Below are 72089 nucleotides of genomic sequence, written 5' to 3'. Positions count from 1 at the left end.
GGCTCTTATGTCCCAGCACAAAAGATGTCTTGTGAATGAATAAAGCATTCTGATTGGCTCTTACTTAATTTACCTTCCAAACTGCTGCTGGTGCCGGTGTGGGAGAACTGTCTGTCATTTTTTTCTGCAGACAAGTCTTTCAGCAGCAAAACTACTTTGTACAGATCGCCATGTTGCACTGACAGTTAAAGCCTGCAAAAGTAGTCTACAGATCGTCAAATATGAAAAGACACTTCCTCAATTACACTGTTCTGCCACTGACGACAGAAGCTTGAATATTTCAGCGTGAAACGGATCTCCACATACCATATCGATGTAGTAAACACACAATTCGGATCCTGTACCATACAAAATCCCTACTTCTGCATCCTGCATTTAGCTATCGTCCACCAGACATTCGTACATACACTTCGAAGACAGACAGCCTAAGCACCTGCACTGTCTATACTTCTCGCTGCACTAGATATTTCCTGCTAGACTGGGTGGTCTTCCACCGCAGCTGACACCCCCCCCCCCCCCCCCCCCTCCCACACACACACACACTGTCCCAGTGCGTAACCAGAGCGCCCTCAGAAGACCGAAGTAACTCTCCAAACTATTGTAGAAAGGCTGGGTTGGTTCCACTCAGCACAAAGGCATTACTGTTTCTGGCCCCTCCCTGCTTACTTGCTTGCTTTCTACACTCATCTCCAGAATCTGGGATAACAAGAACATACGTATTTTCACTTGGGTTACCAGAATACCATACTATTTTCGCGCTACTTCTCGTTATCAAGCACTCAGCAGAATGCTACCGATCGCTTGCACGCTATAATTCCGAAGATATAGATAGGAAATTATTTCTCTACAAATCCGAAACTTTAGCGAGGTGGAGCGTGCTGTAAACCATTGAGTAACTAGAAACATATCTCGTCTGCCAAGACCTTTACTTAAAAACTCGAAAAAAATAGAGGAAACTGATATTTCCATTAGCGAATATTGATGTCGGTGATATAAAAGATTACAAATCATCCTTATAATTTACAAAGACTTCTAATGTGTTTCTCATGTCTAGAGAACAAGCAAATGTGTCTTCCACATGTCTTTCACAAACACCACAATCAATTTTCTCTCAACCAAATAAAGATGGGAAATGTGCAGAATCAGTCGAGAGGACAATTTTCCTGGGAGGAAATAATGGTCCAGCGTCAACACACGTCCATATTGAATCTTCTCAAAGTTGCACGGAGAACACACGTGATCACGAGGGCTGCCCAACACGTACTGAGTGTTAGTTCGCTATTCAGTCATCTAACATAAGTTTTTGCGTCTCCTGTCAAGCGTAGCTGGCTCATCTCCTACAACCGTTCTTCTGTCCAAATTCCCAGCTTTGCAGCTGTGACTAGGTTATCTATAAACGCTGTACTTGCTCCCCAATCTTGCCTGAAAACTGATTAACTAGGCTGATGGCAGGTGATTCTAGAGTGGGAACAGCCAAACCTGACGAGAAGCTGTTCCTTCTCACAGCAGGTAACTCCCTATGTAATTCGCTATTATGTGTAGTGAACTGAGCTACCTGGTCTACTAAAGAATTAATGCTTACTGAATAATAGCACCCTTCGTTTTTGACTCAGTCATTTTCGAGACTTTATCCAATGTGCAAGGGAGCAACAGGAGAAACTAAATGGGTTTAACAGAAGTATGGCTAACACTACCGTAATATTTCTAAGTCCTTCCACCAAATCATGAGCCATGTGCAATCACCACACTGGCTACCATAATGTCCGTATCTATAACATGGGAAGGATGTTACTGGGGTTCATTCTGTGCAGTGTGCACTGTGATCTAACAAATTACATCTAACAAATTTCACAGTTACATTGTGTGTACAAATCCCTTAAATTGGTTTGATCTATGACCTCGTCGGTGTAACGAATTTCATATATATACTAGCCGTTACCCCCTCCACCGTTCCTCTCCTGGTGTCTTCGGTGCGGCCAGCGCGGCGGCTACTGGAGGTGGTGGGGGAAGCGGCGCCTGGGTCTGAACTGGGATCTGCAGTCTCCCTGCTGCCGCCGTCGTGGGCGGTCCTCGATCTCTGGGACCGCATCTTTCTCTCCAGGCTGTGGAGGGTTCCAAGCCTGACTAAGTTGAAGGCCGCTGTCTTTATTAATTACATCGTCCTGTAGTCGGATTTCGATGGCTTCTTTAGTAACGCAGTCCCAGAAGTAGGAGGATTAACAGACTATTTTTGTTTTCTCATAGTCAATAGTATGGCCAGTCGTTATACAATGGTCAGACACGGCTGATTTAGTAGCCTGCCGTAATTCGGTATGGCGCTTGTGTTCGCGGCACCTCTCTTCTACAGTGCGGATTGTCTCCTCAATGTATGATATTCCGCACCGACAGGGAATTTGATAAACGCCTGGTTTTCGAAGGCCTACGTCATCTTTCACTGAACCCAGTAGAGTCAAGGTTTTTGCAGGGGGTCGGAACACACATTTCACATTGTGATTCCCCAGGATTCTACCGATTTTTCTTGAGGTGTTTCCGACAAACGGAATACACACCAATGACTTGTGTTCTTCTGTTTCTTCTTCTTGTTCTCTTGGCGCAGTCTGTCTGAGTGCGTGTCTTATTTGCTTCTGGTTGTACCCATTTTTTTTTGTCTCGAGGTGCTGCAGTTTTGCTGGAAGGCTCTCCTGATCGCAGATCGATCGTGCCCTGTGAACAAGTGTGCGCAAAACGCCGTCACGCTGGGAGTTGTGGTGGCAACTGAAGGCATTTTGGTACAAATCGGTGTGTGTAGGTTTTCTGTATACACTGTGTCCCAGCTTGCTGTCAGGTTTCCGTTTCACCAGGACGCCAATAAGCGGTAGAGCACCATCCTGCTCCACCTCCATCGTGAACTGTATGTTGGGGTGCATCGAGTTGAGGTGTTCGAGAAATTCATTTAAGCTGTCCCGTCCATGTGGCCAAACAACGAAAGTGTCATCCACGTAGCGGAAGAAACAAGTTGGGTTCTGTTTGGCTTGTTTTAGTGCCTTCTCCTCGAAATTCTCCATAAAAAAGTTGTTGGCTATAACTTTTTCATGGAGACGGCGGCATCATTGAGACTGTAGACCTCAGTTCAGACCCAGGTGCCGCTTCCCCCACCACCTCCAGTAGCCGGCGCACCGGCAGCACCCAAGACACCAGGAGAGGAACGGTGGAGGGGGTAACGGCTAGTGTATATATATATATATATATATATATATATATATATATATATATATGGTGCCGAGAGGAACGGCACAGCATTCGTCAGGAACCACCTGAAGATGGCAGCGTGTACGTCTGCCGAAATATTGTGGAGAAATTACGGCGCTACCCGGTCGGATACCCGAGAACTGTTCAAATTGGGAATACGCCGAGAAAACTTCAGATCGAATATCAAAGAATATTTTCACACTGCTTAAGAGTAGCCTAGCCAAACGGGATATTTTGGTACTGTGATGGACAAGAGTGCAGAAAAAAGAAATGTAAAGCTGAAACATCCCCTTAGAAAAATTAAGAATGACAGTCCTGGTATACCTCTTACGTTATTTGATTTTCAAACAGCTGAGCAAAACTGAACGTGCTCAGACATTTTTCTCTTTACTTATTTTGACCAACAGTAAACTGACACACACACACACACACACACACACACACACATATATATATATATATATATATATATATATATATATATATATATATATATTAGCGCAACGCAATCTGACTTTCAATAATCCCTACAAAAAATGGCCCTGACTAACAATAAGCTATACCTTTCATGAATCACTTACTTCACAAAAATCTTCATTACTCGAACTACTGCAATACAGCGAGCGCCAATACTGCCAACTAAATAAAAGATTCTAACTACTGAAGGCACTAACTGCTGATAAGCATTGTTAGCAAATGAAAGATTTTGATGGAGAACAAACAATGTATTTACCTTAATAGTGTTCAAAAGTTATATATATATATATATATATATATATATATATATATATATATATATATATATATATATATAATCAATTCATGACCTCCATCTTTACAAATTTCCTTTTTCTGACGGACACACGTCCAGATCGTCCGCTCTCAAAACTCTGCCATCTCTCTCCCCACATCCACCACTGTTTGCGGCTCACCTCCAACTGCGTAAAGCTACGCGCTGTTCACATCCAACTGCCCAACGCTACAATAGCAAATATTCCAACAATGCAAATCAGCCACAGCACTCAGCAATTTTCATACAGAGCGCTACGTGTCGTTACCAACATAAAAACCTAAACAGCCTACTTAATTTTATGGTTATTTTCGTATATTTTACAGACAGCCCCATTCATCTGTTGTGCACTTAATTTGAACAGGCAAAGGTTTCTTTGTAGGTAAGATAGCTTGTCTCATACAAGGAATTCAAATATTGCCAGAGGTTTCTACCCACAGTGACATCACATCGATTTTTTTGCTTTATATTGTACTATGCAGTGTTCTACACATCACTGGATTTCTGTGCTATGAATTTACTTTCATCAGCAAGTACGTAGCTTTCGAATGCAGCACAATATAACAACCATACGGCGGTCTGTAACGACCACTTGCCGCCAGTGAACACCGTCCGTTCAGTGTGATTATTTCGCTGTCAGGCGAAGCGGTGCCGTCGCACATGTTATCCCGGCTATGTTTCCGATAAGATAAGGTATATCTACGATGAGATACCAAGTATTGAGCACGGGACTAGCACCCGCTGTGATAAAAATGGGTCGGTGCGCATTACGGCAGGCTGAGCCGTCATATGGAGCTGGGCGTACCACCGCCGAAAAAATTCGCCGTCACACACCCACGATTTACTGATACTCACATATGGAATTAGGAATACGAGAGCTTGTTAGTGTATATGACGAGTACATTCTAAACTAACTTTGTGAAGTTGCTGGGGTCAAATGTTCAACCTCTATGACGAACGATTGTTTCCTCCGTTATTAGCAGTCACTCACCAAGCTGTTTGTGTATCTATATGACAGTGAGCAAACATTGCGAATTTGTTTTGATGTACGCTGCGGCAGTGAACTTCCAGTATTTCGAAATCCGTCTGCGCCTATTGAAACAGTAGCCAATTACTATGGAGCATGTACAACGTGTTTTTTTTTTTTTTTTTTTTTTTTGTGAAATGAGGAAGAAAAAGAAGAAATGAAAACCTAGAACGGGTAACAGAGACATCAAATGAAACCCTAAGGACTATACTTGTTCATAACTGAATTAGCAGTGCGCCTCCAAGGCTTGAAAGCTTACGAAGCTCGATTTATCGATGTGGGGGAGGGGACCAGACAGCGAGGTCACCGATCCCATAGGATTTGGGAAGGACGGGGAAAGATGTTGGTCGTGTCCTTTTAAAGGAACCATGCCGGCTTTTCCTGAAGTAATTTAGGGAAATCACGGAAACCAAAATCAGATTGGCCGGACGCTGGTTTGAACCGTCGTCCTCCCGAATGGGAGTCTAGTGGACTAACCACTACGACCCCTTGCTCGGTGAAAGTTGACAGTAGATAGGTGATCTGTGACGTGACCACTGGCCTTCCCATATAGCATACGATGAAGGTACGATAAAAGGTACCTTTTATGGCCTCGTCGACAATGAGGTCATTAAAGCAGAAGCACAAGCTTCCATTGGGAAAGCCTGGGGAAAAATATCGGTTATGCTCTTTCAAAGGAATCGTACTCGCTTTCGCCTTACGCGATTTAGGTAAACCACGGTAAATCTAATGTGGATAGCTGGACGGGGGTTTGAATCGCTGCCCTACCGAATACGAGTCTAGAGCTTCTTCAGTGCACCAACTTGATCGCTGCAGAGGTCGACACAGCACACTGTGGGCCAACGCCCTTCGAAACCTGGACAGAACAGAAACAGAGAATGGTTCACGTTCCTACTTTATTAGCGCGAAATCTTGTGTAGACTACTAGCGTATACTTGTCTAACGCTTTGGTGGCACTCTAGCCACAAGGCGATACAATACCAACTAATATTATCCGAAACCGTTGGCTACAAAATTTCCTCTGCGAGGCTCCACTTTTGTAAATGGCTGTTATACTACCTCAGTAGTGTAGTTATGAGTTCAAATTTATTTGCGTGCGCATATCTGCGCAAATTTAATGGACGTTCTTCCTTTGCAAGGCTTGTTTTGTTTTATGATTTTTTCCGTATTATATCGTTGAGTTTCTGTAAACGTGGTTGGTTTGAATCGATTACACAAAACTGTATACTTCTTCACCAAGAAATGACAGAGTCCAGCATTTCCGCCTGAAAATCCACCCACCAACATGCACTCACCACCACGTTGCGCGGTCACTGAAAAGGAACCAAGGAATTGTAGAAACGTACAGTGAAAGATCACCTCATGTGGATGATTTATTTGTTTTCAATTATAAGGTAAACCAAACGACTATTTATGAAAACTTACCTCGATTTATCCTCTGTCACGTTTCCACTTAGGATCCTTCCCATGCTAAAGTGATTACCGAGTGTCCTTACTGAATGAACATTAAAGCCCAGTGTTTTACTTATTAATGCTTCTTGAACATAGTAAAAAGAAATTTAAAGTTAATGGGGCAAAAGAGTGAGCTAAAGTAAATAATGTCTGCTGAAAGTAATTTTGCAACTAAAACTGCTTATTAAAAGTTTGTGGGCTTGCTAAAAACTAAAGTCAAAAACAGAATTTAAAGTAAGAAAGTAGTACAAAGAGGTATCGTAACAGTTCGCTTTCAACTTCAAAATTAAATGTTCTTAAAAGTGAGGCTTATGAAGTTTTGCTTAGTAAATGATCATATTTCTGCATGTTGTAAATCGCAAAAGGTGAGTCAGTATCTTACAAATATGTCAATTTTGTGTCTCACTGCACTAAAAGTTGAAAAATGCAATTGTGGAAAATTATATACTCATGCTTGCTAAGTACTTGTTTCTGTTGTGTATTGAAAGTCCATATTAATAGTGTAACAAGATCCACAGTTTGTCCTTTATGCGCATGATAGATAACAATTAATAGAAAGACCACTATCTATGAAAACAGTAACTTCTTGTATTCAGAGGACAGCGAGAAATAGTTTGTTGGTGAACTTTTTTTTACTCCCATGTCAGTTAGAAAAGCAATTGGTAAAAGAAAGACTAAACCTATTCCCAATTTATAATTTTGTAGTGAACTTTATTCACATCTCTTGTTAGATAGGAAAGTGTTTGAAAAGTGATACTAAATCCATGTCCAATTTATGATTCTAAAGTGCATTTTAATAGTCATACTACTGAAACCTTTCAGTCTGACCAAGCCTTGAAGGCAAAAGTGTATGTCATTATCTGTTGTTCTTATGAAAATAGCTTTGTTCTTCTATAACTGTTAGAACTTTCTTTAACGTCTACCTCAGCTAGTGACAGAGTTCATTGCACTCTCGTGTGACGAAGTATAGGCTGTGTCTGTCCATTAAAGTTACTCATATCTACTTTCTAGAACAAGAATGTTAATCATTCTCATGCCTAATTAGGCTGGCGACCGTTTTCTTTATTCTTTGAAGAGTGTGAATAGGTAAAATATTGTTTGTTACAGTTTCAATATTTACGTAGCTCTGACTTCCACTTCCGATTAAGCCACCTCCGTTAGGTACATGACGGTCAACACAACGAAGTTCCTTTCAGAGGGTAGCACTGCTCTGCTTCTTTATACTGTAATTGCTTTAATAAAAATAATTTCACTATACGAACTGCCTCCAGCTTTGAGGCTATAGTATAAAGTAACGGATGGTAGTGTTATATCCTCCCCTCCCCCCCCCCCGCCCCCCTCCTAGCCGCAATTCTACGAGTGGCGTTTTCACTTATGTTTGTCACAGGGATTCCAGGATCGGAAGCGAGTTGTTCCACCGTGCGGCGGCCGATAAGAAGTCGCAGTCTTCAGCTGTAATCAATGGGTTAATTGTATCTGATCTGGTGTCCAAAGCCTATGAAAAATAGACTTACAAGTTTCACAGGGAGACTTCATTATTGTTCTGCCGAAGAGGGAAAAGTGCAATATCTGTTGCACGATTGATCTCATACTTCACATTTGCAAACTAATCAGTAGAAAAGTACGCCGTATATTAATGTCTAATAGTACTACGCTTCAGACTATTTTTCATATCATTATTTCAAGAAACTGTAAGAAAATTAGGGTTTGACGTTCCATAAACGACGATTCAATTACAAGCAGGTTTCGATTTCTAAATGGCGATGGATAGAGAACCATATAACTTTTAATAACATACCTGATAATGCTACTCAACAAATGACGAAATATATTCCACTGTTCTTAAATAACTATTGAATAACTGAGAAATAAAATAAGAACAGAGACGATGCTACACCCGTCGTGTTATACGTGGAAAAGTACCTGTACTTTCATGGGATAGCTTGTAAAAGTAAATATAATGTGCAAACTTGTTAGCTGTGTTTTATGGATAAAGAAATTAATCGACAGAACTTGGTGATATAAATACGAAAAATTTATTACAGTTATAAATACATAAAACAGTGATGCACTGTACAGACAATCCTCCATCTTATTTTATACTGGAGTGCAAACAGTAAAATAGATATCAAACACTAGATAAGTCTAATAAAGCAGTCTGGTTTCTTTGAGAAACGCTCATTCTAGGTGTGCAAATATATGAACTAAAACAAACAATTTTTGATAGTGTACTGGTACTGTCGATAGCTGTTGACAAAGGAAACATTTTATTCGCAGCGGACGGTTCTTTCTGCGATACACCAGGTAATTACAGTTTTCATACCTTTTACGAGGAGATTAGACAAGGATCTCTAATAAAATCCTGTATTTAGACGCGGTGCCAATAATTGTGTCTCAAGTTCTATTCAGAGTGGCATTCAATACTAGAGACAGAGCGTATTTAAACCAAGCTACTTTGTACACTCACACTGTAATTGTTCACAGAAAATGAACCTTTTCTGCAGAATTGACGACTTCGAGGGTGCTGGTTGCATTCTATCCGTGCGTCGTAGGCGGAATATTTCCTCATCGCAGTATGAAAAGTGAGGAAACGCTTACCTGCCATTATCTCTCTACAACCGTAATTCTTTAAACATACATCATTATGCTACTACGATAATGATGTTAAGTGCAAGGCATTGAAAAAAATGTGAGAGTCAGTCGGTGCTTGTAGCGCAGAGAGTACGATTTAGCTCCACACAGACTGCGCTAATAAGTCTATGGAATAAAGTACTTGTGAAGAACATGTGCATGTGTGTATTTTCACGGGTGAATATCGAAATCAAATTACAGGGAGATGAGCGTGCCCCGGATACAATCCACGCGGCTAATAAAAGGCCATTCCGTAAGTTTTGTATATGACAGTGACTCCACATGAAGGAAAAATAATCAAATAGCTGTCGGTCTGGTACAAGTTTGGAACACTTCCGCGGAGTTTCACTTCTGCGGTGCCTGGGGCTTTTGCTGAGATAAGCGGTTTTTCCCATGTAATCCCCTTTTGTGAGTTGGCAGAAGTAACTAACCGGAAAGCAAAATAACCTGGGTCGTGACGGACTGATCTGTAGCTCAGCCCTGGGTCTAGGTTAGGTTGAAATGTCACTGTTCGGTTGTGAGATGGAGAAGGCAACGAATGTGGAAGCAAGAAGTATTTGAAGTGTCTTGGGCTCCCCAGAAACTTCGTTTTGTTCCATTTGTACACAAGTGACACTCCGTGCAACTGTCACAAACTCTGGTACGTGGGTCAGCCTGATGTGATTTTAGGCGGTTTTCCACGCTAGTTTAGGTAAAACCTCAATTTCCGCTTCAGAAGATGTGATAAACACACAGCTAATATACGAAAACACAGTTCCCCCGATTCACATGGGGGTGGCGCACACGACTTCCTTCCGCTAGGTTAAGGGAAGGGAATGCAAGTTAAATGAAATAATTTAGCCAGATATTGACAACAGAAGAAGCTCTAAGAAGTTAGCTAGAGTTAATAAGGTGTTGGTACTATCGGTGGGGGGAGTAAAGACCAACTGTGATCTGATTTGGATGCACTCCCATAACTGGGTACTGACAGGAATTTTTGCTTGATAGAAGGACTGAACTGGATGATTCAGCCTCGTGAGGCCATATGTTCAGCTAATTGAATTTGAAAGTAACGGTTTCATGACAGGAAAGCTAACAATGACTGGCCTAGTGTTGAGTGGCTGCAGCCCCTTCCATACGGCACACAGTAAGCTCTGTTAGCAGAGGCTGACAGATCAGCGTGTCAGAGCAACCGTGGTCTTCAGTCTCTCATCATGGAGTTCGTTTCAACTGCACTAATGGCCAAAGTTTGTGAGGGAGGCTTCATCACTGCTCTATTGAAGAGGAACAGATACGATATTAACCTGACATCTCACATTTTCAAACTAGTGAGTAGAATAATTTACCGAAGATCGGAGTAATATACGAAAAGGTAGCGTTAGATTATTATTTCGGACAGAGCAAATATGGTGACTTCGCCCTTAGAAGGGAAAATGAAGGAAAACCAGCGAATCTGCATTTCATTCACAGACTTGAAAATAGTATTCGATATCGTCATATGGTATGAGGGCTTAGAAGTGCTGAGAAGAAATGAATAAACTATTCATGGTATTAAAACCAAAACAAGAACAAAATGTGTAGTAAACATAGGCTCTTAAATCTTTTGCTTAAGAACTGTGAGCACTTGTTTAATCCGCTGCTGAAAAACGTCTCGTCTGCTGTAAGCTCTTTATATTCCAAACGATCTATAGAATACAGCAAATAAATGAGGACATATTCCATGGATACATCAAAAAAATAATAAAAAAATAAAAACAACACTATGCTAATATGTGCAGATGGAAAAGTATTTCACATACAGATCAAAAAAAATCTTGTAAAAGTATTTCACATACAGATCAAAACAAAATCTGACTCCACTTGAACTAATGTATGCGCTCCAGTTATCTATAATTGTGAATACAGTGTACTGCTACAGATTTTTACTGAAAGCTGTATCCATGGCTAAGAACGGAGGAATGTGCAATAATTTGTTTACTGAATTCTGTAGGTGGTTCCTAATAGCAAAGAACTCGTAACACCGGATGATCAAAAAGTCAGTATAAATTTGAAAACTTAATAAACCATGGAATAATGTAGGTAGAGAGGTAAAAATTGACACACATGCTTGGAATGACATGTAGTTTTATTAGAACCACCCCTGATGAAAGATCTCTTGCACGCGTCGTTTGGTGATGATAATGTACTCAGCCGCCACTTTCGTCATGCTTGGCCTCCCAGTTCCCCAGACCGCAGTCCGTGCGATTATTGGCTTTAGGGTTACCTGAAGTCGCAAGTGTATCGTGATCGACCGACATCTCTAGGGATGCTGAAGGACAACATCCGACGCCAATGTCTCACCATAATTCCGGACACGCTTTACAGTGCTGTTGACGACATTATTCCGCGACTACAGCTGTTGTTGAGGAATGATGGTGGACATATTGAGCATTTCTTGTAAAGAACATCATCTTTGCTTTGTCTTACTTTGTTATGCTAATTATTGCTATTCTGGTCAGATGAAGCGCCATCTGTCGGACATTTTTTGAACTTTTGTATTTTTTTGGTTCTGTTAAAACCCCATGTCATTCCAAGCATGTGTGTCAATTTGTACCTCTCTATCTGCATTATTACGTTATTTGTTCAGTTTCCAAATTTATACTGACTTTTTGATCACCCGGTAGAAGATTCAAATGGCTCTGAGCACTATGGGACTTAACAGCTGTGGTCATCAGTCCCCTAGAACTTAGAACTACTTAAACCTAACTAACCTAAGGACATCACACACATCCATGCCCGAGGCAGGATTCGAACCTGCGACCGTAGCAGTCGCACGGTTCCGGACTGCGCGCCTAGAAGCGCGAGACCACCGCGGCCGGCACCCGGTAGAAGAGATGTGTATTGTAGTAGCGAAGATGAACAAGTGCTCGCAGCTCTTAAGGGATACATTTTAGATGTCATGTTTACCGGACGTTTTTTTTCCTATTTCGGTCTATACTACCACCTCTCAAGATATCACATATTCTTTTTTCACACCAGAATGTGAAATTACTGCAAGAATTTTGGAAGTTTGTGATAAGGACTTATGGGACCAAACAGCTGAGGTCATCGGTCCCCAAGCTTACGCACTACTTAATCTAACTTAAACTTACTTACGCTAAAGACAACACAGAATCGCATGTCCTTGGAAGAACTCGAGCCTCCGACGGGGGGAGCCGCGCGGACCCTGACAAGGGCCCTAGACTGCGCGGCTACAACACGCGGCTATCTGCAGAAAGTCGAAGGAGGCAATGAGCGAAAGAAAAGGAATTTGCTCATTTGACACACCATGACACGCAGGAGAATAGTAATGGTATTGCCTAGGGAGGCGAGGACTTCTTTTATTTTCATTTGGTTGGGAAGTCTCATGGAGTTTAGAGCAACAATATCTTACCTTTAGGGTAATACTTTATGAAAGTTAAATAATGCATAGGTTTGGTACTTAGATGGAGGATACAGAAGATGTGTATAATAAGGCAGTGAGTTCACAGAGAGTGGCAGAGACAGCAGATTAGACACTAGGAGTGCCACGGAAGCCTCGGGCAACATCAGCGCCGCACGACATCGTAAATCTCCGCGTAGACCGGCTCGTCCGTCCTTTCGGGGATACGCGGCTGCACTGGGTCTTGCACGTAGACGTTGGGAGGCGCGCGCTCGCTGAGCTCGAAGCACAGCGGCTGCGTCTCGGAGCAGTCTTCTGACGTGGGCGTCGGCGTCGGCGTCGGCGTCGGCGTGACGACCTGCTGGTAGTGCGGCAGCGGCGTGCGGAAGCGCGGTGCCTCGAACTGCAGCACGTCGTACCCCGAGGGCGGCGTCGGTCTCTGCGGCGTCGGGGGTGGCGGGCGCCGCAGCGTGGGAGGAGCTTGCGGGGGCAGCGCGAGGGAGGTGGGCCGCGAGGGCGGCGAGGGCAGCGGCGTGCGCCGCCCCGAGTGCTGTGCAGGCCGCGGCGGCGGGCCGCTACCGCCGCCGCCGCCGCCGCCGCCGCCGCCGCCGCCGCCGTCCTCGTCGCACCTGGCGACGCACGGGGCGACGCTGGAGCGGTGGCGCTTCACGTAGTGGCAGAGCGACCGCGAGGCGCGCCGCAGCGCCACCACGCACGGGTACGCCACCAGGCCCCACACCACCAGCGCCACCATCGTCGCGTTGTACGCGCTCATGCCCTCCTCAACTTCTTCCTCCGAAGCCTGGGCGTCGACAAAATAGAGCAATTAGCACCAGAAATTATTGAATTTTGTGAAAAAATTCTGCTGTCCAATGCGGCAGGGACAACGTTTACGGTTTGGCACACAGATGGCGATGAAATCAATAAAATAGTGTGTGGGACGTCATGGTCTCCTGACCTTCATTACTTACATATTCCGCGCTCACAATCATATTCCGATCATGAAGACGCTTCATTCTAACCCAAACTTGATAAGTTAAAGTCAATGTTGTATGAATTCATGTAAACGATATGCAATTAACAAGTAAGCGCACCGTGGTTGAAATACTCGAGGCTGGCGTACACACATACATTCCAGACACGACGGCCACAGAAGCTTTTACTATGGGAGAGAAACCACACAATGGGATGCCAGTCCCTTCAGAGGACGACCCAGCCTTTGTCGGCCAGTGACCGCCCATGTAGCGGACAGCGTGGGGCCGAGTGAAAGGGGGGAACAACCCCGTGTTCGGCTTAAAAGCAAATTCCGCTACATTGTGTGGAAGCGGCCAGCATATGCATTCTTTACACATAGCATGCAGTTTCAGAGATTTTCACAGGGAGACAGCAAATGCCAAACGCCAATGCTACAGGTTTCCAGATTGGTCACCTTAAACGAAACGTCATTCTCCCGTTTTAGAAGAGCAATGCTGATTGGCAGACGATATTTCTGACGCCTTGAGCTGAAGGAATAATGGAAGAGACCGAAAGATATACCCCTTCACGTCTGGCGTAGAGAGGCGCCGTTCTGTTGTCGCCCTTGGAGTGAGGAACAAGTCTCTCCTCAGTACTTCACTGGGAGAGCACCTCTGTCGAGAGCGAATCGAAGTGCTACTCTATATTGAGTCCTTGGGATTAAGCATTGTTCACTGTGTTGGCTGACACACTTATTGTGCGGCCTGAACAGGCAGAGTTATAGTTAAACGCTTGCGAGCGAATTTTGAGTGTCATCATGGTGGACTGGTTACCTGACCGGTGTACCACGCCAATAGTTAGACTAGGGGCGAATAGGAATCCTTGACTTCATCAAAGCATAGGGAGAATTTGATTGGCGAAGGTCAATCCAGATGCAACGAGAGTTATCTTATTTGTCAGCAGCAAGCGGCGCAGACAGCAGTCATTGCAGCATACGGTATTGTGCGCTACAGCTATTGCAAGCCCCATATTTCCTCCACAACAGTACACTTCACTGCATTTCACCCGCGACAGCCTCGACCGTACCTAGCAACATTCTAAAGTATAGTTATTCAAGTTAAGTAGGTGCGCCTCTCAGCCATTCTGCCAAGTCAACAACCATCTTAAACTTTGTATAGAAATTTCATTAGCGAATCCCATCCTTGAGAGGACCACTACTCCAGTACCCAAGTGTCCCACTAGTTATGTAAGAAATTTTGTGAATTTTTGTGTCATTTCCTTACAGCGGACGACTCCAGAAGATATTTATTGCTCAGAGTTTTTCAGGCATTTCTCTTTCGAACGTTAGGAGCGTCTCTCTGACTTCTGTAGTAGTGTCGTGTGGAAATTGCATCTTGCAGGAGCCACAGGGTAAAGGGTACATCTCAGATTAATCCGTTGCGCAGAATAACAGATCAACCCCACACCTGAGAAGTGTGTCATGTAAATGAGTGTGACCAAGCGGGGTAACACAGTGGCTGTGACACTGGACTCGTATTCGGAAGGTCAGCGGTTCAAACCAGCTTCCGACCATCCAGATTTAGCTTGTCCATGATTTACTAACATCGCTTAAGGCAAGTGCAGGCATGTATCCTTTGAAAGGCCACAGCTGCTTTCCTTCTTAATTTTCCCCTAATCCGAGCTTGTGATATGACTATAATGACCTCGTTGTCAACCGAATGTCATACACTAATTTCCTCCTCCTCCTCCTCTTTTAAATGAGTGTTCGTGACTCATGGGCTCAGAGAGTAACCAAAACGTAGTACCAATGATCGAGACTTCTGGGTATATCATAATTTTGTTGAAACAATAGTATACAGCGGTCAAGTATTTGAAAAATGCATTGCAAAGCACCAGCTACAACAACACAATTTTATTCTTCTACCGATTTCGGTTAATAAACCCATAATCACTGGAGAAGCTGGGCATTGGTGATTTACACATACAGATCAGTGCAATAGCATTTCATTATAAATTGGCCTATCTCTTGGCTCACACTTCTTATGCTAATTATTACAACTTATGTTAGAAGCTCGGGATCACAACTTGAAATATGGTGATCACATTCATCAAGTCAAGTCTTAAAATGGTTCAAATGACTCTGAGCACTATGGGACTCAATATCTGAGGTCATCAGTCCCCTAGAACTTAGAACTACTTAAACCTAACTAACGTAAGGACATCACACACATCCATGTCCGAGGTAGGATTCGAACCTGCGACCGTAGCGGTCGCGCGGTTCCAGTCTGAAGTGCCTAGACCCGCGCGGCCACACCGGCCGGCCAAGTTAAGTCTTACAAGATAGCATAAACAGATCACACAAAAAGTACACGATATTTGCTAATCCTTATAACAACTGAGGAGAAGATGATCTTTTGATGTTCTGACAATAGTTGTTGTAATGATTAGCAAATACTTTGCGAGTCATCTCCAGCCTAACTGTCATAGTACTTGCAGTGGAGCCTGATACAGTTTGGAATTCCTGTGTGATGGTCTGGGTAGATGTCTGCCTATTATTCATTACGACCCTCTTCAACTGTCAGCGGTCTCTGTCAGTCAACAGACAACGTGGGCCTGTATGCTTTTGGGCTGTACGTGTCCCTTCACGTTTCCACTTCACTATCAGATGGGAAATAGTGGACCTAGGGATGTTTAGGAGTGTGTAAATATCGCTTACAAACGTATGACACAAGTGACACCCAATCACCTGACCACGTTCGAAGTCCGTTAGTTCAATGGAGCGCCCCATTCTGCATTCCCACGATGTCTAATGACTACTGAGGTCGCTGATAGTACCTAGCAGTAGGTGGCAGAACAATGCACCTAATATGAAAAACGTATGTTTTTGGGGGTGTCCGGATACTTTTGATGGAATGATGACAATGATAATTTGTGTCGTACAGGGACTGAAACCAGAATTTCCCGCTTATCGCGGGCGGTCACCTTACCACTAGGCTGCTGTAGCACGACTCACGGCCAAAATTTCCATACGTAGTGAGCCACCTGCCTACAAATTGTACGTTCATTATGTATTTTCCCACAAAGGAGAGACATTTTAACTGAAAGCCGTAGATGCCGTAGATGTACAATAATGCAGTGCCTGTGTTGTTCCCAAGTATGATGCAATATTCCTTCAGACAAGAATGCAATTAAAATGTCTCCCCTGACGGGTTTACACATAACAGATGTATGACTACTGTTGTACACAAGTGTTTCACGACATATGGAAGTTTGGACATGGCCATCAGGCGTGCTCGGATAGCCTACTGGTAAAGTGAATGCTCGCGATAAGCAAGAAATCCGGGTTCGAGTCCCGGTTCGGCAAAATTTTCATTATCTTTATCCCATCGTATGGCTCCTGGTTGTCCATATTCGCAACTGTGAATATATTTCATGCATTAAAATGTAGTGTGTCCATCCTTCCGCTTATGGCGGCTTGAGCTCTTCTCGGTGCACTTACAATGAAGTGTATAAAGTTGATCTCTCGGGTTTTCTCGGCGCTTTTCATTGATAAATTTCTGTCGATTTTCTGTTGGGTTATTGTTTCTATTCAATGCGCAATATTTTGACGATCAACGCAGCGGTCTTCTTCAGGTGCTAGACTTCAAATAAGCAGTGCGAATACACAACAGCAAACATCGCAGCACTTGAAGACGCCTGGATCGGTTGTCGAATTATTGTGCACAAATTGGAAACTACGACCCAGCAGAACGCCTGGACGCACACTGTTAAGCCGTCTAAATGTCCACGGTGGAACCGCAGCCCATTGTTTCTCAAGAGCTGATACCAGAGAAGGTAGTGCTGCTGGAACGGCAGTCTGGAGTGAAGTCGACACACTAACTCATCGCGAAGTTGTTCTCTTGGGCCCAGGTCGGCACTCCAGACAGGGCAGCACAATTCAGGAATATTTTTATCCACAAAGCATTGTCTCACCAATGCTGATCTTCTACCGTACAAAGTACATAGAGTTTAGCATTTTCTCAAGCACAATAGGGGCACGACACTATAACCTCGAGAAACACTCCCGTGCTGTAACAGAACCTCTTTCGTACTTCACGATTGGCGTTACACATGCTGGCAGGTAAGGTTCTGCAGACATTTGCGAAAACCAAAACTTATCGGATTGTGACAGTGTATAGGGTAGTTCATCTCCTCACATGACTCGCTTCCATTCATTCACTATCCAGTGGGAGACTCTCCAGACCTACTCCAACGTCGCTTAGCTTTGACTTCAGAAAAAAGTGTGAGGCGTGAGAAACACTTTATTGTTGGCGCTCTAGCTTACGCCTCAAGGCCGTTGCCTGGTAACTGCGCCTCGGGAGTCCTGCTAGGAAACAGCGATGTAGTGCTTCGTGAGGATAAAGTCTCGTGCATGAGCTATGGCAAGGGTTGAGCGTCCACTGAAGTATTGTGTCTCGTGGGCGACGTTTTGCTGGGAGCTCCGTGTAACGGCCGAGGGACTGGCTTCTGCAGTTAAGTCCACCTGAAGTACCGAGGCGGTCGTTCACCGTTAAAGGGACGGCCACGCTTTTGGGACTGACAGTTCGCTTCCTGCTTCGACATCGGTGAGTCGCAGGTTGGACTCCGAGTCGCTGAATATGCTGTCTTGCCTGGTTCACACGCGGCTTGTGGTGGTTTTAATATCATCCAGGACGACGTGAAAACTACGGTGAGCATCTGCTTTACAGCCATTGGTTGTCTGGAAGTGAAGTTTTTGGAAAATCATTCTGTTCTGCTTATGGTTCCGCCATCCTGGTTATCGTGACATATCGCCCTCTGATATCATGTGGTCGCGATCTGTGTGGGTGCACTGGTTTTGCTTCTGTGATTGTAATAAGCAAGTGTGTTACTTCTTGTTAAGTTGAAATGAAGTTCTGCCTCACATTTAGCGGAGTGTTGCTTTGTCAGTCAGTGAGCTGGCGAGCGGACATTGTCCGTGTTTAATCTGTTTTACCTATAACATGAACGGATTTCTCCATCTCTGCTTGGCAGAAAATTATATTAATATTAATAAAGAAAACACTTCTGTTCTGCAAAATTGTATTGATTTGGTCAAACACCGGCTGTTGGCTTCTCAGCTCATCTTCAGGTGAGAACAGATTGTCGCAAAAGCAGATAAATATGATGAACGCTATATGCGACGTACACAGATATTATTTGTGGAGAAGATGCGAAAATCACAGCGTATTTACACGGGAAAAAACTTTTTCCTCGCATAGAAATAATTACATTAGCTGTAAACAATGTTTTTATATGGAGGTACATTTAATAACTTATGGGAAATAAGACGAATTTTAGTCTGAATCTAGCATTTGCAAGGAAAACGTCATTTAACAAAGGGAAAATGGAAACTGAGTCTGATCGTTTAATATTAAGCTGGCATTCTGTGTCATGTGTTTGTTGATTTCCAGAAGAGTCATCGTTCTGCTTTTCTTTTCTTAACAGAATGTAAAACGTTTCTGCATCATATGAATGGTTTTCTACTAAAAGATGATCAGTAAAGGTTGAATCTCTCTTCCTTAATCTCCAGCTGCTCTCATCTTCACGTAGTCTGAATACCACACCTGTGTGTGACTGATCAATGCACACTTTTTCACACCGCTTACAAGTGATTTTATATACACCAGTCTGTGCTAAGCATTACAATTTGTCTTTATTACTGAATGAAAAATTTGATCTGAAGCTGGTATCATAGAAGCCGGGTCTGTCGTTGCGTAACTCTTTTTTGCTAGGTTGTCTGAAATGTTGCTGATATATATGATTTTGCACCAGGTTTTGTAGCTGCTGAGCAACTGCTGTTGCCTATCGCACAGGAACAGTGCAATTTTATGCATTTTTTGTTTTGTTTTTGGTAGCATATTGTGAATCAGAGCAGAGCTATAGCCATTTCTGGAAGCAATATGTTTAATGATCTGCAGTTCTCTTTGATAGGTTGACTCAGATAATGGTAGAGATATGATGCGATGCACCATCGAATGGAATGCTGCATGTTTCTGGCTATGGGGATGCTGGGAAATTGCAAGGATTACTGCATCAGTAGCTGTGTTTTTTTCAGTGACTTCTTGTACTAATATCTATATTTAGGTCCAAGAAAATTAAAGAAGAGCCTCCCAGTTTCATCGTAAACTGAATTTTTTTACGGTGTGAATTTAAATGCTGTAGTAATTTATCTAACTGACTAGTGGTACTGGTCCACAACCACAGCAGATAAACGATAAGTCTTAACCAGTACTTAATATTGTAGTTGAACGGCTCTTTCTGTAAGAAAATTTGTTCGAAGTTGTCAGAAAGTATAGGGCTTGGAGGTGAACCACTAGCTATGCCATAAGACTGACTCGCTAGCTAGGCTATCAGGTTGACTATTAAACATGTTTTGAAGCTGAAAGTATATCTGTTTTACATACGTTTGAATAGCATCGATTATGTCACATAATTCTGCAGGATTTACTTTACAATTGTGTAAAGTTTCGTTAGTAGTTTTATACTTCCATTAGCAGGAACGTTTTTAAATAAACAAGTGATATCGAACGATAAAAGTTTAGAATGGGTGGGATATTCATACCTTTAATTTATGAACAACAGCCATACAATTTTTGATACCAAACTTAGGTTTTCTTTGTGAGGATATAATCCAGCTCTTTCGCTAGTAAGTCACACGGTGCAAGAAAGGATGACACCACGGGGTGTAATAGAACATCATATTTATGCAGTCTGGGTAAGACAGATCATCTTTTCCGTTAAGAAAAGGGGGACGGCGACTTTACTGAAAATAATGGAAATCAAACGCATGACATAGAATGCAAGCTTAGTATTAAAGGGCCATACTCAATTTCCATTTTTCCATTTGATGATCAAGTTTTCGTTACAAGTACTAGATTCAAACTACAAGTTCATCTTATTTCTCATCTGTTGTCAAATGTACCTCCACATAAAAACTTCGTTTACCCCTCCCGTTTTTTAATTAATGTAATTATTTTTATGTTACAAAAAATGTTTTCCTACTTTAGCACTCTGTCATTTTTGTGTCTTATGTACCTATAATGTCTATGTAACTCGCAAATCATGTTTATCTAAGTTCGCGACATTCATTTGTCAACTGAAGATAGCCTGAGAAACCGGAAGCAAGTTCGTGACCAAATAAATATAGTTTTGGAGACCATTGGGAAGTGTTTAATATTATTTTATTTATGTTCACATGGCACATAAAATTGCGTGAAACTGGTAACCCTGACAAAAGTACTGTTCCCCTTTACTATTACTTCGATTTCGATATGTTCAGTGGCACATCGGCGTTAACTGTTATTTATATTTTGATTGTTTTGACCTCTCACACTCGTGTCTGCTTGATGGCTGCTCCTTGATGTATTCTTTATTTTTTGTTTTACCGTCTGAAGGCAAAATATTTGAACTGTATTTAAACTGCTTTGTGCATTTAAAATTCAGGTTTAATTCTGTGCAGTTGTCGAAGTAGTACTTAAAAGCTTAAAGACTTTGGGTGTGTCTCAGGCAGCCTGTTACTGTTTACCGGCCTTTGGTATTATAAGGAATTTAAAATCTTTAGAGATATCCCAGTGGATGGTCTTTTTTCCTAAAGGTTTCTGTTCAAGAGATGTTCTCTAACTTTTGGTAAATGATTTGAAAAGTAATTACCCACCGGAGGCGGATAATTAAATTCTGATGTGCGTTGTTTTGGCTGTTTAATCTGGATGCTGCTACAGTTAAGTTGCCAAACGCTATGTCTGTAAATTTGGACTTCATTGGTTGCCGAATAAGGTGAGCTACTAACTATAACTGTTTCAAAATTGTTTTTAAACACGTTGGTCGCTGTGAAGGCGCATAGTTAACTACAGTGCACCTTTATTTTGTTGTCTTTTAAGGTGGCTAATAGTAGCAATTGCTATACATATTTTATTGTTCGCATCCTTATTATACTGAGTATTTACCAGAAGTATAGGGTGTAAACTTTTTTTTTTAAGTGTTCACCTGGGACATTAAGAGAGTTGAAATTTATGGTTCTTGATGTTTGACATTATTGTTAAATAAAGTAACTGAAACGGTATCAATTTATTTGATCTAACGCGTTATCACGTTTCATTGTGGCTTATGAGAACCCATAAGACAATTGGACCCAACTATGTGTACCACCCTACGCATGGCAATTGTCCTAGCCGGTCTGGTGGTAGCACTTGGGAACTTATTATTAAGTTGTATATATGGTTCTCGGGCGAGACGTCGGATGTCATAGTGAAAACTCCACTATATTTCATCAGCGCAACTGGCCGACATCTTCAGGTGCGACCAACACACTGCTAAGGCAGAACCAGAGCCAGCCTATTTATGTCAGTCTTAGGCAGGAAGTGCGCATGCGTGGAGGCGCCAAATTCGATGGCCAATAGCGACGATATCAACCGATTATTATTAAGTGTTTCCACTGATTTCATGCGATTTGTTACATCCAGCCTCAGAAACGATCGACGGTCACTGTCCGCCAGTACATGAGTTCTAGCTCGTCTTGGTTTAGCAGTGGTTGTTTTTTTGCGTTTCCACTTCACAATCACATCACGGAACTGTCGACTTGGGCAGTTTCAGAAGGGGTGAAATATCCATGATGTACGACGCACGTGATATCTAGTAACCAGTCCAGTCACTGACCTCTCCTGACCGACTTGTTCTATTTTTGTTGCCTTGCAAATAACAACACAATACTCTGAGGGTTTTCCCTTTCGTCACATCTAGTGATCGGTTATGCATTACATTGGGGTGTCTGGATACTTTTGGTCAGTGTGTGTGTAAGCGGGAGAAACTCTTGGAAGAACGGGTCGGTTCTTGAATGGGTCTAAATAAAGTATTCCTCAAGTAAGGAAGCAAACGTGGAGAACTTCACACATTGTGCAATATTTTCTGGTGGTTTTTGGATGTATGAAAAATCGCACTTCATTTTATTTTCTTGTTCAGAAAGTTTTAGGAGCTACGTTTAGCAAATCCGAGGACGGTCCTGTACATACTTTTCCTGTAATTAATTGGAAATCATTGGACACTAAAATTTTCGAAATATGTTGAGGTTCATAGCTGTAACTTGCCTTAATCATGTAATTCTTAATACTAACACTAAAATAAATTTTAAACGTAAGTATAAAAAGTTGCTCCAAATTTTGTCACAAAACTAATTGAAACTGTCAAATAATGTATCATTCTGAAAAGAGAAAAGAAAAGCTGAAAATGAGGGAACTTTTCACAAAAGTCGAGCAGATCATATAAATCTGATCCGTGTATTATTTTAAAACATTGAGTCTTCTGTGTTTTCACCATAGCAGATTCGTATTTTAGATAGATACCTGTAATAGTGGCGAGTTCTACACTGCAGCTTTAGAGAGTAGATTTTTCTTGCCAAGCGAAACTTCAGCATGGCAATAACGTAGCAGAAAGCGAGAATTTTAGCACTTTTTGTCAGCAGTGGTATTAAACTATGTTTCTTAGGTGGGTATAACCGTTGACAAAAAGAGCTTCATTTATTCAGAATACGTGCGTGATGGGAAAACTTTTTTTCTGATTTGCTCATAGCAGTCCTGCAGTAATAGATGAAACGTCGCGAGAGCGTAGGGTTTGATATCTCGGCAGTTGTTATGAGAAACCTTGACTAATTATGCAATGCATTTTCATGTTTCAATCTATTAGATTAACTGTCCAAATACATTTTCAGTGATTTCCATGGAGTAATTATTATTCAAGTACAAGCTAGAAATGCCGTAGAAGCGGGAATGACTGTCGAATAAGGAAAGGCTAATTGTTTTCACGTCCTTTTGAGATGGCAGAGACATCAGCAACTCTAATTAGATACTACATACTCAGAGTTACCTTGTGTCACCCAGTTCTAGTGATGGCTAACTCAAATAGCCGAGTATAGAATGACATACAGCATAAACTCCCTCCCGCCCATAGCTGGCTCAGAACTTCTGCCAATTTTTTTTCCATCCATTTGTACACATACCTCATGTATCACCTATGTTGCCACAGAAACAGAATAGTTCCCTGTACAATGAAAGACGACCATAGGATGTCTCCCACGTTCCTGGAAGTTCTGGAGAGAGAGAAAAATTACCCTACCCTGGAACACCTGTAGGCCTGTACGCCTATATCTCTACCTGAAAACATATTCCATAGTGGGAAGATGCCTTAAACTGTTTACAGAAGATGGATGATATCAGATCTAGAGATCCGGCAGCTAAATTTAGCAACCTATAGACAACATTCAAAAGGAACGGCTACAGCGAACGGTAAACGTATCGCTTTATTCTGCACGTGGTTCTCAAAGACAGGACGGCTAAGAAGAGAAGTTAATCCTTTCAAACCTCATTTTTTTCTAGAGAAAGGAAAGTTTTTTATAGTCTCATGCTCTTAGAAGAATTTTTAATTATTTTAGAATCAAGGTTTATACAAATATATGTAAATGTTTTCAAAATATACTTTGTACACATGGCTTCTTTTCTATGCAGTAAAAATAATTAATTTTGGTATATTCACTGTTGAAATAAATAAACCGATCATTCAATAGCTACCATGCAAAGTAGCTACAGTAACATTCAGTTATTCACTGGAATATAACTAAACAAATATTCCCATGTATTCTGATGGTCACTAGAAACTGCGTGATGCTACATTCACTTGCTGCCTTTTTTTATAGTGACAGACAAAAGGTGGCAGGACATGAGCGTGATGAATCATTCACTTATGTGTACATGAGGAAAAAATATTTCTGTAGCACCTAAACCACAGAAAAAATTAATGTACACAGATGTAGCCAATGCATAAGAAAGATGGACTACTGTCGTATAAAACTGAGACAAATCTGTGCCCTCTTAACTCTGAATGTCACCCATCTCCAAATAGCCTGGGTCTCCAGGAACCGGTTTCAGATCAACTAGCTGCACATTTCCCTGATGATGGAGAAATTTTCGTTTTAGTTTTAAGCGGCATATTTCAGTGTCCCTGAACACTTAAAGCAAAATGTCACATTAAAGGCTGAATAAATTTCTGAAAAATGCATCATTGAAATTAGAAAACACTAAATTGTTATTGATAGCATAACATTGCAACCTTACGTTGCCTAATTTAACTGTGTATAGTGACTGAAACAGAATACATTGTGTAAGCCATTGTATGTAGATCCATTTTTTTTAGAAAGGTGTTCAAAACATGTATTATATTCCAAATGAATAATCCAGGTACTATGTAAAATATATCAAAACAGATTGGTTGTGTTGTAAAAGTGATTACACGAGACAGATCATGTACTCACAGCACTTTCACTCTTAGGAAAGATGCGAAACTCGTTTAGGATATCAGAGAGAAACTTGCATTCTTCTTTATAAAGTAATGGGAAGCTATCAGTGAAAAATACTAGATAATTCTACAGTAGTTCAGTCTACATTGAGACTCAATAAAAGCTCTCAAAAGCGTCTACACAGGATCAGAGATGGTGATTGTTAGAAAGGAAGCCATTCAAAATTAGATATATGTTCGGTGTACAAAATTTATCTATAATTATTTTACCTATGGTGTTTCAAAAATATGAATACAGAATGGAAACAGCTGTACTTAAAATGAACCTAATATCGAATGTATAATAACTCCAGAATGAGATTTTCACTGTGCAGCGGAATGTGCGCTGACGTGAAACTTCTTGGCTGATTAAAACTGTTTGCCGGAGCGAGACTCGAAGTCGGGACCTTTGCCTTTCGCGGACAAGTGCTCTCCCATCTGAGCTACCCAAGCACGACTCACGCCCCGTCCTCACAGCTTTACTTCCGCCAGTAACTCGTCTCCTACTTTCCAAACTTCACAGAAGCTCTCCGGCGAGCCTTGCAGAACTAGCACTCCTGGAAGAAAGGAATTGCAGAGACATGGCTTAGCCACAGCCTGGGGGACGTTTCCAGAATGAGATTTTCACTCTGCAGCGGAGTGTGTGCTGATGTGAAACTTCCTGGCAGATAAAAACTGTGTGTCGGACCGAGACTCGAACTCGGGACCTTTGCCTTTCGCGGGCAAGTGCTCTACTCTGGAAAGTAGGAGACGAGATACTGGCGGAAGTAAAGTTGTGAGGATGGGGCGCGTGTCGTGATGGGTCGCTCAGATGGTCTGGTCATAGGGGAAACCTCGTCAGAGAGGTCCACCGCATAAGCGTCTAAGGAAGTGATTCCAGTGCTGGTTTCCCGTTGCTTTCAACTGATTATTATGAAATGATAATGAGGGCAACACAACACCCAGTCCCTGAGCGGAGAAAATCTCCGACCCAGCCGGGAATCGAACCCGGGCCTCTTGGCGAGACACACCGCCGCGCTGACCACTCAGCTTTCGGGGTGGACCATGAAAAGGCACGGAAAGTGTAAATTCGTTCAACTTCCTATGTCGCAGTTGTGTTTCCAAGGCGAACTGAACATTGAAGACTATTAACATTTATGAGAAAACACATAGGTGTTTATGAAATAAAATACAAGTAATAATAGAAACATGATATGTGTTACAAAGAAAGAAAATATTAAGAAGGTTACAGAAAGCAAAAATAATTATTTTGAAATGAATATGGCTTCAGTTGCCAGTGACTGTAGCGACGTGTATGTGAACTGCGTTTGCGTTAGTAAGTATGTATGTGTGTGTGTGTGTGTGTGTGTGTTTGTGTGTTTGTGTGTGTGTGTGTGTGTGTGTGTGTGTGTGTGTGTGTGCGCTCGCGCGCGTGCGTATGTGTGTATGTATGCCTGTTGTCTTTTTGCGTCAAAGGCCTTGTTGGCCGAATATTCATTTTGTGACAGTTCTTTTTTTGTGCCTATCTGCAGCTCAGAATCATCGCCATATGATCATTAGCAACTATCCTTTTCATAATATTGTTACATTCTGTCCTGGATTTTCCACTGTTTGAAATGAATTAGAACGTTACACAAGTCGATACAGGAAATTAAAAGTGAAAATAAGGAGAGAAATGCAAATAATGAGGTCGCCTAGAGTATTATAGAAAGAGCTGAATGAGTCATTCATTCATTACGTTCCAATTCAGGGAAGTATAAATAATACCAACCAAGGAAAAAAAGGTTCCTTCGACGAGGAAGAAAAGACAGATATATCACAACTACCACACAGTTCAATTGGTGATGGAATAAGCATAAGTAAGGGAGGAAGGAGAATTGAATTGTTTGCTTTCCGTGGGCAGGAAGGTCCCTGGAGGCGAATTCTGCATTGTTTAAATGAGAGTAATATCTCTTGGATGTCAGTTCCCATATCTATACTACATGTTTTATATATCAAGTTTCTATTTAATGTAATAAAAATCCAAAAACTCGGTACAGTGTAGAAATGGGTTTTTGTACATGTTACATCTGCCTACTATTGCACCGAATCGCACAAAATTATAAAACGCAGAGTACTACTTTACGCAACTAATAATTCATGGACTGTTCTCAAGTAGTTTGAATTAAATTAAAAACAAATCTATTGCATGGAAATGTAGTTGTTTTCATGATGACTTACTGTTTTTTGCGCAAAAGACACTGCTTATAATGTACGTATGTTTCATTAACTTCTTTACGTAAATTAGCACAATAATGATGTTGATTATTGTTTCACGCTATATTACAACCACATTTGACTCTGCTAAATTTGGGAGCAGAGGGAGACAATGTAATAAGTATCTATTGCATAAAACAGTCTGATTAATTTAAGAGACGCCTGCGAACATCTGCTTTCTAGACTTTTATTTGACGATGATGGAGGAACCAGGTTTTTTTGAACGGAAATTTTGTTTGAGGAATGTGGAACATAGCACTGTGTACATTTTACAAGCCATGAAGACCAAATAAGTGAATTTACCGTATGTCATCAGAACTTAAATTTGAAGAAAGATCGAGATCGACATTATTAGAGAAGGATGAGTAGCTCAACAGGCACTCGATGCGAGAAGTAATGAGCTGTGGACAGTTCCTACACAGACCCGATCTCATTTATGGCGTGTACCAAAAAAATAGATTCTCAAGGAATACTTCAAAACTAAAAGTATTTGCCCGGATTAGTGAGAAGATTAAAGATGAAGAAGAGGAAGGAAGTGGTGTTAACGGTCGCCTCACGTTAATCAAATCCACTTTTCTCAACAGGTAAGCTAAGTGATGTACATACCTTCATCTCCTCCTGATGAACTACTTGGCTGGTAAGAGACGTAGGCGTTGTGTCGGCTGCAGTTGTAACGTTAACGGTAGAGGAATTGGTGTATTCACTGGACGAAGTAGCAGATTCTGGAATATGTCTTTCGAGATACATACAATACTGATTAGTAAGAAAATGTGTCCAAAGAAGTCCTCTCAACGCCTTCGGTTCCCAGCATCTTCTACTTTTGTTGTCGGCTGTCCGTCGGAGCCACTTCCCTATTTCTTTTAGCATTTTGCATGAGCAAATGAACGGATTTTCACCTAATAGTAGTTCTTCATAATCTAAAGATATCGCAACCTCCGTTAACTTATTGTAACTCAGATCCAGAATCATTTTAGAAGCATTTTCACTTATCACGGAGTCGGTAAAAAACGTCAGAGCATTGCCAGACATATTTAAAAAGTAAATTTCGGGCAGGATTATGGAACTGATAGCTGTTATCTTGTTGGAAGATAAGTCCAACACTGAGAGCTGTGGCATTTCTCCGAAGGTGTCTTGGTCCAAGTTTTCGATAGCGTTATTGGACAGGTTCAAGACGCGGATACTCGGGAGCGATAGACTGAAGGTCTTTAGTTTATTGTACGACAGGTCCAGTACTGACAGGTTGCTCATTGCGCGAAACGTCACATCGTGCACTTCACTGATAGAATTGAAGGAGGCGTTCAGACGTTGGATGGCGGGTGTGTCGAGGGAGAGCCGGACCAGGCCGCAGTGGGTGACGTCCACCGATAGGAGGCTGCTGCTGGACACGAGTGGCAACTCGTCGTCCTCAATACTCGCGCCCCAACGGGTGTTGTGGCTTAGATCGAGGTGACGCACCTCGGCGCAAGACGTTAGAAGATCTCCCGGCAGTTGGCCTTCCAGCAGATTGTACGACAAGTTGAGATCCGACAACCCTGTCAAATCCTTAAATGTCCCATTGGCCAGCGAGCGAAGTACGTTGTGAGACAGATCTATTGCAACGAGTTGTGGCATGGAGGTGAAAGTTTCCGGTAGAAGTTCTCCAATAGAGTTCCAGGAGGCGGTGAGCCGCTGGAGGGCTGGAGTGTCAGTGGACAGGTCGACGAGTCCACAGTGGCTGAGATCCAGGGACCGGAGCGTGGCGCTGGTCACTAATGCAGCGCTGGTGGTGTTGTCAGGGACTATCCCCAGTCCCAGGTTGTGGCTCAAGTCCAGGTGGCGCATGACGCTGTTCTTCGTGAAGAGGTCAACAGGCAGCGGACCCTCCAGTATGTTGTGCGACAGGTCCACGGTGGACAAACTGGGCGTCTCTCTGAATTCGTCACCGAGCAGAAAACGCACCCGGTTGTGATCGAGAAGAACCACCTGTTTGACAGAAAGCATTTTCAGTACGCATCCAAAGTGCAGCCGCTTTACATTTCACATTTCTTATCATCTGACTAAGAATTTAATGTCCCGCGATAAAATGTGACGTGCTCCAATAAATTCACGTTTCTAAATTAAAATGGAAATTTTAAATACACTGACGGCAAAAATCACAACACTAAAAGGAACTGTTCGACATAAACGAAAGTTGGTAGGCGTGTTTCTACACCTGAAAAATGTTGTCTGTTCAGATTTCTCGCCAGTCGCATAAGCGTGGCTCCAGCAGCGTGGCGAGTTGATGCCAATCAAGGTTGCCTTTAAAGCAATAAAGACGCCGTTATCAGCACCTCACGGAGTTTGAACGAGGTCGTGAAGTAAAGCTACGAGTAACTGAATGTTCCTTCTGCGATACTGCAGAAAGACTTGCAGGAATGTGGACAATTTACATGACTGTTGGCAGCGGTGATCACAAGAACGTACGGTCGAAAGAAGAACAGGCTCCAGACGGTCTCGTGGCACTACCGAGAGGAAAGACCACCGTGTTTAGCGAATGGCTCTGGCGCATCGTACTGCATCTGCAGCAACTATGTGACCAGCAGTTGGCACTGCAGTGACACAACCAACCGTTACAAACCGGTTACTTCAAGGACAGCTCCGAACCAGACGCCCTGGAGCATTCGTTCATTCCACTGACCCTAAACCACCACCATTTCAGTCTTAAATGGTGTCAAGCGAGAGCTCATTGGAGGGCAGGGTGGAGGTCCGTTGCATTTTCTAATGAAAGCTGGTTCCGCATCGGTGCCAGTGTCGGCCGCGTGTTGGTTGGTTAGAAGGCCAGTTGAGGCGCAGCAAACAACCTGTCTACGTGGTGGACACAGTTATGGTCTGGGATGCGATTTCGTAAGATAGCAGGAGTACTCACATGGGGAGGGGGGTGGGGGGCGGGGAAGCGGATTCCGACAAGATCAACAGGATACCTCTGTTGAACACAACGCGCTCTACAGAGTGTCGACATGTTGCCTTGGCCTGTTCAGTCACCAAATCCGCCTCTAATCGAGGACATGTGGGGCATCACTGGACGAAAGCTTCAGTGTCATCCACAAACAGTGTTAACGGTCACTGTATTGATCGACTAAGTGCAACAGACGTGGAACTGCAGCCCAGAAACTGACATCCAACAACTGTACAGCACAATGCATCCGCGTTTGCATGCTTGCATTCAACTCTCTGTCGGTTATACCTGTTTTCAGTGCACCAGCATTTCACCTGTGATCTTGTAATTTCTTTTACTGAAAGACAATTGAATTTCCAAAATTTCATTACTCTATATTAATTTTTTGTGTTGGGATTTTCTTTATGTCAATGTATGTCGATTGCACTTGTGAAGGCAACGCAACCAACAACCATGCATCTCTAAACTCAGTGAAGGAGCAGTAGCAACAACATGCTAACTATAGAAAACGCACAGGTTCAAACAAACATTCCCAGAACTAATTAACAAGTGATTGTATTTGTTAAAGCTGTATAGTTTTAATGCTACTCATGTAAAACAAGTAAATCAAGTGACTATTCGCGATCTCTCCTTCATAATACACTTTTACTTCGTTTCTCTGAATCAGTATTTTCTCTCCGTTTCTCGCTTTCGCTTCTTACTATCTATGCGGTATGGGAGGAAGAGTTCTATCCCTGCCTCTTGAACTAGTTAAACAAGAAATAAATAGACAAGTAAATGAAGAAGAAATGTTTATGTGCAGGACTGATCCAGCCACTAAATGCGACTTATTGTCTTGATATGTTAATTTTTGCCTAAGGCAGCTTATTCATTGTAGGCTAATCATATACTAATGGTTTTTACCTAACATTATTCTGTGAACACTGAAGCTCTAGTGCTCGATCAAATGAAACTTAGAGTATTTTTCTGGAGTGTGGAAGAAAAATTTTAACACTTATTGTTATTATTATTAGTAGCAGTAGTAACCGTAGCAGTATTCGTAACAATAACTATACTGATCTAAAATCGTAATAATATTATAATAATGACAATATGAATACTTAGATTTGGGCCATCGCCGATTTCCTAGTGCAGTTGAGCCAGACTCCAACTTTAATTAGCCCCAAGACGCCACGATGACAGAACATTATTGTTCACTTTGCTATAGCACAGACTATGTAATATATTAGTCCCGACCACGCTGTATAGTCTTCAGGCTGCCCGTTAGAGATGCAAACGCCGGCTTCTGGCACCCAGTGGATTTGGCTTTCATCCAGCCTGGAGCTGATGAGTTTGTGTTTCCCTATAGTGTCTTACACGGTTGTGGTGGGAACCTACTGGGTTAGATGAGAGGTCACCCATAAACGCAGTTGGTTCCCCGTGCCTGCTACAATTATCTTGTGGTAAGTTCTAACAGAATGCAGCAATTCCTAAGGAGTGTTATTGTAAATAAAATGACCAAAGAGAATGCCTGCGTTCTGCTGCTGAGGCAGACTGGCTGAAAGGTCGAAGTATACACATAAAAAAAAAAGTTTTGGGTCACCCTGGTTCCCAGAGCTCCTGAAAATAGACGTTGACTGTGGATGTTGTACCACAGACACAGTCCCTTCGACTGTTCAGAGATGTCACTAAACCCGCCCAAAGATGTTAACAACAATGTACGAGCAGTGCCTATTAGACGGAGGGGGTCCGACAGCCGATCAGTTCCAGTCATTCCACCAATAAGGAGGTTGTCTGTAGTTCATCCATGCCTAGACGGTCAATACCGCGGTTCGATCGCGTCCGCATTGTACCAGGAAGGGCTCTCAACAAGGGAAGTGTCCAAGCGTCTCGGAGTGAACCAAAGCGATGTTGTTTGGACATGGAGGAGATACAGAGAGACAGGAACTGTCGATGATATGATTCGCTCAGGCCGCCCAGTGGCTACTACTACAGTGGATGACCGCTACCTACGGATTATGGCTCGGAGGAACCGCGACAGCAACGCTACCACGTTGAATAATGCTTTACGTGCAACCACAGGACGTCGTGTTACAACTCAAACTGTGCGCAATAGGCTGCACGATGCGCAACTTCACTCCCGGCGTCCATGGTGAGGTCCGTCTTTGCAAACATGACATCATGCAGCGCGGTACAGATGGGCCCAACAACATGCCGAATAGACTGCTCAGAACTGGCATGAAGTTTTCTTCACCGATGAGTGTCGCATATGCCTTCAATCAAACAATCGTCAGAGATGTTTTTGGAGGCAATCTGGCCAGGCTGAACGCCTTAGACACACTGTGCAGCGAGTGCAGCAAGTTGGAGGTTCCCTGCTGTTTTATGGTGGCATTATGTGGGGCCGACGTACGCCGCTTGTGGTCATGGAAGGCGCCGTAACGGCTGTACAATACGTGAATGCCATACCCCGACCGATCTTGCAACCATATCGGCAGCATACTGGCGAGGCATTCGTATTCATGGACGACAATTCGCGTCCCCATAGTGAGCATCTTGTGAATGAGTTCCTTTAGGATAACGTCATTGCTCGACTGGAGTGGTCAGCATGTTCTACAGACATGAAGTCATTCGAACATGCTCCGTATAGACTGAAAAGGGCTGTTCATGGACAATGTGACCCATCAACCACTTTGAGGGATCTACGCCTAATCGCCGTTGAGGAATGGGACAATCTGGACCAATAATGCCTTGATGAACTTGTGGATTGTACACCACGACGAATACAGACATGCATCAATGCAAGAGGACGTGCTACCGGGTATTAGAGGTACCGGTGTGTACAACTGTCTGGACCTCCATCTCTGAAGGTCTCGCTGTATATTGGTACAGCATGCAATGTGTGGTTTTCATGAGAAATAAAAAGATCGGAAATGATGTTTATGTTGATCTCTGTTCCAGTTTTCTGTACAGGTTCCGGAACTCTCGGAACCGAGGTGATGTAAAACATTTTTTTGAAGTGTGTATTTAAAACCCTTTGTCGGCAATCATTGTGAGTGGAAGGGTCGTGGTTTCTCTGGAGTGAAAACTGTGTGTCGATTGTATTACTGATTTCTGAATTAGGAAGTTTGTGATCGACCATTATCCACGAAGCATTTCACCTTTTACGGATGGAAGAGGGATTACGCTGCACAGGTGCCAAATTTCGATTATTCGTTTTTCGATTTTTGCATTCAGTGCGCGGTTTAGAATGGATGGTTGGAAGAAAGTAACCTGTGTGAGGCTGTTGAGTCATGAACGAGATGGATATGGTGTTGAACAGAAAATTTTGGACAATAATGAGGCCCAACCGCATTAACAATGTTGAAGCAAGAGCTCCTACCTTCAGAGACACACCTGACAAACGTACATGTCTTGGGTGAGAAAGATTTCGTACATAAACGTGTTGGTTGGCAAAGGCCCACAAGCAGTGACTCAAATTTAGCTGGAAATATGAAAATTACATTAAAATTCGTATTACAATCAATTCACAAAGAGGTTGAGCATTCCAGTAAAACATGTAACTACGTAGATTTATGACATCCACCTTACGAAAGCCATTACAAAATCATTAGCATACCATTGCTATGGTCAGTACTTCTAATATTCTACTAGACTCTCTTTGCACGTGACTCGCAGTAATTCTGTCCACAAAAATATCACTAATAGAACAAAACATAAATGTGTTAAGATTTAGCTGCCGGAAATGAGTTTCAACAGTGCTAAACTATACCAAGACGGCTTACCACTCCCCCTTTTTCTGTCCACCAGGCCTGCATGAGAAGCCAAAGCCAACAGATATCCGCTAGAAGTAAACTTTGCCATCTTTCCCTGGGAAGTGAGACAGAATGCTATTCAAATGGCACTTTCTGCTAGAGCAGAATTTCTCAAGGAGCGCCAGTCAAAGGATCACCTTCCCCCACAATGTCTAATTTTGCTGTTCCTTTACGTGCATTAGATTCTGGTCACATTGTCTCAGTCAGACTTGCGTCTGTCTTCAGGGACTACTTCTCTCTTCTAAACGTTACTTTTCATTGTTGTTGAATTGCTTCAGTTATCTCTGTTCTGTAATTTGCTAGGACCGTGTTTGGAGCGCAGCATTTTGCTATTCGTGGCCTTATGGGAGGTCATTTAAGAAAATGAGCTACGTTACCGATCTGCAAGTGACATCACTAACTGCTCACAGCATCCGTCCTGCCCAACGCAGGTTATCCATTGCATAGCATCCAAGTGCCTAGCTTCTACAATGTTATTTAGTAGCTCAAAAGAGGACTGAATCGTTACATCCTTCATAATAATCAGAATATCTCAACGAATGAAAGCACAAGCTTTCAGTAAAAAATAATAAACTGATGGTGTGTGTTTCAATATGTAAGCCAGTTCTTCGGAAGCACTCCTGTTTTAAACTGAACTAGTTCTAAAGTGACGAATATTATTAATGTAGTTGATACGAATTACTCTATCAAATTATCAAAATATAATCACAACCTCGCTCCATTGCGCTGTAGGTGATATTAATCCAACAAAGCGAGTTTGTTTTCGTGGAATAGAACTGTTCTGGTTAGATATTGTGAGCTCTTATTCTGTTTTTATCTTTGTGGAGACTACTGGCTAAAGCTACTAGGAACAACGGCAAGCACTGTATTGATTTTTAACAATGTACATTTTCTAGTCCAGTGGCTTGATCTAGAAATAATTCTGAAAGCAGTAAGAAAGTTAAAGATCGTTAACCGATGCTACTGGGATAGTGACGATCTTAACCCCATCCCGCAGTTCCAAGTAACATTGGCGACGTTTATTAACACAGTTGTCTGAATTCGAAGTCTGTCAAGGACATTTCATCCCAGAACAGAATAAAAAAATAGTCCCCCATCCTCGTCTAAAATAAAGGTTTTCTGGAAGCTTCTCTTCGTTGTAAGGAAGTTGAAGGTACTAAAAATACCCTCCCAATTAGTCCCAATTGGGACTCCCTTTGTCCCACTAGCAGCTCGCCTATTAATTGACTGTGAAGTCCCTGGCACTTGCATCAGTCATTACTCGAACAATCTGCGCTGCTACACGGAACATTGACTTTTAGTCATCATGTGGGGCAGCTGCAGTGTTCTTCCGGGAAAAGCCACTTCCCGCATCAGAAGTGCAGCTCGCTCTCTATTATATAGAAAGACTTTATCTTCCCAGCGTTTCCCCTCCAGCAATCTTATATGACAAGGCAGGGGCTGGAGAAAAATATGGGAACACCAAAAACGGACGTCACCACGCCTAATGCGGTGTAGGAAACCCATTGACACCCAAACCAACATCCAGTCTTCTCGGAATGGATAAATACAGGTTCTACATGGTTTTCAGGAGAATATTATTCTACTCTTCCTTGTCATTGGAGACGGCTTCAGGTGAAGATGGTGAAGGTGGATAGCGATCACGTACCCTTCTCTCCAAAGTACGTCACAAGGGCTCAATTATACGAGGGGCGTTCAGAAAGTAAGCTCCGATCGGTCGCGAAATGGAAACGACTATGAAAATCCGATAAAGCTTTGCACAGATGTGTTGGGTAGTGTCTCTAGTATAACCCCAGTTAGCATCACGTCGCTCTTCTCATTTCTGAGCTCGCAGTGAGTGCGTAAAGATGTCTAGAAAATAGTGTCTGCCGCCAAGTACGAGGGCCTGGTGAGAAATTTCGCCTGAAGCTATGCAGCTAACATTACATAACTGTCGTGCTGTTTCGTCTTCACGACAATTCTCAGCCGCATTCTGCAGGGGCAATGAAGATGCTCCTGCATCGTTTTTAAATGGAAATGTTAGATTACCCACAATACAGTCCGCAATTGTCTCCCCCTGAGTTTCATCTCTGGTCACATGAACCGCTGTCTTTGAAGACATCATTTTGACACAGACAACGAGGTGTAGGCCAGCGTGGAGAATTGGCGGAAAGCACTGGCGGCTGCCTTCTATGATGAGGCTATTGAAAAGTTGGTACAACGCTATGACAAAAGTCTAAGTCAGAACGGCGACTACGTAGAGAAGTAGCTGAAAGGTGTAGCTAATTGTTACAAGTAAAACATTTCTGATGTTCACTGTGGTTTCAATTTGGCAATCAATCGGAGCTTACTTTCTGAACAGGCCTCGTATATAGATCTGGTTTCTGTGGTGTCCAGGGGAGAAGGCACAACTCATCCGCGTGCACTTCCTGTTTCACTCTTCGGACGGCCCGCGAGTTGGAAACAGTCTGCATCAAGATTCACCCAACCAAATGACTTTCTTCCATTGCTTCATAGTCCACGTTTTGTGGTTTCAGCACCGCGTTTTCCTGTTACAGTCATTTGCGCCACTGATGTTTCGGAATTCCAACCCGCCACACAGTGCGCTGCTTGTGACGTAGAGGATGGTGTTTTTACACTTACCCTGTATGCGGTAATAGTATTCTATATGTTGCCTCTTGAAATACCAAACACTTTGGCTACCTTTGTTACGGAAGCACCCAACATGTGAGCACCAACAATTTGCCCTCATTCAGAGCCACTTAGCTCCGATATAACACACTCACAGCTATACGGAACACTGTACTGGCCACGACGTAAACTTGCTACGTGCTGAGGACACTAACGCTCTGTGCGGCTGGTCCCGGCGGAGGTTCGAGTCCTCCCTAGGGCATGGGTGTGTGTGTTTGTCCTTAGGATAATTTAGGTTAAGCAGTGTGCAAGCGTAGGGACTGATGACCTTAGCAGCTAAGTTCCGTAAGATTTCACACACATTTGAACACATTTTTCAACACTAACGCCGTACGTGGTCAAATACAACAGCGCACCGTGCAGCTTTGGTTAGCATCTGCATCTATGTTCAACTGTCCGTTTCTCGCGGTGTTTCCATACTGTTTTTCAACCCCTGTAACTTCACTGTGAATACTAACTTCCAGTTATTACCTGAATTTATATGTGAAACATGTTCCGATAAATAGTGGCAGACACTTAGACGTACATATGTCAGACACTCAGAACGGTATCAAACGTTTGACTTCGATAGATTATCAAAAAAAAGCACTGATTTAGTTCGTGCTGTCTGCTGTCGTCCAGTACAATATGCGAAAATGCTAGTTAAAAGTAGCACCAGAACCACGGAGCACAGGAAAAGCGTATCTGTGAGTAGTTTTTTATACATCTCACGTAGTTGAGTTGGTAGTGCATGATGAGGTATCAAAGGTCCCGCATACAAACCTCTGATTACAATTCTTTTTAACTATTTACGCGTGAAACTGTTACACGGAAGAACGTTTTCCTGACATGCAAAAGCTCTTTTCGAAGTTTGTAGCAATATTCTTTTGGCAGTCTGCTTTCGCTTCGTTAGTCGAAAGCAGTAAATCTATAGAGTACATTTCTGCAGATAGGTGTGGCATTCTTTCGCGCATATGGATGCTACTTTCAACTACCGGAGCGAAAGCAGACTGTCAAAAGAATATTGCTACAAAATCCGAAGTCCTTTTACATGTCAAGGAAGTGTTCTCCCATGTAACAGTTTCACGCCAAAACATTTAAAAATAATTGTCATCAGTGGGGTTTGAACGCGGGACCTTTGATTCGCTACCTGACGCTCTACTAACCCAACCACGTGACATCTACAAAGGAACTGCACACTGATCGCTATTCCTGTGCTCAGTAGTTTTGTTGTTACTTTTTTTTTAATTAACGTTTGCAATGTTCTACTGGACGACAGCACATAACACGATCTAAATCGGTGTTTTGGTTGACACTCTTTCGACATACAAAGTTTGGTACCGATTGAGTGGCTGATATCTGGAGGTTTGAGTGTGAGTAGTGTTTGAATGGTGTGATGTTGTCAGTGACCAATGTAATGTTCGTGGGGAAGGGACTGGATTGGTAAATGCAAGTTATTTAAATATGAGAACACTAAAAGTCTTAGGAACAAGGAACCGCCCCAAACAAACGCTTCCGACATTGTCAAAGGTTCGGTGGGGGGTCTAATTTGCCACACGAGCCGCACATGGCTTCTCGTCGCAAGAGTGGATAAGACTACCGTCGATGCCTCGGGAGGAAGGAACGCTACAACGAAAGAAGTCCTCATATTTAAATATGAGAATACTAAAAGTCTTAGGAACAAGACACCGCCCCAAACAAACGTTTCCGAATTTGTCAAAGGTTCGATGGGGGGTCTAATTTGCCTCACGAGCCGCTCATGGCTTCTCGTCGCAAGAGTGGATAAGACTAACTCGATGCCTCGGGACGAAGGAACGCTACAAGGGAAGAAGTCGACGTACTTGAAGCTTGTAGAATTCGTTGCCGACGAACACGTCCGGCAGCACGGAGTGCACCAGCGGGTAGGCGAGGTGCAGGTCTGCGACGTCGGAGGCGACGCAGCGCGGGACCCTGGAGAGGCCGCCGTGGCTGCAGAAGGCCGTCTGCGGGGTGGAGGGCCGGGGCCTGCACAGGCAGTTGACGGGGTGCACGTGGCCGCCAGCAGCGCCAGCCGCCGAAGCCGCCAGCGCCACCAGCACGGCCGTCACCAGGGGAAACATTTCCCCTCGCCGCCGCGAAAATCGCCGAGTGTCACCATCCGTTGCTAATCGGTGACTCACGTTCATCGGTCACCATCGTCATGAAGAGAGACTGGTGGGTTGGTGTGTGACATGTCTGGAGAAGTAAAACATTTCAAATAAGGGATTTTGAAAGATGTAAGACTGTAACCGAGGTTCTTTTATTCATTTCTTATTTTCTTTTTCCCCCACTGCGGCTGCTGTTACTTTTAGTGACGTTGCCCGGGGTCCGGGCAACCTGGAGGTGGACCACTGTGCCCTCTTTTCTGAATAGTATTTTGCAGTTTTACTTACTTATTTACAAATAAATATATACAGATATAACATACAAATTATAATGTACATTTCTTACAGTTAGAGAAATTACTGATAAAATTAAGTTGAAAAAAATTGTGTTTTCTTACCTTAAGCATGGTTATGTTAAGTGATATACACTGAAGCGAGAACAAACTGGTATATGCATGCGTATTCAAATACAGAGATATGTAAACAGGCAGAATACGGCGCTTCCGTCGGCAACGCCTACATAGAACACGTGTTACGAGACCATTGCTTTTCACAATATACCGGGTGATGAAAAAGTCAGTATAAATTTGAAAACTTAATAAACCACGGAATAATGTAGATAGAGAGGTAAAAATTGACACACATGCTTGGAATGACATGGGGTTTTATTATAACCACCCCATATTGCTAGACGCGTGAAAGACCTCTTGCGCGCGTCGTTTGGTGATGATCGTGTACTTAGTCGCCTCTTTCGTCATGCTTGGCCTCCCAGACCTCAAAAATGGTTCAAATGGTTCTGAGCACTATGGGAATCAACTTCTGAGGTCATTAGTCCCCTAAAACTTAGAACTAGTTAAACCTAACTAACCTAAGGACATCACACACATCCATGCCCGAGGCAGGATTCGAACTTGCGACCCTAGTGGTCTCGCGGTTCCAGACTGCAGCGCCTAGAACCGCACGGCCACTTCGGCTGGCTCCCAGACCTCAGTCAGTGCGATTATTGGCTTTGGGGTTACCTGAAGTCGCAAGTGTATCGAGATCAACCGACATCTCTACGGATGCTGAAAGACAACATCCGACGTCAATGCCTCACCATAACTCCGGACATGTTTTATAGTGCTGTTCACAACATTATTCCTCGACTACAGCTATTGTTGAGGAATGATGATGGACATATTGAGCATTTCCTGTAAAGAACATCACCCTTGCTTTGTCTTACTTTGTTATGCTAATTATTGCTATTCTGATCAGATGAAGCGCCATCTGTCGGACATTTTTTGAACTTTTTTTGGTTCTAATAAAACCCCATGTCATTCCAAGCATGCGTGTCAATTTGTACCTCTCTATCTACATTATTCCGTGATTTATTCAGTTTTCAAATTTATACTGACTTCTTGATCACCCGGTATATAAATGACGTAGTAGATACTGTCGGAAGTTCCATGCGGCTTTTTGCGGATGATGCTGTAGTATACAGAGAAGCTGCAACATTAGAAAATTGCAGCAAAATGCAGGAAGATCTGCAACGGATAGGCACTTGGTGCAAGGAGTGGCAACTGACCCTTAACATAGACAAATGTAATGTATTGCGAATATACAGAAAGATGGATCCTTTATTGTATGATTATATGATAGCGGAACAAACACTGGTAGCAGTTACTTCTGTAAAATACCTGGGAGTATGCGTACGGAACGATTTGAAGTGGAATGATCATATAAAATTAGTTGTTGGTAAGGCGGGTGCCAGGTTGAGATTCATTGGGAGAGTCCATACAAAATGTAGTCCATCAACAAAGGAGGTGGCTTACAAGACACTCGTTCGACCTATACATGAGCATTGCTCATCAGTGTGGGATCAGTACCAGGTCGGGTTGACAGAAGAGACAAGAAGATCCGAAGAAGAGCGGCGCGTTTCGTCACAGGGTTATTTGGGAAGCTGATAGCGTTACGGAGATGTTTAGCAAACTCAAGTGGCAGACTCTGCAAGAGAGGCACTCTGCGTCGCGGTGTAGCTTGCTGTCCAGGTTTCGAGAGGGTGCGTTTCTGAATGAGGTATCAAATATATTGCTTCCCCCTACTTATAACTCCCGAGGAGATCACGAATGTAAAATTAGAGAGATTCGAGCGCGCACGGAGGCTTTCCAGCAGTCGTTCTTCCCTCGAACCATAAGCGACTGGAGGAGGAAAGAGAGGCAATGACAGTGGCACGTAAAGTGCCCTCCGCCACACACTGTTGGGTGGCTTGCACAGTATAAATGTAGATGTAAATGTAGATGTGTATGGCGCAGTTGTTATATCGGTTACTGCTACTACAATGGCGGGTTATCAAGATTTAAGTGAGTTTGAACGTGATGTTATAGTCGGCGCACTAGCGATGGACACAACATGTCCGAAGTAACGATGATGGGTGATTTTTCGGTACGACCATTTCACGAGTGTACCATGAATATCGGAACTCCTGTAAAACATCAAATCTCTGACACCGCTCCGGCTAGAAAAAGAACCTGCAAGAACGGCACCAATGACAACTGAAGTGAATCTTTCAACGTGACAGAATTGCAACCCTTCCGCAAATTGGTACAGATATCAATGCTGGACCATGAACAAGTGTTAGCGTCCGAACCATTCAACGAAACATCATCGATATGGGCTTCCGAAGCCGAAGGCCCACCCGTGTACTCTTGATGACTGCACGACACAAAGCCTTAAGCCTCACCTTGCCCCGTCAACACCGACATTGGACTGTTGATGACTGGAAACATGTTGCCTGGTCGGACGAGTCTCGTTTCAAATTGTATCGAGCGGATGGAGGTGTACGGGTATGGAGACAACCTCATGAATCCATGGACCCTGCAAGCCAGCAGGGACTGTTCAAGGTGGTGGAGGCTCTGCAATTGTGTGGGGAGTGTGCAGATGGATTGCTATGGGACCCCCGATACGTCTAGATACGACTATGAAAGGTGACACGTACGTAAGCATCCTGTCTGATCACCTGCATCCATTCATGTCCATTGTGCATTGCGACGGACTTCGTCAATTCCAGCAGGACAATGCGACTCACCACACACCTAGGATTGGTGCAATGTGGCTCCAGAAACGCTCTTCTGAGTTTAAACACTTTCGCTTACCGCCACACTCCAGAAAGATGAACGTTATTGAGTATATCTGGGATGCCTTGCAGCTTGCTGTTCAGAAGAGATCTCCAACCCGTCGTATTCTTGTGGATTTATGGAGGGATCCCTGCAGGATTTATTGAGTCAGTTCTCTCAGCACTGTTTCAGACATTTTTCGAGTCCATGTCACGTCGAGTTACGGCACTTCTGCATGCTCGCGGGGACCCTATACGATATTAGGCAGGTGTACCAGCTTCCTTTGCTCTTCAGTGCGTTAATGTATTATATTACTTTAACTAGTAATCTTGAAATTTTCTACATTTATATTATTGGAGTATAGACCTTAATTTGCAGTAGATTGTTATTTATTGCTTAAGCTTTCTGTGCCTCTTGCAATTCTTATTTTTAGCGAGAACTTACTGTATATGCAGTTGTGTTTACTGCTTTCTTGATATACATTAGTCCTTAAATCCTGAGTGCTCTCATTTACAGTTTTAATTGCCTCCTAAGTACCAAGTGATATAATCTCATTGGACGTCCAATAACGCCATTTTAAAATAATTCTTGTGGAACTCTCTCTCGAATAAACTGAACTTGAAAGATAAACCTAATACAGTCATTACTTTGGCCATCGTGCTGTTACTGAAACATTATAAAACCTGACATTTCTTAAATTAACTTTAATTTATCTTAAGTGAATAAAGCCATTATGGTTATCACTGTAAAAGATAATCTTAGGGGCTGTAGTCATGGACTGTGCGGCTGGTACCGACGGAGGTTCGAGTCCTCCCTCGGGCATGGGTGTGTGTGTTTGTCCTTAGGATAATTTAGGTTAAGTAGTGTGTAAGTTTAGGGACTGATGACCTTAGCAGTTAAGTTCCATAAGATTTGACACACATTTGAACATTTTTTGTACATTTGATAATCTTATTGAAAAAGCTAAGTTTTACTTCCTGTCTGTATGTGACATTGTTAAGTCCTGTGTTTGTCCAAAAATCCTTAATTATAATTAGGACGTCAGAGCAATAAAACTTTCGCTAGTGCATTTACTGTAATTGTTATAACGTCAGAACTGTAAAACTTTTGGTAAGATAGGATCTAGAAAGTTCTAAGTAATACATTTCAGAATTAATTTTCATAACGCGGGCTATCACAGTGATAATGGAAATTTCTTAAACCGTATTCTTCAGTGCAGTGGGGTGTTTAACACATTACATTATAACATCTATTTACATTATAACATCTACATTATAACATCTACTACATATACATATAAAGAAAAACCGAAATGTTTGCCACATTTACAGACTGCTAAAATGTATGGCAACGTCGGCTATCCACTATTTCGAGTCTATTTACAATCTTTGTGCTGTTAAAATTTCAAGATTGTTTACGTCTTCACTATGCATCGTCTTGGTAGCCTCTATTAGTGCCATTTCCTTGGGCGAGTTGTTGATCTCAGGATGGTTGGTTGGTTGTTTTTGGGGAAGGAGACCAGACAGCGAGGTCATCGGTCTCATCGGATTAGGGAAGGACGGGGAAGGAAGTCGGCCGTGCCCTTTGAAAGGAACCATCCCGGCACTTGCCTGGAGCGATTTAGGGAAATCATGGAAAACCTAAATCAGGATGACCGGACGCGGCATTGAACCGTCGTCCTCCCGAATGCAAGTCCAGTGGATGGGTTGTTCGGAGGTGAGATTTAACTGGAAGGAAAGGAATACTTGAAAAGTAGGTACTCAATACAGCAAAACTATGGAGAGCCACGAGTGTAACAGCCGGCCGGTGTGGCCGTGCGGTTCTAGGCGCTTCAGTCTGGAACCGCGTGACCGCTACGGTCGCATGTTCGAATCCTGCCTCGGGCATGGATGTGTGTGATGTCCTTAGGTTAGTTAGGTTTAATTAGTTCTAAGTTCTAGGCGACTGATGACTTCAGAAGTTAAGTCGCATACTGCTCAGAGCCATTTGAACCAGTGTAACAGAGAGGAGAAAAGCGTTTGAAAGAGCTCATAAGAAGAGTGGAAGGGAAAAAGGGAAAGCGCGAAGATGTTGGGGGTCGAGAAGATGATAATATGAAGGAGATACCAGTAGTCCTACAGAGGCTATAACAAAAGAAGAGAAGAGGACGGAACCTAGAAATGTGAACAAACAAACACACACACACACACACACACACAAGCGCGCACGACTGGTTTCACTTACTCGCAGGTGAATGGTGGTGGACGCCCAAACAATACTGAGTAGCGTTTCTGTCACCGTCAGAGGGTGGTACGGGACTACAAGTCCCACCGCCACACCCCCAAAGTGAATTGCAGTGACGCAGTCACTGCCTTGTGGAAAATTACTGTCCCACCAACACAGTTAGACCGGTGATGCTGTATTGTAACATATCACGCCGGCCTACAAGTCCATTTAAAAACAAAAAACCATCCGCCAAATTTGGGATCGGGGTTAACTTGGTATGGTACAATCGTGCCCTTCTAACCACTTACGGACATAGTTATGACGAAGAGCTCACCCACTTCAGGACTGGCCCCATAGACCGGTGATGCTGTATAAGAGCTCACCCACTTCAGGACTGGCCCCATAGACCGGTGATGCTGTATTGCAACATATCACCCCGGACTACAAGTCCATTTAAAAAAAAAAAAAAAAAAAACCATCCGCCAAATTTGGGATCGGGGTTAACTTGGTATGGTATAATCGTGCCCTTCTAACCACTTACGGACATAGTTATGACGAAGAGCTCACCCACTTCAGGACTGGCCCCATTTTGATGTCAGAGGAAGCATTAAAGATTTGACTAACAGGGTAAATTTAAGGATCCGTTATTGTTTGATTACATAGTTTACGAACAATAACTGAAATAAACACTCTCATTAAACATCTTGGAAACGCATACGGAATAGTTTCACGTGGGCTCACCACACCACACGAAATTAATAGTAGTACAGGTAGTGCTAGACCGAGATACATGGAAAGAATTCTCGGGCGGTGTAGACCTCTCACGAAGGAGGTGTGTTGCGAAACCCTCCTCCTACTGACAATTGAGAATTACTCTTCACGCTTGTATCCTTTGCCAGACAGGGCGATAGAGGAATAGGAAATCAACACATAACGGCAGCAGCTTTCATCACAGTATTGTTTAGTTAGTGCGAAAGCGCCACGAAGATGCTCATCAACTCGACTGGTGAACGCTGCAATACAGATGTTGCGAATCACGGTGGGGCTTACAGCTTAAGTTCGAACAGCGTACATTCCTAGAACAGTGAATCAAAATTTTGCTTCCTCCAACATATATCACACCAAAAGACCACGGAGGCAAAGTTATAGGGAGAGATTACTAATACCGTTTCTCCCGCAATTCCTTCGCGACTGTAATAAGAAGTGGGGTAAGTTCAAAATGGCTCTGAGCACTATGGGAGTTAATTTCTCAGGTCATTAGTCCCCTAGAACTTAGAACTACTTAAACCTAACTAACCTAAGGACATCACACACATCCATGACCGAGGCAGGATTCGAACCTGCGGCCGTAGCGGTCCCGCGGTTCAAGACTGCAGCGCCTAGAACCGCAGGGCCACTTCGGCCGGCAGTGGGGTAAGTGTTGCAGTACGCAAAGTAACCGGCGGCCACATACCGAACGAAGGTGGCTTGCGAGGTGTAGATGTAGCTGTTACCGACACACAGCAAGTTTGGTTAAGAACTCTCTGTGTGGTTTACCAAATGCATTCCAGGTTGTTTTCTATAGTTTTGTTTATTGCTTTTACTGATCATACGGTGGCTGTCTTCAACAGCTCTAAATACAAAAGTCCATCAACTCGTACTGTAGCTTCATTATTCATTCTTAACGTATATGCAACTAAGCGAAAAGAAATTTTTTTTTTTGTTCGCGCGTATTTTTTAGCACCTACGGTGAATTCAGTTGCTGTTATCGTTATAAATATCTGCAATTGTTTTCGAAGTGTTAATTACACCTTGTTTTAGTGTTGTAAGTGATTTTCAGGCATAATTTCTCTATTAATTTCGTCTAGTTGTTGTTACACTAAGGGCAGACAACACAGAACCATTGGCGTAACGAAGATGGTACAGGGAGGTTTCATTCGCCCCTTGTCTTTCTTCCTTTCCCTTTCAGCTATTCCAGGTCATCCTCTAGCTTTTTGATGCGTATTTTCCGTGCCTGATTTCTCTTTGAGTTGTGGGCAGCCCATTATTGTGACGAAGATATTTATATACACTACTGGCCTTTAAAATTGCTACACCAAGAAGAAATGCAGATGATAAACGGGTATTGATTGGACAAATATATTATACTAGAACTGACAGGTACATTCATTTTCACGCAATTTGGGTGCATAGATCCCGAGAAATCAGTACCCAGAACAACCACCTCTGGCCGTAATAACGGCCTTGATACGCCTGGGCATTGCGTCAAATAGAGCTTGGATGGCGTGTACAAGTACAGCTGCCCATGCAGCTTCAACACGATACCACAGTTCACCAAGAGTAGTGACTGGCGTATTGTGTCGAGCCAGTTGCTCGGCAACCATTGACCAGACGTTTTCAACTGGTAAGAGATCTGGAGAATTTGCTGACCAGGGCAGTAGTCGAACATGTTCTGTATCCAGAAAGGCCCTTACAGGACTTGCAACATGCGGTCGTGGATTATGTAGGGCTCTGCAGGGATCGAATGAAGGGTAGAGCCACGGGTCGTAACACATCTGAAATGTAACGTCCACTGTTCAAAGTGCCGTCAATGCGAACAAGAGGTGACCTAGACGTGTAACGAATGGTCCCCATACCGTAACGCCGGGTGATACGCCAGTATAGCGATGACGAATACACGCTTCCCATGTGCGTTCACCGCGATGTCACCAAACACGGATGCGACCACCATGATGCTGTAAACAGAACTTGTGTTCATCCGAAAAAATGACGTTTTGCTATTCGTGCACCCAGGTTCGTCGTTGAGTACACCATCGCAGGCGCTCCTATCTGTGATTCAGCGTCAAGGGTAACCGCAGCCATGGTCTCCGAGCTGATAGTCCATGCTGCTGCAAACGTCGTCGAACTGTTTGTGCAGATGGTTGTTGTCTTGCAAACGTCCCCACCTGTTGACTCAGGGATCGAGACGTGGCTGCACGATCCGTTACAGCCATGCGGATGCCTGTCATCTCGACTACTAGTGATACGAGGCCGTTGGGATCCAGCACGGTGTTCCGTATTACCCTCCTCAACCCACCGATTCCATATTCTGCTAACAGTCATTGGATCTCGACCAACGCGAGCAGCAATGTCGCGATACGATAAACCGTAATCGCGATAGGCTACAATCCCACCTTTATCAAAGTCGGAAATGTGACGGTACGCATTTCTCCTCCTTACACGAGGCATCACAACAACGTTTCACCAGGCAACGCCGGTCAAATGCTTTTTTTTGTATGAGAAATCGGTTGGAAACATTCATCATATCAGTACGTTGTAGGTGTCTCCACCGGCGCCAACCTCGTGTGAATGCTCTGAAAAGCTAATCATTTGTATATCACAGCATCTTCTTCCTGTCGGTTTAATTTCGCGTCTGTAGCACGTCATCTTCGTGGTGTAGCAATTTTAATGGCCAGTAGTGCATATTTCTGAAATTCGCTGTCGAAACGACATATCGCAACCTGGCTCCAGTGGTAGAGGTGAAATAACATTCAGTTCTCATCAATTGACAGTGAAGGAAGGGAGAAACTGAAACTAATTGACGAGACTGTGTGTGGCAAGATGTGGCCTCCTTTTGCTGAAAGTATCACTGAGGGTATAAAGATTATCAAGAATTAGTGCTATTCAAGTGAAAAATTCTATCTCGTAACACCATATATTGCCCCCTAGCTGCCTTTAATTATCCACTGTGTAGTGTTCCTACACTGACGTATCATTCACAGAAGTCCCAGGAGAACACTGAAACCAGCAAGTCTTTCTGTACGTAAAACGCTTTTTCGGCGCACAAACACTGTTACTTTGGTGACGTATTAGGTATAGAGACTCATGTCTTTGGGTTAATTTAGAAAGAAAAGCATTCTACCAACCGCCAGTAAATCACACCCTTCGAGTTACTTTTTCGGCAGTTGAGTAATGTAACAGCCAGTTTCCAAATACCTTAACTAGACAGGAAACTCAATCTTCCTGACAGTGTTGCACCGCCTGAAACTCGTCACCGACAGGACGTCAACCGTTAATCTTCTTTCCTGAGGAATACATTTCAGAATGGTAACTCAGACCTCAGTCCCCGTAGCCCATGTTGTGGAACTGAATTTTTCTAGCTCACTGGAAGTCTCAAAATAAACTTTAAGTTTACCCATACATTTCTCCATTAACGCGTTTTCGGAACTTACTATCTTCAGTAACAAAAGCCCCAGATTTTACCACTGAGCAAAAGAAGCATATTTAATTTGAAAATTAGACGTTATAATATCGTGCAACGGCGATTAATAAATACTGTTGTAGTTTTATGTTTTATTATGAAGATTGGAATCCATGGAGGGAAGACGACATTCTTTTCGCGAAACGCTAGTGAGAAAATTTGTAGAACCGCCAATAGCGGCTGAGTGCAGAACGATTCACCTGCAGCCAACGTAGGTAAGCATCACGAAGAAATTAAGGCGCGTACGGAGACGTATGGACAGTCGTTTTCCCTCGTTACATTTTCGAGTGGAACAGGAAAGGGAACTACTAGTGGTGGAAGACTGTGCCTTCCTCCATACATCTTATGGTGGCTTGCGGAGTATCTATATAGGTGTAGGTGCTAATAGCCTTTCAAACACAAGAACTTGTTTTTCTCACAAGTTAATACCAATATTACTTACATCAGAGGTCTATTATTCATACATAATAAAATGTTAGTACAGTGGTAGTCTACAAATTACAAAGCAGGTATTCTTGCGGACGATGAGAGAAGATAATGCTTGTAGATATCAGATTCTTTAGGTTCATAAGATAAGACTTAATATATATTCCTATCTCACAGGTGTCAATGACAAGCAAGTTTCATACTCGCGTTACTTGTTAAATGTGCATGCAATGTAATGTGTAACCATTGCATATGTTTCCAGATACAGGGTGACAATTATTGAATTATATAATACAAAGTCGTCGTAACTCCTAAAAGGTTGCCTTAGGACGTTCAAACTGCACGGTAGGCCGCAGGCCCTGATGGGAATTGGTATGCGCATGCGCCTTGTTGTTGTCGGCCATTTGCACGTGAAAATGTCACGGTGTAGCGTGCCTGAGCGTATAACGAAACTGAAGGCCTATTATGCGAGCAATAAGAGCTCAACTGCGGCTCAAAGGAAGTTTGCAACCGAGTTCAAACCGAAGACAGCCGTTCCAAGTGTGGTAACAATCAAGAATTTGATTCGCAAATTTGAGAGAACGGGTAGTGTTCGTGATGCCGGCAATGTCGGCCATCCAGAAAGAGTGAAAATGCCCGAAAACATCGAGAACACACGCACTGTGTTTCAAAACAGCCCCAGGAAATTGGTCAGACGAGCTGCCCAACAGGTGGAAATCAACTGGGAGACTGCGACAAATTGTTGTTGAAGACTTCCACCTCTTCCCATACAGAATTCAGACCCATCAGCCATTAAGCTCCAGGACCCTGGAACAGTGGCTGTCTTTCGCCAACACTATTGTCCACAGAAATAACGAGCAGGACTTTGAAAGAAATAAGGTTTCGTTTAGCGACGAAGCCCACTTTCATTTTGGTGGGTCGTCAATAAGCTAAATGGGCGCATTTGGGGCACTGAGAATCCGCATTTATCCAAGACGGAGCTCGACCCAGTAGAATCAGGAGTGTTTTTCACGCCCTGGAGAAGCACTTTGGGGAACGCATTCTGGCTCTGGGGTACCCAGAGGCCAATGGCATGGCCTCGATTGGCAACCACATTCTCCGGATCTGATCACATGCGACTTCTTTTCGTGGGGCTATATTAAAAACAAGGTGCACAGCAGTACCCCAAAATCATTGCTGAGCTGAAAATAGCCATTCAGGAGGTCATCGACAGTAGTCATGTTCCGACACTTCAGTGGGTCATGCAGAATTTCGATGTTCGTCTCCGCCAGTTCATAGCCAATGATGGCAGTCATATCGAACATGTCATAACCTAAATCCAAATATCTGTAGTGACATTTACATGTTGAATTAAGGGTGTGCAAGCCGTAGTTTGTAACTAAGGTACTTATTTAATATAGTTCAGTAACTGTCATACTTCATGTATCAACTGAAAAGAAAGGCTTTCAGTTTCCGTATTTCTTTACCGCTACAAACAACAAAAGTAGAACTTTTGAGGCAATCGTAATTAACTGCAGTTTGAAAAAGTGCCCAGACATTACATAAAACGTTCAGGGGTTCTTCCATAAGTTCAGGAAAGTAATGATAAAAATTTTGAGTGAAACATAATTGTTGATGAAGTTAAGGGTCGACGATATCTCTGAGGTGAAATGAACAGTAAATGTATCAGAAACATTGGTGGCGGAATACGTTCCACTAACATCTAAATTAGTCTGTCCCTATTTAAAAAACAGTTGTTACTTGGAGAAAGGAATAAGGATCCGTAGACTTTGAACAGGGAATGGTAGCTGGAGCTAGACGCGTAGGCTTTTCCATTTAGGAAACCGTTAGGGAATTCAGTTCTCCGGGATCCACAGTCTCAAGGGTGTGCCGAGAATATCAAATTTCAGGCATTACCTCTCGTCACGAACAATCCAATGCCTGACGATCTTCACTTAACGACCGAGAGCAGTGGCGTTTGCTTAGAGTTGTCAGTGCTAACACACAGGCAGCACTGCGTGAAATAATCTCAGAAATCAGTGTGGGACGCACGACGAACGTATCCGTTAGGACAGCGCGTCAAAATATAGTATTATTGCGCTGTGGAAGCAGACGACCGACACGAGTGCCTTTGCTAACAGCACGACATCGCCTGCATCTCCTCTCCTAGGCTTGCGACCTTATCGTTTGGACCCTAGACGACTGGGGACCATGGCTTGGTTAGATGAGTCCCGATTCATTCGGTAAGACCTGATGGTAGGGTTAGAGTGTGGCGCAGACCCCAAGAACCTACAGGCCCAAGTTGTCAACAAGGCACTGTGCTAGCTGGTGGTGACTTCATAATGGTCTGGGCCGTGTTTCCATGCTATAGACTGGGTTCCCCGGTCAACCTGAACTTGTCATTCAGTTGTGGTGGTATGTTTGGCTACCTGCAGACCATATGCAGCCGTTAATGAACTTCATGCTCTCATACAACAATGTCATGTCACGGGGCAACAGCTGTTGTTCGCGATTGGTCTAAAGAGCATTCTGGACAATTTGAGCGTATCGTTTGGCCACCCAGATCGCCCCACATGACTCCCAAGTGACATTTACGGGACATAATCGAGAGGTCAGTTCGTGCAAAACATCCTGCACTGGCTACACTTTGGCAATTATGGAAGGCTGAAGAGGCAGTATGGATCAATATTTCTGCATGAGAGTTCCAATGACTTGGTTGTGCCACGTCGAACTGCTACAGTACTCCGGGCAAAAGGAGGACCGACACGATATTACGAGGTGTAATATTACGAGGTGTACCATAACATTTCCCACATCAGTGTCATAACTACTTCGTAACTTATGAAGGACAGACACTTACAGTGAAGTTATGTGTGACATTGCTGTCTGCCTTGTGATTCATCCTTTGGATGGAGACAGTAAACTGGACCAGCTTTCTTGATAATAATCGAAAACAGTAGTACGTCTCGGCTCCTGTTCTTTGTTGCCTCCTTTAAAACTGCGCTCCTTCAAGGGAAAAAAATCGCTGGCAGACAGATGATTCCTCACAACAAGTCCGAAAAATAGAAAAAGACGCCGCAACTACCCGCAACAGGACTTAAAAAATTAATAAGGGACTCAAGAGTTAACCAACAAAACTCAACAATGAGCAAATGACTAATTATTGATTAATTTCGGTATTAGTAATAGCAGGTAGTGATAGCAGTGAAAAAATGTGTAGCTTGCATATGCCGCCTGTCAAAAACCCTCCCCTTGCCAAGAGACTTCTCTGTCTGTTCTCTCTGTACAATATTTTGGGCATGGTGGTGATCCACAACCCATGTCATGAATTTGTTTCTTATTGGGTGCTTACACTGGGTTTATAGGCAGACAACCATAAATCGAATTAAGAGAAAAACTGGAAGAAATTTCCTTTTAATAAAGACTTTCCTTGTCCACAAAGCATTGCGTGTGTAGAAATATGTCACATATTATAACACATGTCTTGATCCATCTCCTCCCTCCTCTCTGCCCATCACCTCCTTATCTCCCTATCTGCACATCTCCGCCTCCTCCAACCATACCCCTTCCTTCTCCTCCTTCTCCTCTTCCCCACCCTCCGGACTCCCCTCTCTCTGTCTCTCTCCTCCACTACTCTCTCTCTGTCCATCTCATCCCACCTCCCTCTCTGTGTATGCCTCTCTCCCACTCTCTCCCTACCCTGCCCCCTGCCTCTCTCTCTCTCTCTCTCCATCTCTTCATCTCTCCATCTCAACTTTTCCCCATGCATTCCCATCTGCCCATGTAGTGCCGGCAAAAGAGGTCGATAATGTGTGCTGGTATTACTCCCACAAAATGCCTCTTGTGCAGCACTGCCTGTGCGTCAATGGTTGAAAAAAAAAATTCCCATAATGTACAGGCTGTGATGCAAAGCAGGCCAATGAAGTAGGCCAGTACTACTGCAACAGCACAACACACCTGTTTTGTTGGGCAGCCTACACGTAAAGCACTGGACAACTGTTTCTTACCTCTTACATGTAGGCTCCCTTGCAAATATAGTCGATAAGGAAGGTTGCAGCTGTTCCCACACAATGGGCAGCCTATATATCAGGGGCTTATAAAATATATGTCTGTATATCAGATCTTATAATATTTCCTATTATAAAATGAAGACAAATAAATCATGGAACAAGTGCTTGCATTATTGCAAACAGAGATAGAAATTGTAGTGAAGTCTGTAGTAGAACTATGATAAATTTCGCATCTAATGATGCTTATAAATCTAAAAGGAATCGAATAAATTTTCTCCTCTTCCTCTTTTACAGTAATGTTCAGAAAAATGTATCTTTTGAATTTGAAGTTATGTGTGTAAATTATACTTCTACACAAAGTTAGCGGTAGTAACAACTGCACAGGTACTTACGTTTTTTCTGTCACATACACCAGTGTGATAAAGCATTATGACAACTGTCCTCAGAGAGACAGAATGATATCTAGTGTGATAATGGGCATATGATCTGCAGAAACATATGGGGATCGATAAACATACTCTTAAGTGCGCGATTTTGATGAAGTACAGATTGTTATGGCCCAGATGAGTATCCCACAGATGGCGAAGCTGGTCTGCTGTTCGTGTGATACTATCATGAGTATCCATGGAAAATGGTTTAAGGATGGTGTAACCAAGAGTAGTAGAAAAGTAGAAACTTCCTGGCAGATTAAAACTGCGTGCCGGACCGAGACTCGAACTCGAGACCTTTGCCTTTCGCAGGCAAGTGCTGTTATTCTGGAAACATCTCCCAGGCTGTGGCTAAGCCATATCTCCGCAATATTCTTTCTTCCAGTGCTAGTTCTGCAAGGCTCGCAGAAAAGCTTCTGTGAGGTTTGGAAGGTATGAGACGAGGTACTGGCAGAATTGAAGCTATGAGGACATGTGGCGACTCGTGCTTGGGGTAGCTCAGTCAGTAGAGTACTTGCCTGCGAAAGGCAAAGATCCAGAGTTCGCGTCTCGGTCCGGCACACAAACTACCAGGAAGTTTCATATCAGTACACAATCAGCTGCAGAGTGAACATCTCATTCTTGTAGAAAAGTTGTTGAACATTCATTCCTCATCAGAGAACTTGGAAGTCTGAGGCTTGCCCACTCTATAAAGCAGGATAGGCGGCGATATGTGGCATGCCTGATGATGGCGTACAACGCTGGTGCAATCAAAAGTATTTTGGGGAGCACGGTTGAATATGAGGCTCGCAAGCAGGCGACTCTTACTTCTTTGCATGGCATCCTGACGATATAGTCAACGACGACTGCAGTGTGTACGGGACCATCGACGTTGGACCGCGGACAAATGGAAATGTGTGATGAATCACGTTTCCCCTTACAACAGGTGGATGGTTGTATTCTGACACGTTTTCATCCTAGTTATTGGCTACTTGGAACATGCACGGCACTATAATGTACGCAGGCTGTTGGGGGCGGTAACGTAGTATGGGGGGGGAAAGCCAACTGGACTTCCATGGGACCTTCAGTAACAATCAAAAATACACTGACAGCTGTGAATGTAATTGCAGACGATTTGCATGCCTTCATGCTTGATGTCTTCCCCGATGGCAATGGCATCTTCCAACACGATAACAGCCTGTATAATAAGATGAGAAGAGTGCTGCAGTGTTTTGAGGTGCGTTATAGTGAAATCAAATTTTTGTTTTGTCCATCGAATTCACTTGATCTGTACGCGGTGGAAAATATCCGGGACGCTATCGGGTGTCAGATCCGCTGCCACATACCACCGGCCCGTAATTTATGAAGACTACGTGCTTGTGTGCTTACATCTGGTGGCACTTACCTCCGGAAGCCTACCAACGACTTGTCGAATACATGCTACTCAGAATCGGAGCTGCATTGTGTTGCAGTAATGAGGCAACAATCTATTAAGCAGATGGTTAGGTTCATACGTGTGTGGTGCCGCTGAATGTTTTTAACACCACTCCACTTGTTAAAACATTAAAAATGTGGTAGAATTAGAGTACACATATGAAGACCTGAATTGGTATTGTACATGATTTCACTGAAGTCTTGAAGCAGACGTGCTAGGCTTATGACAGCTAACCGACTATACAAAATAGTGCTGAGAATTCTGGTAGTTAGGAGAGTTGATTCCAAAAATTCATGAACTATCGATAATGTCATATACACACAACAGCACAGTAGCACCCTCTCAAAAAATGAGATAAAGCAACAACAGTGTCAGATTACACTGGAATACGGCGAACGCTGTAATCTGAAGGCTGTGGATAAACCTTACTTTTAAGCGAAGAATTAACTTAATGCAGATGTTGTCAGTGATGTGTTCTACTCCGGCATTTGTATTCATTTTCACTTTGTGGAATATCCATTTACAGTACCTTGTCACTGTTATGTCCCGAATTTCCTCAGTGGATATATCACAGACCGATTCTGTACCGATATTTTATGTCTGCTGGCTCTCTCTGGGCTCTGCTTTCCGTAGATGGTGAACCACAACAGAAGAAATTTTGCCCTGTCGTATTGTTTGTGAGTTCATTTCACTGTAGTAGTTCGCATCATATCTTGAAACGCTACACTGTTTTAGAATCTACCTTGAAATTTACTGGGCACTGTATCTAGCGAATAGTGAAATAAGAAACACTGAACGTGCTACCAGATGCTGCTTTCCACCCGAAGAAATAAATAATCTTTTTTTTTTTTGCAGTACTTCGTTTATGAATTGATGAAGAAATCAGAAAAATACACAAAACTAATATAAACAAGAGAACAAAACAGTGCAATACGCTATAAAATTATTAACAAATTACTAGCCTGACAAAAGAAGACTGTGACATGTACGTATAGGTTAGAATGGACGTGAGAGGACATTCGAGATTCAAGAAAACGTATCAGTTCTGTTGAAACTAACTCAGCTATCTCCAAAATGGCCGTCGATGTCTTTTCGATATCTTTTAGTCGTAATAAATAGTAGTTACAAAGTATGGGAATGAAGGTTTTCTCGGAAAATTTTAGAATTAAAGATTGTCGTGTTGTAAGTTGAGCCGTGGCATAGTGTTGTCGCAACGTTTAGATAAATTTCCTGTACGTCATCTTCAAGATTACAAGTTCATACACGCCGTTGCCAAAACACGACACCCCGACTTGGCTGGTAGCCCGAGAAAATTTCATCAATTACGAAGTATCTTCAGAAATACGGTCTCGAACCATGATTTGCTTAGTTTCCTTGCAAATATTTCATTCATTGTTCACAGGGAGTTCTTTATAAATAAGAAGACTCATACTGAATAGTAATATTTTTACCAATAAAATTAACAGTACCAGTACCTAAGGAATTGCACAAAATTTTAACAATCATATTTTCTGCGTTACTAGAAATTTTCCAATATCTGTAATTTTTCAAGGTGGTATTTGTTGCCGGCCGGAGTGACCGTGCGGTTCTAGGCGCTACAGTCTGGAACCGAGCGACCGCTACGGTCGCAGGTTCGAATCTTGCCTCGGGCGTGGATGTGTGTGATGTCCTTAGGTTAGTTAGGTTTAATTAGTTCTAAGTTCTAGGTGACTGATGACCTCAGAAGTTAAGTCGCATAGAGCTCAGAGCCATTTGAACCATTTTTTTTGGTATTTGTTCATAGTCACGTGCTAGTCCAGATACACACTATTCTAGGAATGTTTATGTTGAACTTTCCTCGGTCCTGCATTGTCGGGTTTTAATGATCTTTTTTAGCCAAATACAGAAGTGAAACGTTGTGGAACGCTGTTAGTTCAAACTATGATATTACAAAATATTTTGTTTCTTAATCAACAGAGAAGCGGCCAAATGTTGCTTATTATTTGTTCTGTTACTAGTTTCGGTCATCGGCTGCGAGTATCTTCAGACTTTCATTGCCCTGAATACAACTCGTTGAATGTTTAAAGCACCATACGGCGCAATCCTCTACTCAAAACGTAGTGAGTCGCCTGTGTTATGTTGTATATCAGCTAACATATTGCCATCAGGGCAATGAACGTCTAAAGACGCTCGTGACCGATTAGTGAAACTATTAATAGATAAAATAATAAATGACCTATGGCGGCTTAACTGCACGTTAATTATTAACAGTCACTATATCCCCGATAACGAAGACTCGGTTTGTCGATTTTGTTTCTAGTACATTGCTTTTTCTGTGGACTAACTGGCGGTTATTCAGAAATCAGCTATCAAGGTCGTGATTCCCGCGTGCGCTAACCTCACACTTCCGCTGACGTGGGCTTCTTTGGAACCATCACTACGTAGTTGTGTTACGAAACAAGTGGTGCTGTACGGCGGTCCGCTCCCTACTGTAAGGTCCGTATTCAGCCATTTGCGATAACGTATTTAATGAAATCGTTCTGTTTCTCCACACCACTATCTTGTTACGTCAGCAGAGGAGATCGATTTGGCTCGGAGAAGAGTATGCTTTGTTCGACCAGATATATCGACTGATAATACGGCATGTTGTTGAAATCTGGTGTACGTCAACTGAAGTCGCAGTTACAAAATTTTTACTTCGGCAGTACTGCGCTGTCTTGTCATCTGCCGGAACGTGATGTGACGAGTGACGATTATGGAATTATCTCTACATCGGAATTTCGTACGTGATGTGAAGCACGTACCAAAGCGTAAATTTCATGTCCTTCGAATTCATTTAGAAATTAACGTCATTGTCCTTTAAACACCTATCCGTAAGTGAGAAAAACAGGCAAGATAGATTTTTTTTTTTACCGTGTGAGTGTACTGAGCGTTTTATCGTAAGTTAGGAGTTACAACAAACGCCTTCCCACGTGTTTTGAAAATTAGAAACAGATGAAATTTCGAAGGTTATGTTCGTGGACAAATAAAAACTATGTACAACACAAATACGTATGTGGGAAACACTAGTAAACAGATGACAAACCCATCCTTACGTTGTAACGCAAATAAAAACTACGTCCTCACAAATATATAAAGCATCTCAAGTAGTATAAGTCTACCAACAAATGGCTGAACACAGGCCGGAGCTGAGTAGCTGCTTCAAATGACTACAAAGAACACAAGGATTGCAGTTCTAAGGAAAACAATGTTTAAATACAACTGTTGCTTACTGTGAACATATGGTACGTTGTGATGTGACGTGACGGGCCGTCCGTTTCCCGAGGAATCTGGCCGAGAACTGAGAGCGTTATCTCAGTGACGCGGTATCGAGGCCTCGCGACGTACCAGATAAACGCCCGTGGGAGCGGCGAACTTCCGTCGCTGCGGCCACAGCCAACGTCCACGCACTTCCCTAGCCGCACTTCCACAGAATGCACACCAAATACTGACCTAATTCTCACCAACAGAATCAGTCGCATAAAATTTGTGGGAAATGAACCGCACATTTTACACAGCTACAGTGAAGTGCCAAAGAAACTGGTATAGAAATGTGTATTAAGAGATATGTAAACAGCTAGAATACAGCGCTGCGGTTGGTAACCGCTATGTAAGGCAGCAAGTCTCTGGCGTAGTTGTCAGATCGGTTACTGCTGCTTCAGTGGAAGGTTGTCAAGATTTAAGTGAGTGTGGACGTGGTGTTATAATCGGCGCAAGAGCGATGGGACACAGCATCTCCGAGGTAGCAACGAAGTGGGGATTTTCCCGTACGACCATTTCACGAGTGTACCATGAATATCATGAATCTAGTAAAACATCATATCTCCGACATAGCTACGCCCGGAAAAAGATCCTGCAAGAATGGGACCAACGACAACTAAAGAGAATCGTTCAAAGTGACGGAAATGCAATCCTTCTGCAGATTGCTACATATTTCAACACTGGGCCATCAACAAGTATCAGCGTGCGAACCATTCAACGGAACATCATCGATATGGGCTTTCGGAGCCAAAGACCCACTCGTGTACCCTTGTTCACTGCACGACACAAAGCTTTACGCCTCGCCTGGGCCTATCAGCCCCGACATTGGATTGTTGAAGACTGAAATCATGTTGACCGGTCGGGCCAGCCTCGTTTCCAATTATATCGATCGGATATACGTGTACTGATAAGGAGACAACCTCATTAATCCATGAACCCCGCATGTCAGCAGGGGACTGTTCAAGCTGGTGGAGGCTCTGTAATGGTGTGGGGCGGGAGCAGTTGGATTGATATGGGACCTCTGATACATCTAGATACGACTCTGACAATTGACACGTACGTAAGCATCCTGTCTGATCACCTGCATCCATTCACGTCCAGTGTGCATTCTGAAGGACTTGGGCAGTTCCAGATGGACAATGCGACTCACCACACGTCAAGAATTGCTACGGAGTGACTCCGGAAACGCTCTTCTGATTTTAAACACTTCCACTGGCCACCAAACTCACGAGACATGAACATTATTGAGCATATCTGGGATGCCTTGCAACATGCTGTTCAGAAGAGATCTCCTCCCCCTCGTACATTTAAGGATTTATGGACAGCCCTGCAGTATTCATGGTGTCATTTCCCTCCAGCACTACTTCAGACATTAGTCGAGACCATGCCACGTCGTGTTGGAGTACTTCTGTGTGCTAGTTGGTTCCCTACATGATATTAGGCAGTTGTACCACTTTTTTTGGCTCTTCTGTGTAGTGTGTGTCAGAAACTTCTTTTCTTTTCTGAATTAATTTAAACTTCATCTCTCCGGGTAACATCCTTCGTAGCAAATTACATGGAGGTAATTTTTCAATCGCCTAAGCGGCAATATTTTACCATTCATGCACCTAATGATGCAGCCTGTTCAATGTACGCGCTTCTTGAAGGCCTGCGGCATCCAAAGCTGTTAGAAGCCAACTGTTAACTATACATTCAATTAAAAGTATCAATACTTTTAATTTGCTAGTTGTTGTTTTTCCAGCAGGACCATTAAACTTTGCAACTGACTGTACTATGTGGCGACAACAGCTAACTTTCTCAATATAAACACAACATAAAACAGTTTATTAAGCATCAGATAAATTTCTTGCTTATAAAAATGATTATATAGCCCAGGAAACGACGTATACAAAGTGCAGCTAAGAATTTTTAGGATAAATGGAGTCTTCCTTATAGGTATCGTCTGTGCGGTGCACATTTGGGTGCAGGCCTTAAGCACATCATAAATGTCTCCTGGAGTACAAACATAGATCTTTTTACTGAACATCAGCTAAGAGATGATCTGCAGATAGTGCTGGCCGGCACTCCCATCTAATGCATTTGTTACGTGACACGTCTTAAAGCCGATCATAATTGATGCACTGGATATGTGTGCCCAAGCAGTCTCCATCGTCAGCAATTAGAGATACTGAGGGCTTCATCAACTTCTCGGTATGGGTGACTGCTCGACCACTTTGAAGTAACCGTTTGCTATCCAAATGCTTCAGATGGTGTTTAAATTATTCACCACCACATCTAACACTTGCAGCAGCGAAACCATGCCTACTGGAATACTGACATCTGTGTTCAATTTCAGGATTTCTGGCTTCACTGTTGGTGTCAGATGCCTCTTGAAAACGTCAAGGATCAACATTCCACGTTTCTTTAGGAGACCAACAGGCCTCCTGCTCCAAACTGTACTGAGCCAATCTATAACCAACTCATTGGTCATCCAAGCGTTTCCATTACAACAGAATACGACACAAGGTGACAACATTTCCTCTGGCATATTTTCACGATGGAGGTTGACATAGAATAGTTTCTTTGTTTCAACGGCAATCACACACAAATCACGCTGATTCGCAATCTCTCATTGCATGTAGTGCGAACCACTATACTCTGGGGTTCCTTTCTCTTCAGCTATTGTACTCAATGGCATGTCGTAGTAAACAGGAGTCTCGTCAGCGTTTTCTGGCTTGCTCTAAGACGTAGGCACATGCCTTTCTCAACCGTATAACGTATCTTTGATACTCAACCTACTTCTCGACATAACATGCTGGAAGAGACTGACCAAGGAATGTTCGATGTCACAGCACAAGTCCATTGCGTCGCATCTTCCTTGTATGCCACCAAGAGTTGGTTTTACATTGGATACCGCGTTCCCGCGCCATTTCAAATGCTTTATTTCGTATGACATCGCGGAAAACTGTCATTCCTTCTTTACGTTTCTCGCTCACAAATGTCATTACCTCCATTTCAGTATTTTCGAAACGTCTACTCTGTGGGCCACTGAAAACTTTCCTAGTCAACTTCGCCCTTTTCAGTCATCCTTTGCCCTTTCACCACCTCCGAACATTGGCTTCTTCCGTGACTCCATATGTCCTCGAAGCCGCACAGTTGTTTGCTGCTTCTGTAAGCTGTAAACCATGATTTTAAAATTTGCGTCAAAGTAACGCCTGCACCCTGTCGAAAAATTCGATGCTGAACCACGTTGTTACACACCACGATCGACTGCATACTTAGCAGTTTAAAAGTGGAACCTTCAAAATCAAACAACAGCTGATAAAAAAAGAAATTGCCGCAACAAACTCTTCCTGTCATTGTACAACAGTACTCAAAGCACATACGTTCAGCACATACGTTCAGCATTAAAGCGGTAACCATGTCAGAGCGTAGAGTTACAGCTAAATGGCAGCTCGAGGCTCTAATCCGGTAAAGAAAAGAAACAATCAACATCATATTCCGTGAATGCCTACTTCTGGGCATGAAATTTCGAGAATATAACTATTCTTGGATTAGGAGATATGCAATGTAAATACGTTACCAACAGAGATCATGATCTGCGAAATATTTGAGGTGACTGGCACAGGCGAACAGGCAAAGGTAACAAAACATCGCCTGCTGCAGGGCGTGATCTTACCTAAGCAGATGGAATTATCTCTCCATCCAAATTCCGTACATGACATTAAAAGAGAAGCAAAAGAAGTCTCGAAAAAGCAATTACATGTACACAATACGTGTTACAAACGAAAGTACCTACTTTGAGACAAGATTTAAACTAATATTTTGTAACAGGGAAAGTGACTTGCTACCAGCTGATAGGGGAAATTTACCAGTAGCATGGACAAGTGTAGACACCACAGTCCACGTGGGCACAGCATTCACAAAGTTAAAGTTCCAGATTCAGTTAGAATCTAAAAGGAAAAATGAAGTGATTTACTGTAAGCAACTGTGACATCAGGAATAATAATAATAAGCTCGTCCAAAATGAAAACAGATAATTGTGACTGCAATGTTTTCCTTAAGCAAAAAGCAGCGAGAGCAACGTGAATACAGACAGCACACCGATTGGCAGATGTCTTCAGCCCGATTCACAAGACGCAAGATAGGGGTAGAAGTAAAAGTGCCGAAGTTTAATTGCCATGGCTAAAATCTCAGAGAAAAGTGTCTGATAAGGTGAACGTATCCTAAGAGCCTCGCTTGAGACCTCGTCCTGGTATCTACTGACCCAACAAGTTACTCCAGATATTCCTGACACCCCAGATAGTGTTCACATGAAGCTGCTAGTTACAAGATACAATAGCGACGGATATATATACAGTGTGTTACGGGTATAAGTGCAGCTGTTTTTATTGGTGACTGAGGACAGTACGCTGAACAACCTTACATCGGCAGTACTTCATTTGAAGACTAATCATTATTGATATTAGGAGTACTTTGCTTTATGTTGTTTATTATCTCCAAGTACATGTGCCAAGAGCAAGTGTTAATGCTTGTTTTCCCCTGGGCAGTGCCGAATTGTAGACACGTGAGCGCAAAACGAATAGTCTACACTGAAAGGTGTAGTCCACTTAGTGGTGCAGTTTCGACCACGCAGAAAACATGATGTAGTAAATTATGTGACGTATTTTCGGGAAGACTGTGAGACAAAGAGAAAAAAAAACATTAACACACTAAAGTGGGTACGTATTAAGGTACCAATGATCACAACACCTGCACTTAAATCTCTCATACCTTGTATATACAGGATGTCCAAGAAACGTTGCGACAAACTTAGAGGGGCTATAGAGGGTAACTTGAGGAAAAAATCAAAGATAGAAACCAGTGTGCGAAAACATCATCCAAAGACTCTGTAGAGTGTCTAAGTTATATCCTGTGCCTGCCACTAGGTCACACATCAAACAGGAAACGTGACTTTGTACACTGACGGACCGTAGGTGGAACGTCTCCCAATATTATCTGTTATTCAGTGACGCCGACTGATTCCCGTAGTCACCAATGGAGACGATGGGGCTAGCTGCTGCGTAGGCAGGCCTTGTCTTCTATGAATGCCATGCTCTGTTGCCTTGGTGGGTGACGGTTGCGGTCACGGGTTTCCATCTGCAGTTTATTTTTTTCCTATGCACCGAAACACACTGGAGATTTTAGACGGTTCGCAAATTAATATATTGTTTCATTCGGCTATATCCAAAATACTTGGACAAACTTCGGGTTTCAGCTCATCATACTGTCCAGTGTGGTGTCTTGGAATTACATTCACATTTACTACAGAACTTCTCACGAAACTCACAGTCCTCCTCAGAAGGTTAAATTCTATCATCCTCTGGAAAGGCCAAACTATTACAGTACTGGATCTGTTGTAGTGTAGAATTTATAAAAGGTGGGATACCTTGTTCTTGGCGACGGGTTTAACAATGACGTAGCATAATCAGACATTTTCATTTATCCACGACAGGGGCAAAGGACGTACACTTCTGGTTACGTAAGTTCACTCACGAAGTGTTTCAACAGTTATGACACATCGTATGCGGATCTGTTTCTTATCAAAATCGCCAACTAGATTTGTAAGCATGTTTCAAAAAGAATATTACATATCTTCTTCCCTGAGACAGGTTTAAGAAACATAATAACGAGCACTAAGATTACTAACTCATGATGTGCATACACAATGGTACCTGATTTGTATACGGCCGTCAGAAACAATGGATTTTGTTCTCATTGCCAACAGTTCATAGAAAATTCCGTATTTAACCCTCTAAATGTCACCCTCTGCTTCTAGAGACCATCGCACATGTTTGTCGGCTCCTTTGCTACGTTTGCTACGATAATAAGAAGAATCGTCTATTTTATTGGCGGCTGGGTTCCTGCACAAGTTAATCGGTTTGTTCGAGATGCAGGGCTGGTAACTACAGGGTGAAGCAAAAGTCTTGATACGCCTCCATAAAAGTCGAACGGTGTGAGGAACCATAATGTCGTGTGGTATGGGGAGCCTGTAGGTGGGGCTGCTACTTAAAGGACCTATAGCGACAGCGGCGGCTGTCTTGAAATCCACGGTCTTGGATTTGAGTTACATATTTCAAATATGAAAGAGGTCTTAAGGCACATCATTCTGAACTGCCTCTTTCTCAGGAATACACATGTGAAATCTGTTATAAGACTTCATTATTTGTGTAGGAGTCATGACCCGTTGAAAGTTTAGGAAACTTGTCAGAGTTGGCTTTACAGCACAGGCTCAATATGATCTCCATTGCTTGGACACACAATCGAAGTCTTTTTTGCCAGTCCTACTGGAAGCATCTCAGGATCCGTGAGTCAACAGACGCACGCGCCTCCTCAGTACGCCGGGAAAAGTTGGCTACATTGTTGATTCTGATCTCACAAGCAATTGATTTCAAATGTCCCCACAGATAAAATACAAGAGGTGTAAGTTCAAGGGATCATGGTGACGAGGACCCCTCCTACCTATCCAATGACCTCAAAGTTGTTCATCCAGTAACTGTCTGACTTTGGTAGCATAGTGAGGAGGTGCACCGCTTTTTCAGAAGAAGGTTGGGAAATCACCCCACGGATTCAACAGCTTTGGAAACATATAATCAAGGAGCATGATAAGGTACATCTCTCCATTCAAAGTTCTAAAATGAACACCGGACCCACGATTCTTGTGTCTCAAATCCCACACCAAACCATCACTTAACGGAGATCACCCACGAGGGATCTGCATCTCACCAGTAACGATGATTGTGTTTGGTTACTTCTCCTTGCACATAAAAATTAGCTTCGTCAGTGAACAACAGCTGCTGTATGAAGTCTGGATTACTGTTACACTGATTCAGAATCCATTCTGCAAACTGCACCCACCAATCAGGGTCATACTCCGAGAGATTATGTTGCAACTATAACTTCTACGGGTGTCACTGGTGTGTGTGCAACACACGCAGGATTGTACGCTGACTGACACCGGGTATTGCTGATAACCGGTGTGTATTGCGATGTGGACTGCCCACAAACGTTGACACAATTTTTGTTAGAGTATGCTAGTCGGAGGCTGTTCTTGGAAGTCCGCTGCCTGGCTTGTCCACTACAGAAACTGTTGCACGAAATTTGTCTAGTAACCTGGATAATGGTATATGCGAAACGTTATTTCTCTAAGGATGCTTGGTAATGAAGTCAGCAGCAATTAGTCTGGCACTTCGTCCATCACTCTTTAACACAATTTTAGTGCGTTCTTGCTATGTGAGTACCATTGTGGATCGCCTGCTGCGATAAACGGAATTGATCACAACCTTACAATTTCAAACTTTAACAGGTCTTAACTCCTTCAGAAGTATAGATATCTTAAGATAGATTTCACATGTGTACTCTTGAGGAAGAAGGTGTTCTAACCGATGTGCCACTTGACCCCCTTCCTATCTGAAACATGTAACATTAATCCAAGATGACGGATTTCAAGATGGCGGCCGCTGTCACCATAGCTCCTGTAACTTGCACCTTCACCGGCAGACACCTCATACCCGACGCCATTACGTTCCTCACAGCGTTCGACTTTGATAGCTGTGTACCCAGACCTTTGCCTCACCCTGTACAGTAGCATACATACAGATAGGAGACAGGCTGTTCGAAAACCTGCATATTCACCAGTGGTGTAATCACAGTCGTGATGGCCCCAGGGCAACTGCGCTGAGTGGGTATCCTCCCCCTCTTGCATAGATGATTCCACCCAAGTACGCTCCATTCTAAACTCACCAATGCGTCTTCCACTCTTCGTCCCTCACAACTAACCGTCCTTCTCATCTTCCTCTTATCCTTCACAAATAGCAAAGACTATATTAGACAATTATCCAGCCTATTTGCTTCCACTTCAGTCAGAACTTGAAATACGTAAAAAACTTAAAGTGAAATATAATTCTAAATGATTTTCCCGATTTAACTATACATGGAAATTCTATTCGTCTCTGCATTATTACACATTAGAAATACTGAAAACAACACATGGTATACTTTATTTCAACGCAAAAGAAACTGTTTCTTAAGTGAATCCGTATTTAGCTAGTAAGACAATCTTCCTATGATCAAAATAAAACAATTAAAAATCATTTTTGTGTGAGTCAAAACACCAAGGTTCTTCCTCTATGCAAAGATTATAATATTGTCTAAAAGGAGTGGAATAATTGAACTAATTTGTTAATTCAAAAATGAATGTGGGGACACACACATCTGTTTATTAATTACTACAATTTCTAACTGACTGAACTTTGCACCCTTTCTCTCTGTGTGTAAGACTTCTACATCTGTTATGTATTTGTGGTTTCCATTTACGCGATACTCAGCAAAGAATGTATATGGTTTCTTTTATCTCGCACTGCTATGGTGTTCTCTGAGCCCGGTACAGATTGACCTCCAAGTCTGTCCAATACAGCAAGACTAACTATCTGGGCAGATGATCTTACAAACCCCAGTTTTCATGATGGCTGGGTAGGAAAAACATCCGTTCCTGCGCGTAGTTCTACTCGTGTGTATAGTTAGTCATGATTATTGTAAATGCTGTCCTAATTAATTTTGTAAATTCATACATAATTCCTGAAAATAGCAAACAGAGACAACTTTTACAGTTTAAGTTAAGAACCGAAAAATTAAAGAGCTGACATATTTATCGTTGCTTCTTTCTAATTTTGTGGATCATGTAGGTACTAGAAAAGTCCTTATATCCCGGACCCTAGATCATGTAGTAACAAAGAATGTTGTGAAAAAAACGTTGAAGAAATCTTTCAGTTAATAAGATACCGATGTTACGCCCAGAAACAACAGTTTAATCTATTACCTCTAAATGTAGTTGCATTTGTGGAACTAAAAATTTCAGTAATATTAATATTATCACAATTCATGTGTGTGTATATATATCTTGTAATCTGACTTGTTACACGTCATATCGATAAAATCATCGTGAAAATGATCTACGGAACATGTCATAACTAAACTAAACTAAACAAATTAAAATGATTAAGAATGCAAGCCAAGCATAACAACTCTGCGTTATAGGCGATTTCTAATCATGGAGGCGAAAGCATGTCAGCATATTTGGTGTAATAAGAAGTGCCTAGAATACGAAATAACAGTAAAATACATTAACATCAAGATCAAACAGAACCTAGCTTCCGCAGTACATGTGAAGAACCTAGGAGGAAAACTGTGGACAAAACAGGGAATGTCGAGTTTGTATTGATTATGTGATAATGTGAGTATGCATTTGACATTAGTACATGTGCAGCTTATTCACATGTTACACCCATGTGAATTCATCTGTTTGGCCGATATAGTTAGAGAAACAGTTGCAGGTATCATTAATAATACGTTTTTCTGTCAAAACAAGAAGTTAGAACAGTTACTGTTGCTGAGGGAGAGAACTCCAACCCCAAAAACAACAATTAATTTTGCATGTATAACTGTGAACAAATAAACATTACCCCTGATGGAAGCCGGCCAGGGTGATACATCTTGATACATTCATCTCATCTTCCTCTCGATATCGTATAGCCTCCAAATATGCAGCATCTACCACATGATCCATCATCTTTTATCAGCCCCCTTGTGACACGAAGATAATGACCTGGAACTCAGTAATATAAAAACAATAGACACAAACAGTCAATTTGATTGCAACAATGTTCACAAAATTCTCAATAAAAACTGAAGAGGCAAACAGGTCCCTGGTGTACTCAGTAAACAACGTAAGCCAAAAAGGAAATGGTACCATTTACTTTTACAGGTTAAACTTCGAACAGGCTAAGCAAAATATTTATAGGTTTCTCTGTGCTTTTCTATGCTATGCCTCTTCAATTCAAAAGATAAGCATCAAGTCATTATCAAAAGTGGTGTTTATAAGGTCATCTGTCAAGAGAGTCAGTCTTGCTATATTGGGCTGACTTGGAGGTCAATCTGCTTTGGGTTCAGAGAATACCATAGAAATTGGAGATAAAGGAAGCCAGATTCATCCTTTGCTGAACTTAGGGTGCATGAAAACCACAAATACGCAATAGATGTAGAAGTCCTACACATAGTGTTCACTTAGTCAGAAATTAAGAAACAAATGTGTGAGTTCCCTAGTTTATTACAACCCCTTCATAAAACTAGAACCTTGGTGCCCTCACTCACATAAAAAAGGAAAAAAATTCCATTACTAACGAATAGTTCTAGTCCAGCGTCATAGTCATGGTTACTGCAAATTCCGTCCTACTGAATTTTGTAAATCCACGTGTAATTTTGTCAACTTAGATAAATTTTAGATTCTAAGCAAATAGTCGATAGATTAAAAAGTTGACATGTTTATCTTTGCCTGGTTCTCAATTTTGTGACGAGTTATGTACTAGAAAATGGACTTACAACAGGAAACTCAAGCCGTATAGTAATAATGAGGGTTGTGTACCAAGGCTAAAAAAGTAATTCGTTTAGTTACTAAAATGTGTGATGTCTCATCAAGAACCCACAGTCAAATCAACTAAAATTTATTTCTCTGTCTAGATATTGTTAAGAATTTGCACTTACATGTACTTCTTCGAAACTTATAGTCGCATCTTTGAAAACTGCCTGTGTTAATACAATAGTGTAAACAACATGTAGAAGTTTCATCACAGTCATGTCATATAGAAAAAAAGCGAAAGTGGCTGGTACAGTATAACTTTTAACAAAAATTTTCATGTTTTATTCTATAATTGTACATATGGTAAACAACAATTACGCAAACTGCACGTTATAGCTGCACAGGCAGATGTTCCTTGTGTGTTTTGTGTGTTAACATCAAGTGACAGCATTTACAACACAGATTAATCATTGACGATCAAACTGTGACTAAGAAATGTAAAATGCAAAAGTAGGAATACTATTGTACAGGTAGTACATGGTGCCCATTTTAAAATTTTCCATTTACCATTCATATTTTTGCTGTTTTTGTTTAATATGTAGAACACATCTAGATTCGATTTCCCACTACTGCAGTCTAAGACCTCACCATCGACAAACGAGATAGCCTACAACGTGTGCAGATGCGTTTGAAATATTTTTCTTTCGTGAAAACATAATCTGGTTCGATAAATTGCAGGTTTCTGTTAAGCTGTAAGTTGAATAGGTTTTCGTTTCGGCAGTAGCCAAGGACCTGGCATACGAAATCACTTTATGGCATGATTTTCTGTTTTGAGTGTATCTCATAGTTCCACTTTTCATCTAGTATTCGGGCGACTGACCTAGTCGTCTTCTTTTGTCGGTACGAAAAACAGAATCGCCAATTCGGCTGAAAGTTGAAAACTTACTGTTAAGCAGTCATCCAAAGAAAAAACTTAGAAATCAAATCACCATTAAGTTGATGAACGTTATAACATTTTTTTTTAATGTTCCTAATGCTCTTTCAGCCTACTTGTCTATCATACGTCAACCTACGTTGAACGTCGAGTTCATTTTACTTTTTTAGGGATAGCCCAATTTGTCTCAACCAGAAGAAATTTTGATCGCTAAAGTGACTACGAGATGTAGTTTCGAAGTGATCTATTGTGGAATTTTAATCGTTCTTTGCATCTCTATGTTATGTTCTGTGTTGCCCCCAGGCGTCATTCGATACGTCCATCTCATGATTCTTCCCCGTTGTGGTAAGCTCTATCGCTATCCACAAAGATACTAAATTATTTTATGCATAACTCTAGAGACCTACATTGACACATTAACTCATGCACCAAAGAAACTGGTATAGGCATGCCTATTCAAATTGAAGATACAGGGTGTTTCAAAAATGACCGGTATATTTGAAACGGCAATAAAAACTAAACGAGCAGCGATAGAAATACATCGTTTGTTGCAATATGCTTGGGATAACAGTACATTTTCAGGCAGACAAACTTTCGAAATCACAGTAATTACAATTTTCAACAACAGATGGCGCTGCGGTCTGGGAAACTCTGTAGTACGATATTTTCCACATATCCACCATGCGTAGCAATAATATGGCGTAGTCTCTGAATGAAATTACCCGAAACCTTTGACAACGTGTCTGGCGGAATGGCTTCACATGCAGATGAGATGTACTGCTTCAGCTGTTCAATTGTTTCTGGATTCTGGCGGTACACCTGGTCTTTCAAGTGTCCCCACAGAAAGAAGTCACAGGGGTTCATGTCTGGCGAATAGGGAGGCCAATCCACGCCGCCTCCTGTATGTTTCGGATAGCCCAAAGCAATCACACGATCATCGAAATATTCATTCAGGAAATTAAAGACGTCGGCCGTGCGATGTGGCCAGGCACCATCTTGCATAAACCACGAGGTGTTCGCAGTGTCGTCTAAGGCAGTTTGTACCGCCACAAATTCACGAAGAATGTCCAGATAGCGTGATGCAGTAATCGTTTCGGATCTGAAAAATGGGCCAATGATTCCTTTGGAAGAAATGGCGGCCCAGACCAGTACTTTTTGAGGATGCAGGGACGATGGGACTGCAACATGGGGCTTTACGGTTCCCCATATGCGCCAGTTCTGTTTATTGACGAAGCCGTCCAGGTAAAAATAAGCTTCGTCAGTAAACCAAATGCTGCCCACATGCATATCGCCGTCATCAATCCTGTGCACTATATCGTTAGCGAATGTCTCTCGTGCAGCAATGGTAGCGGCGCTGATGGGTTGCCGTGTTTGAATTTTGTATTGATAGAGGTGTAAACTCTGGCGCATGAGACGATACGTGGACGTTGGCGTCATTTGGACCGCAGATGCAACACGGCGAACGGAAACCCGAGGCCGCTGTTGGATCACCTGCTGCACTAGCTGCGCGTTGCCCTCTGTGGTTGCCGTACGCGGTCGCCCTACCTTTCCTGTGTTCTAGGCGGTGGAATTCCAACACCAGGAAAATCCTCTGTTCTAAGGAATAAACCATGTTGCCTACAGCACACTTGCACGTTGTGAACAGCACACGCTTACAGCAGAAAGACGACGTACAGAATGGCGCACCTACAGACTGCATTGTCTTCTATATTTTTCACATCACTTGCAGCGCCATCTGTTGTTGAAAATTGTAACTACTGTAATTTCGAAAGTTTGTCTGCCTGAAAATGTACTGTTGTCCCAAGCATATTGCAAAAAACGGTGTATTTCTATCGCTGCTCGTTTAGGTTTTATTGCCGTTACAAATATACCGGTCATTTTTGAAACACCCTGTATGTAAACAGGTAGAATACGGCGCTGCGGTCGGCAACGCCTGTATAAGTTGCTACATCGGTTACTATTGCTACAATTGCAAGTTATCAAGATTTAAGAGAGCTTGAGCGCCGTATTATAGTCGTCGCACGAGCGATGGCACACAGCATCTACGAGGTAGCGATGAAATGGGAATTTTCCCGTACGACCATCTAACGAGTGTTCTGTGAATATCAAGAATACGGTAAAACATCAAATCTCCGACTGCACTGCTGCCTGTAAAAGATCCTGCAAGAACTGGACCAACGACGACTGAAGAGAATCGTTGAACGTGACGGAAGTGCAAACCTGCTGCAAATTTCTGCAGATTTTAATTCTGGTTCATCAACAAGTGCCAGCGCGCGAACCATTTAACGAAACATCATCGATAAGGACTTTCGGTGCCGAAGGCCCACTCGTGTGCTCTTGATGACTGCATGCCACAAAGCTTTAAGCCTCTCCTGGGCCCATCAACACCGACATTGGACTGTTGATGACAGGAAATATGTTGCCTGGTCGGTAGAGTCTCGTTTCAAATTTTATCGATTGGATGGACTTGTACGATATGGGAAGAATCTCATCAGCCCATGGTCCCTGCATGCCAGCAGGGGACTGTTCAAGCTAGTGGAGCCTCTGTAATAGTGCGGCGCGTGTGCAGATGGAGTGATATGGTACCGCTGATACGTCTAGATATGACTTTCACAGGTGACACTTACGTAAGCATCCTGTCTGATCCCCTGCATCCATTCATGTTCATTGTGCATTCCGACGGACTTCAAAGTGCGACACCCCCCACGTCCAGAATTGCTACAGAGTGGTTCCAGAAAGACTCTTCTTAGCTACACTTGAACTGGCCACCAACGTCCCCAGACATGAACATTATTGAGTATATCTGGGATGCCTTGCGACGTGCTATCCTGAAGATACCTCCACCCCCTCGTCCTCTTCCGGATTTATGGGCAGCCCTCCAGAATTTATGGTGTCAGCTCTCTCCAGCACTACTTCAGACAATAGTCGAGTCGATGTCACGTCGTGTAGCGGCACTTCTGGGTGCTCTCGGTTGCCTTACACGATATTACGCAGGTGTACCAGTTGCTTTGGCTCTTCTTTCGATAAAGACTATCTGTGGAATCAATAAGATGTAGAGACGAAGTAGTTGCCAATTGTATTGAGTAAGTGCACCAGCTAAGCTCAGATAGCGCAGTTGGTTGCGCACTGCATGCAAAAAGCAGTTCGAGTCCTGGTCAGATACGTACACAATTTTCGTCGTTTTAACTACAGTTTATGTT

General features: G+C 42.7%; 1 protein-coding gene across 1 annotated transcript; it reads right to left on the bottom strand.

Annotated features, from left to right (window-relative positions):
• Positions 1-12673: 12673 nt before the first annotated feature.
• On the bottom strand, positions 12674-57686 carry LOC126481925 (insulin-like growth factor-binding protein complex acid labile subunit). The gene is made up of 4 exons (XM_050105885.1): positions 57556-57686; positions 38250-38622; positions 27661-29016; positions 12674-13309 (listed from the first exon to the last, which is right to left on the bottom strand). The coding sequence occupies exons 2-4, from the start codon at positions 38571-38573 to the stop codon at positions 12674-12676; spliced, it is 2316 nt and encodes a 771-aa protein (XP_049961842.1). The 5' UTR covers positions 38574-38622; positions 57556-57686.
• Between the last annotated feature and the right edge of the window lie 14403 nt (positions 57687-72089).

This window comes from Schistocerca serialis, chromosome 5 (assembly GCF_023864345.2).
Source record: "Schistocerca serialis cubense isolate TAMUIC-IGC-003099 chromosome 5, iqSchSeri2.2, whole genome shotgun sequence".
NCBI classification, from domain to species: Eukaryota; Metazoa; Arthropoda; class Insecta; order Orthoptera; family Acrididae; genus Schistocerca; species Schistocerca serialis.
The sequence above is the reverse complement of the archived record's forward strand: the minus strand, read 5'-3'. Positions and strand labels throughout refer to the sequence as shown.

Excerpts from the sequence above, each read along its gene's own strand:
- LOC126481925 (XM_050105885.1), bottom strand. The coding sequence starts at position 38,573 with ATGAACGTGAGTCACCGATTAGCAACGGATGGTGACACTCGGCGATTT. Across the intron at positions 29,017-38,249 it reads ACGAATTCTACAAGCTTCAA|GTGGTTCTTCTCGATCACAA; the intron begins GTACGTCGACTT and ends TCTGTCAAACAG. Across the intron at positions 13,310-27,660 it reads TTCATCAGGAGGAGATGAAG|GCTTCGGAGGAAGAAGTTGA; the intron begins GTATGTACATCA and ends GTCGACGCCCAG.